The sequence below is a fragment of the Macaca mulatta genome, chromosome 7 (genome assembly GCF_049350105.2).
Source record: "Macaca mulatta isolate MMU2019108-1 chromosome 7, T2T-MMU8v2.0, whole genome shotgun sequence".
Taxonomy (NCBI): Eukaryota; Metazoa; Chordata; class Mammalia; order Primates; family Cercopithecidae; genus Macaca; species Macaca mulatta.
The window spans coordinates 51,626,064-51,684,069 of NC_133412.1; the positions used below are offsets into that span (position 1 = coordinate 51,626,064).

Consider the following 58,006-nt stretch of genomic DNA (forward strand, 5'->3'; position numbering starts at 1 on the left):
TGATGGTGGTGATGGTGATGGTGATGTCGGAGACGTCAGTGATGGTGGTGAAGCTAATTATATGGTGGTGTTGGTGGCAGAGGTGTGATGTCATTTATGATGGTGGAGGTGCTAGTGATGGTGACATCAGTGGCAGAGGTGATATAGAATCTGTCAGTGGTAATGATGCCATCACTGGTGGTGGTGACAATAGTGCTGACTTTCATTCTGCCAACAAAAACTGACTGTCTCTAATGGTATTCGTTAAGTAGCGCCAGAGGAAAAGATGTGAGATTCAAGGAAGGGACTGAAGGGGATTGCAGTGGGAAGGGCTCTGATATTGATGATGGCAGTGGTGATGAGGGCAATTATGGTGGAGACTAAAGCAGTGACTAATTCATTCTGAAAAAACTAGTGCCCAGCCCACTTCCAATGAGTAAGGCCTAGACATAATATCTTTAAATGACTCACCGTGGCCATGAGCATAGAGATAAAGAAAATGGAAGCAGCCAGGCCCTATCCAAGCTTTCCAAAACTTAGTCCTGAGCCAGATATGAAAGCTTGGATTGGATTGGCTGCATTCCTTCCATGCTCTCACTCTCACCTCTCTTTCTTTCACTCTTCTTCTAAGCCTCTTCCCTGGAGAATTCATTCATTTATTCCTTCTTCTCTGGCTACATTGAATGACCCCAAGGCCACTCTTTGTTCCTGAAGCTAGGATAATAGTTCTCTACCCACTAACAACTGCACAGACGCATCATGGATAAAACTCCAAGTTCTCCGGACCCCAGGGTCTGTGTTTCCCCCCTGAGAGAGGAAGAAAGAAGGTGGGCTTCTGCACCCACCCTCAGGCTTGCCAGTAGAACCCAGTCCTGGCCTGAAGCCACCAGACTTTTGGTCAGTGAGGAGGAAGAACAGAGCTACCAGGAAGGGCCTCCACTGCTCAGGACCCAACTCCAAAGGACAGTCAGTGGGCTGGAGCTTCAGGAGGTCACAAACAAGGTCACGTGACCCCTGCCCTCACAATTATACAGAAGCTGTACTAATTGGGTAATTAATATGTTCCACGCCTTGTGCTAAGCACTTACATGCTTTATCTAACAGAATCAGAATTCTGATTCTGATTTCACCCTCATGACTGAATTCAAATTCAGAAACAGGTGCAGTTATTGCCCTCTCATTACCAGCGAGGAACCTGAGGCACTGGGTTACACAGCTAGTGATTGGCAAAGTCAGGATCTGAATGCTAATGGGTGAACCCCAGGGCCCCACCATTATGCCGCGGCATTGGCTCTTGGGCAGCTTCCGTTTTCACCTCTTTCCCTGCCCACAGCCTCACTTGGCGTCTGCCATCCTCCCGCAGCCCACACTGAGTCTCCTGTCTGGTCCTCTGCAGAGCAGGCCCTCACCTCACAGGCCACCCCACCCTTGGCAACAGAAGCCCCACCGATGGGCCGAGATGGTCCAGGGCTGGATGACGGGGGTGATGTGTGCAGGAGGCTCTGCCCTACTTCCCTCATCCCTGTCCATGCTTTTGATGACCCCAGTAAGTGTGGGAGGGCCCAGACGCAGCCATGTTTACTGCATCTTGTTTTGAAACAAGGCTCTGAACCTTCCTTCTGCATTCCTTCTCCAGGATGGGGAGTGGGCTGGGGATCTGGGGTTGCAGGAAGGCAGTCTGCAGGGGTGAGTGTGGGGACCGAAGATGGGGCTGGCAGTTCCCACACAGAAGCAGCAGCAGCAGCAAAGCCTGGGCAGCTGGGGTGGGCCAAGTGTGTGAGGGGAGAGCCGCGCAGCTCTGGGAGACAGGGTGGAGGAAGACTGTGCAGAAGTAGCCTCTCTTTCCTATCCCTGCCCCTGCTGACCTTTCTCTGGACCAGTCCCCGGGGCAGAGACCCCTTGGATGGAACAAGACCAAGGTGGAGAGGAGGGAATTTCCAGTTGGTGCCAAGTGACATCAGCCACACTGCCCAAGAGGGAAAAGGACTTATTTCTGGGACCTCAAACAAAAGCACTAGCTCCAAACTGTCCTGCCAGACCCTGGGGCTCGCTGAGCTTGTAGTGCAGAAGAGATTTGCAACCAGAAATGAGGGAGGCTGGTGGCAAGCGTAGGGGGGCGGAGTCACAAGCAATAGCATTTAGTCTGGGTGCACATTAGAATCACCAAGGGAACTTTTTAAAAATAACGAATTCCCAGGGCCCACCAATTAAAACAGCATATCTGGGGGTGGGGCCAGGGCACTGGTCTTTTTCAAAAGCCTCCAGGTGGTTCTAAAGTGCGGTCAGGAATGAGAACACCTGAGTTCAGAACAGGAGCTTAATGAAGGGGGATTAGTGATCAGCTGGTTTGACCCCTTCCTTCCACTTAGAGGGAGTTCAAGGAAGTCCTCACAGTGAGTGATTATGGCCCAGAGAGGACAGGAGTGACTGTGCAGGGCACTGTCCAGGAGCAGAGCTTGTCTCCGCAGTCGACTCTCCTGTTACTCTCCTCCCTGGACCACACCAATGGCTGCCCTCTTTCCAGGAGCTCTCGAATAGACCTCCCTACACTCCCACCTTAGTGCCCTTCAGCTGACTGACTCTAGAATTAAGCATTCCAAGTTCTATTCTAAGCCAGCACATAAAAGAATTTATTTAGGGAGTTAATAAGAGCCACAGTCTCAAAGGTCTGACCCTTACCTGCAGTAATATGCAAATGGTACCCGAACACTGGTAGTGCAGCATTCAGAAGCTGGGAGCAAATAGGATGCAAATGTATGCAATCATTATGCAAACAAGGGCAGCCCAGATTAATGGCCTCAATCGTTCAACTAGACAGCAGCTGTCTCTTTAGGTATGGGCATGGCTGACATGGAGGACTGCGTTGTCTCCTGTCAATGACCCTAAGTGGGCTGCAGTGTGAATTGGTTAGTCCTTGTACTCTGAAATCGGGCTCCAGGTAATGGTTGTGTGACCCTGGACAATATACTTAACTTCTTTGAGCCTCTGTTTTCTCACCAAGAAATTAGAAATAACAATACATGCCTTACAGGTTGTAATATGGCTACGTCTATGATGCATTTAGCCCAGGAAACTTCAACTCAAAGAAATGGTAGCTGTTGGAAAGGCACAACAGGAGCCAGGCTCAGAATTATTTTGTGACCCAAGAAACTGTAGCCACAGGAGAGAGGACCTCTCCAGGATCTGTGGCTTCCCACAGCCATAAGGTGCAGCCTCCAAGACGAGCCACCTTCTCCTTCCTGTGGAGCTTGCACTTGCGTGTGGCAGCCTACAGAGGGCGCTCCTCCTCCTCCTCTACAAGCCCAGGACTCCATGGGGAGGCCCGGTTGCCCCAGGGACCAGGCACCCTGCCCAGGTTGCAAGAGTCCTGGGCAATCCCTGTACTCTGGGGCAGAGGTGTTACCGAGAGGGAGGAAGCCTAGCTGGCTGGCCCAGAGCTGCTTTGGGACTGAAAGGGGGTCAGGGAGGACTCTGTTGTTGTTTATGGCTCTCAGAGGCCCTATGCCTTCTACTCTGGCTGCAGATTTGCTGGGGAAGGAGCTTGGGACCAGGGTAGCCTCGGGTCCCCCCGGAAGCATTTCCCGGCAGCCCTAGGACCCCGTGAGCAGGTGCAGTGGGACCCACGCTCCGCCTCTACTCCTCCTTTCCTGGCTGGGAATCCCGCCTGCCCCCTCAACACACACACACATTCTCAGTGTGGTTCCATATGATTTACTGTGAGTGGTCATCATCGTCCTAATGGCCCGCATCATGGCCTAAGGACAGCAGAGACCTCACATGAGTCATCTTCCCAAATGGTAATGAGGGCAGTCTGGAGAGGATCTGTCCTTCAGCCTCCTCCCTGGGCTCTCGGTCTCCATCCCCTCACCATGCACAGGCTTACCCAGGGAGCTGCTGCTTCACCAGCGGGGGCCTGCTGTGCCTCTCCAGGTCCGTGTGGCACAGGGTGCAGCTGTGCAAGCCATGCCCTCTGGCCACAGGGCAGGACATTAGGCCAGCACTCATCCCCCGCCAGGGTCAGGGTTGTGTGGGGCTGGAATCAGAGGCCTCCTCCATTTTCTCAACCTGATTCATAAACATGACCTGTTTCACTGTGAAAAACCATCCATGGACCTCTGCTGTGGTTTTCTACTCCCAAGACCAGCAGTGTTCAAGGGAAACAGAATGTGAGTGAACCACAATTATTTTAAAATTTTAATAGCCACAATAAAAAAAAAGTGAAAAAAAATGTGTTTAGCCAAATATATTCATAATATATTGTTTCAATATGGGCCAGGCACGATGGCTCATGTCTCTAATCCCAGCACTTTGGGAGGCTGAGGCAGATGAATCACTTGAGGTCAGGGGTTCAAGACCAGCCTGGCCAACATGGTGAAACCCTGTCTGTACTAGAAATACAAAAATTAGCCGGGCGTGGTGGCGCATGCTTGTAATTCCAGCCAGTCGGGAGGCTGAGGCAGGAGAATCGCTTGAACCCAGGAGGTGGAGGTTGCAGTGAGCCAAGATCGCACCACTACCCTCCAGCCTGGGTGACAGGAGATGACAGGGAGCCCAGGAGGAATCAGGGGAGAGAAGAGAAGAGAAGGGGCCATGGAGAAGGCTCACCCACTTCCCAGGAGGTTCTCAAGGGCTGGGCTCTTGAGAGAGAGGAACAGCCATCGCCCTTGGAGAGGGGTGTGTGTATGAACACTAAATGCCAAGCCTGGACAGAATGGAGCCATGGAAGTCTCTGAGACAGGGAAGGAATTTCAGTGAGATCAGGATTTGAGGCACATTAGTCTGGGGGCTATACAGAAAGGGCTAGGAAGGGAAAGATGAATGGGGAAGTAAATGGGGTAATTAAAAACATAGGCAGGAACGCAGAGCACTTGGACCTTCTGTGGTTGGCCCCAGGGAGCTCAGCTTGGGATGCGGGCCTGTGTGCCAGAAGTCTGCACAGGGAACTGGGCCAAGGGCTTTGAGGTGGGCAGCGAGCCCTGGGGCCCCGCCTCCTCTGCCTGTCTCCGGGAGAACCTGGACAGCTCCTACAGAGAGATTTGCAGAATCAGTGGCTTCTGGGGATGTGACTGTGAGTTGGGTGTGGGTTTGCTTCTCCCTCCTGTACATCCATCACCACCCATTCTCTGCCCTGAATGCCAGGGTCTGAGGGCTGAGCTGCCAGCTCTGGGCTCCTGCAAAGCCAACATATAATTCCGGGCCACTGAGAACCCAGGCAAAGCTTTTGTGAGAATTAAACAAGACAGGCCCCTCTGAGCAGACACAGCCTCTTGGCAGATGGTGTCTTTGTGCTAAGCAAAAAGTGCCCCGCGCGGGCTGGGTTTCAGTCCCCACCACACCCTTGGCTGAGGTCCGGCACATGAACCATGTAACCATGCACGACAGTCCTGCATAATTCCCAGTGCTGGGGGAAATGGTATGAAAGGGGTGAGTCATACTTGAAAACCACAAGGCACCAGAGAAGAGACCTTCAAATGAGACCCCCTACCTGTCCTGCTTTCTCCTTCTCCCCTGGACCAGGGGCCCAGAGCTACTGGGGGACTGGGCGAGGGGAGGTACGGCAAGAGCAAACTCGATGAGTCCAGGGAGTCATAGCAGCAGAGTCTCGGGCCCAGGCACAAAGCCTGCATACATCTCCTCTCTCCTGGAGTCAAGTGAGAACAGCCCTAGGAGAGAGGCAGGACAGAGACTAGAGTCTTGTTTTTTTTTAAAAACAAAACAAAACAACAACAACAACAAACAAACAAACAAAACTGAGGCCAAAAGAAGTTCAGTGGTCTATTCAAGATGACCCAGCTAATAAGTAAGGGTGGACAATGAGAGGCAAAGTCACAGGGCAGTGAAGAGGCATCAGGTGGCCTAGGGAGAGTCCTGGCTCTGACTCTGAACATTCATTGAAGTTCTTCAAGTATCAGTCTGCTCACCTGTAAAACGGGGCTCATAGCTACGGTTATTCCTAGGATTAAAGACAGCAGTGTATGTAAAGCACTTAATGACAGTTATAGAAACTGGGACTCAAACCCCAATTTCCTGCCCAGGGAGAGATGTGGATGCATTGCAGAATTCCTCAATAGATGACGAAGTCCGGGATATTAGAAAGTTGTCAAAGTACCAGGCCCATAGAGCAAAGGAAGAAGATTCAGAGAGATGCACCTTCCACAGCTCTGGGGGATGCATAGCTTGTCCCCGGGGCCTGCTTCAGGACCAAGGTGAGAGTGGCCGAGGGCTCAAAGTAGGGTCCCTCTCCATGAACTGCTCTTGGTCAAAAGGAGCTGCCCTGTTTAAGGCCACATCCCCTGCACAGGGAAGCCCCATCCAATGACTGTGTGAGTCCCCGGGCCAGGCTTTCCTGCCTCAATCTCGGTAACTCTGCAGGCTGCCACGCCCTGGAGCTGCCCAAGGAATCACCTGCAACTGCCCACCTCTGCTTTTCTCTCCCCACAGGTGAGGGGCATGCCCCCAAGAGCACTCCTCATGCAAATTCCCGTGTGTACATCTTCATCACAGAGTCTGCTTCCTGGGTGTATTGTTTCTGTGGCTGCTGTAACAAATTACCACAAACTTGGTGGCTTAACACAATGCACATTCATTCTCTTATGGTTTTGTAGGCCGGGAGTCTGAAATCAGTTTCACTGGGCTTGAGTCATGGTGTCATCAGGGCTGGTTCCTTCTGGAGACTCTAGGGGAGGATCTGTTTCCTCGCCTTTTCTAGCCTCTGGGTGCTGCCTGCATTCCTGGGCTAGTGGCTGCTTTCTCATGTTACTCCAACCTTGCTTCCATTGTCACATCTCCTACATCCTCCTCTGACCTTTCCTCCCTCTTATAAGAGGAAGGCCCACCCAAATAATCCAGGATAATCTTCCCATCTCAAGATCCCTTTTTTTGTTTGTTTGTTTTGAGATGGGTCTCACTCTGTCACCCAGTCTGGAGTGTAGAGGCACCATCATGGCTTACTGCAGCCTTGACCTCCCAAGCTTAAGCAATTCTCCCAACTCAGCCTCCTGAGTAGCTGGGACCACAGGCGCACACCACCTCACCCAGCTAATTGTTTTTATTTTTTATTTTTTGTAGAGATGGGCCTCACTTTGTTTCCCAGTCTGGTCTCGAACTCCTGGCTTCATGCAGTCCTCCTGCCTTGGCCTCCCAAAGTTCTGGAAATTACAGACATGAGCCACCACACCTGGCCAAGATCCCTAACTTCATTACATCTGCAAAGTCCCTTTTGCCATTCACAAGTTCTGGAAATTAGGATGTGGATATTTTGGGGGACTATTATTTAGCGTACCACACCAAAGAACCTAACCAAAGAAAGCAGCTGCCTGCTGCCGTGGCCCTCCTCATCACCTACCAAGCATCCTCTTGTTGACACCTCCCCAGCAAGGGCAGTCTGACTCCATCACAGGATGGTAGGAGGGGTCTGGCTATGGAAGGCCTGTCTCTGGAGTCAGTGAGCCCCATCGTCCTGAGGGTGTGTGATACCCAGCTATCAGGAAAGCTTAAGCAAGCTGGAAGCCTTTGAAATCCAGAAATACCCGTCCCCTCTTTTCTCCGCCTCTCAGCCTATGTCACATTTCAAGACTTTGCTGCTACAAGAAGCCTTCCCCAGAGCAGACAGAACAGCTGCCTCTTCTCTAGCCTCCACCATGCTCGATGGTGGCACCACTGGTGCCCACCCCACAGCCTACTGCATGCGTCTGTCTTTGCATGCCTACCTCTCCCCTCAACTATGCAGTAGGTCTTTCTCATTTTCCCACCCGCTCGATGATTAGCATGGCGTCTGCTCCCCTGGAGAGCAGAGACCTTGTCTGCTTCCAATCAGTCAAATAAATGCTTGCAGAACTGGGTCATGCTGAGCCAATCCACAATTTCCAAGGAGGAAGACAGAAGTGTGAGGTGTCAGCCGAATGTCCTGACTGCTCAGTCTGAATCAGTGCAGGCTGGGGTGGCCTGGGGAGGCCCCCCTCTACATTTCCATCAGTCTGGGTCTGGCAGCTGGTGAGATGACACGCTGCTGCTCCTGCAGGTCTGCCTGCTTGTCTCCCTGGCTCAGAGCAACTCCATAAGCAGACCCAAGCTTGCCGGTTCCCCAGCCCCAGCGACCGTGCAACAGTTTTCCCACTGTCCATACTTTTCAGAGTAGTCCATAGTCTCTGTGTGTCCTTCTCTCTCATTCTCCCTGTAACTCGCTCCCCTTTTTCCCATTGAAACTGCCCTCCCCAAAGTCACGACCACCTCTGTGCTGCCCAGTCCACAGGACACCACTCAGTCCTTACCGTAACAGGCTGCTGCTGCCTCCTGTCCTGGCACGAATGCCTCCGGCTTCTGCATCTCTTCATGAGGGAACTATCTGGCCCACATGGAATGCCAGGGGGATTCACACCCCAGGAGCAGCCCTTGAAGGAAGGGCAGGGAGCTGGTGGATACATACCCCAGATTCCCCACCCCTCGATGGGACAAGTATGAGACCTGTTCTGTACACTCAGAGAGTCCATAGGGGGCTGAACCTCCGTGTTCCACAGCAGTAGCTGCTGGGTAACTCACTCTTATCTACCTTTTTCTCTTCCCTGTCTCACTTCCCTACTCCCTCACATGCTGCCTGGGATCACCTTCCAAACAAACAACTTCACCCAAATCTTTGTCAAAAGGCCTGTTTAGTGGGGGCGGGGAACCAACCTAGGGCAACATAGTCAATCATATTACTCTCCTCAATGCTAATAAGAAAAGACCAGGCCCCTTCACTCAGTATTCAAGACCTCAGTGATCCTGTCCTCAGTCTGCCTCTTTGACACCATCTCTTACCTTTTCCAGCCTCAAATGTATACTCTGGGCTGGGCATGGTGGCTCTCGCCTGTAATCCCAGCACTTTGGGAGGCCGAGGGTCTTGAGGTGAGGAGTTTGAGACTGGCCTGGCCAACATGGTGAAACCTCTTCTCTACTAAAAATACAAAAAGTTAGCTGGGTGTGGTGGTATACGCCTGTAGTCCTAGCTACTCAGGAGGCTGAAGCAGGAGAATCACTTGAACCTGGGAGGCAGAGGTTGCAGTGAGCTGATATCGTACCACTGCATTCCAGCCTGGGCAACAGAGTGAGACTCCATCTCAAAAAAAAAAAAAAGTATACTCTGGCAACACAAAATTTCTCATCTGTTTTGTGTCTTAGCCCAGCATTTCATCTAGGAAGTCTTCCTTCCAAGTCTAGAGGTCAGTGGGCTTCCTGCCCCATCCTAAGGTGAGCACTTCTATGAGTCAGCCACAAGGAAGAACTAACCAGGCTGGAGTGGGCTGTTGGCCCAAAATTGAGCTCCATAAGGCTACAGTGGGCTGCTCTGTAGCCAGCCATGTGGGCACTCTCCCAGCCCCCACAGCCATTCAGGAAGCCCCTTCTTGCCTAGTGGTGTGCTGAAGTCAGCTTGCACTGGCTCAAAAGAATGAAACTTGTGTACCTCTTCCAGTTCTGCATTCAGTAGCATTATGTGGGTTGTCTGAAATCGGCCATGGCAAGAGTATTTACACCATGGAAATTGGCACATGCTACAAATCAGGAGTTTCATTTTCTTCAAAGAGTGACCATGGCCTCCCACCATGTGCCATAGTCCTGAGTATGTCTGTGGGTTCCTAGTACAAGTCCCAGTTCTGAACGTCCTTCAAGAGGCAGGGCAGAATCAGCTTGGGGGAAGGGGTGTTGATTGGCAGCATGGTGCCAAGACAGATGTGGAGCCAGGGGTTACAGTGCAGTTGGGTGAAGTGGAAACCGAAGGAGGGAGGAGAGGAGCGCATGGGACTTGGGGACAAGGGCCAGGGGTGTGTGTGTGTGTAGAAAAGAGAGAGACTCCAAGAGAAATGGAGAGAGACAGCAAGGAAGAGACATGGAGAGAAGAGACAGACATGAAGACACAGACAAAACAAACAACACAGAGGGAGGGAGGAAGACAGAGTGAGACAGCAAATAGAGACAGAGGCAGAAACAGAGAGCGAGAGACAGCTTGAGACTGGGAAGAAATGACAGAGTGGAGGAAGCCAAGGGCAGAAATAGAAGAATTCAGCGACAAAAACATAAACTGGAGAGTGACAAACAAAGAGTAGCAGCAGAGAGGGCCCAGGAGGGTGCAGCCCAGGCCTAGCTGGGGCCCATGGTGCATGGGGCAGCTTGTAAGAGAGGCTCAGGGCCCACTTAGGACAAGGCCTCCCTTGCCCCCTAGCCCCAGCTATCATGTGAATACCTCCTTAGCTGTCCATCAACTACTTGAAGATGTGAATGTTTGATTGCTTCTCCAATTTAGGCATTAAATCCCTCAGTAATTCAATAGTGCATTGTCCAGTTACCCACATGACACACAACTTTAAATTAGGAAAAAATATTTAGACAATTCAGTTGCTAAGTGATCTGATTGTTTCTGAAAGAAATTCCCTCATAACGCTCCCTTGAGTTATTCTCCCTTCTTAAATCAACCTGAGAAAGGGAGGTGCACACTCAGCAGCCTGTTTCATGGCTCTACCTGGCTGAATTCAGCACAACCTTTAGATTAGAGTCCCCGGATTTAGGCCCTTTACCTTGTCCAGTGGTGTGCTAAAGTCAGCTTGCTGGATAAAAAAATGCAATTTTCACACCTTTTCTTAATTCTGCATTCAGTGACATCATGTTGATAGCTTGAAAATGGCTGTGGTGGGAGTATTTACACCATGGAAATTGGCAACTGCTACAACCCAGGGCATTTTTTTTCTTTAAAGAGCCACCACTGGCTTTATTCACCTCCCATACTCCCACCTATCTGTGGCCCCCAAGTGTTATAAAACCCTGAGCAGATTTGTGGGTTTACAGTATTTGCTCCAGGGCCCAGCTGGGAGCCTCCCTAAAGGGGCAGAACAGAATCAGTTGGCTTGGAGGTTTGGGAGAGTCAACTGAGCAGCATAGGACCAAGCTGGGGATACCAGGGACCTTCCCTGGCCTTTGTCCCAGGGATCACTGTGCCTCCCCATCAAGACAGCACAGTCCGGAATGAGGAGCGCCTGCCTGAACATTGGGAGAACTCAGGTATCACTCAGTGTTGGTCAAGGAAACCCAGGCTCAGCAAGGGACTGGCTCCTGGTCACCAGCAGGGTGGGTGGGATGGGCATGTCTGCTGGGCTTTGGTTTCATGTCCTGTTTTTCTAAGCTCCTCACACTCAGAGTCCCAGAAAGTTTGTTGTTGTGCACTTCTAAATAGAGAAAAATTTTGTCTCTATAAATTTATACTCTCCACTGCCTTCTCAGGAAGCTGAGTCCTGGTCACTGGTGGCCCTTTGTGCTGCCATCCTGAGGAGCTGGGTAGACAAATTAGGGACAGGAGGGGCTAGGGAAGTGGGAGACTTATGTGGGAGGAGGTTGGGGAGAGGCTGGAGAGAACTCTGGAAGCCTCTATGGAAGAAGGATTTCATGTGTCTCCTTGGGGTATGAGACCATCTTCTGAATCTTCCCACCTAAATTGTCAGTAAACTCAACCTTGCTCCCTGATGTCTTTGAGTGAGTGGAATCTGGAGGGGAGAGCGTGGCGGCAGGTTGGAAAGAAGGATGAGGGACCAGCCCCACTGGTTACATGTGGAGAGGACAAGGTATGTGGAGGAGGAAGGCAGGCTTGGCAGAACTCAGACATCTGTGGGAGGAGGAGGCAGGTTCTTGCCTCTCTCTTCCTCTGGGAAGCAGCTTGTCTGGGAAATCCAAGCACAAGTCCATCCAGAGCAAGTTCCTTGATTTTCCCTTTTGAGGAAGAAAAGGGCTATCCTGACCCAGGAGGAAGAGAAAACTGAGGTCAAGTCAATCAAAGGGACAAAGCTAACCCCTATGCCATCAAGGATGTATGTGCCATGCTGAGTACTATTCTTTGGATCTGAGCTGTGCTGAGTGTTGGTTTACAGAGCTCCAGAACCCCCAAGTGTAGAACGACTCATTCACTGATGTCATGTGTGTAGAGAAGAGACCCGCAAGCCTGGAAGATTCTCCTCTGCAGGCTCTTGTTCTCTGTCCCACCAGCCTAGTAATATGGGCAGGTCTTAACTTCATGAAGAGGCCCCACCAATCACAATTCCATGCAAAGCTTGCTGCAGAGACTGAACTCTGAGGGCAAGGACCCCAGGCCAGACAGCAGACAACTGGGCATCTCTCTTTCTCTCTCTTTTCCTCCTCTTCCTCCTCCTCCTGCTCCTCCTCCTCCTCTTTCTTTCCTCCAGTCTGAGCCCTCACTCCCCACCAGCTAACTAGCCCAGAGCAAGCAGCTAAATATAGTTCCTTATTCTTTGACTCGTAGAAATCAGCCACAAACTGTCTGTCAACATGAATTTCTCAGCTCAGTCGTTCTAGCCATGAGCAGCTGCTGCTCCTGATACTTCACCGGGCTGCTCTCAAGTTCATGTTTGGTGGGGTCTGCATGGGAGGAAAACACAAATTCGAGAGGGCAGCTTTAGAAAGTGTGAAGCGGGCAGAGACTTTGAAATTGGAGACAGGAACCAAATCTTAGCTTGACCACTTCCTAGCTGTGTGATCCTCTGCTGGCTCAGTTGTTGAGCTCTTACTTAGATTCTGTGAGATACTCTAAGATCTTTCCGGTAAATCCTCATTTTGGTTCAGGCTAATGTGAGTTGGGCTTCTATCACTTGCAAGCTGAAGAATAAGAACTTGCTTCTCAACCCCTTGGGTCCTCTGCTGATGGCCTCTTCCATCCATCCTCACTCACACGTTCCATTCCCACATTTTTGCAATCTCTTACCCCTAAAATGTTCCAAAGCTGTTTTCTTTCTCTTTTACTTTTAAGAAAGATTTTTTTCAAGTGTAACACACTTATTGTATAGTCTCAATTTGTTGGGGTATAGACGTGAAATTGTTTTCTAACTTCCCTGAGCCTCACTGTCTTCATCTGTACAATGGGACTACTATTGCCTGGCTCACAGGACTGCTAGTGCAGTCAACCAGGGAACCTAGATGGAAAGCTTCTAGCCCAGGCCCGGCACGGTGTGGACTCCTCTCCCTGTGTGGAAAGTTATTCTTTACCTATCACACAGTAGAACAGAGACTAGAATTATAATGCCTGCCCCCAGGAAGTGGCTTTATTGAGATGTACAAAATATTCTACACGAATTTTTATTTCATCCTCACATTTATTGAGATGAACAAAATCAGTGTTGTAGATCGTTATAGACACAGTATCTGTCCCTGTGCCCTGACCCTGACTGTGGGACTGTCAAATATGCTTCCTAGGGAAACCAGACACAACAGACACCCCCCCTACACACACACACACACGAACACATGAAGCCAAGCACATTCAGAGACAATTTGATGACTGTAATACACACACATGCACACACACGAGGGCATGTGCACATTTGTGAGTGCACTGCAGGGCCATGGCTGGATGAAGCATGGGAAATGGGGGAATCCACAGGCGCACGTAGCCCCACTGTCTTGGCTCCCAGCGCTCTCCTTCTGGGCCAGGCCTGGGCCATGGGTGTGTTGAGAGGCTTTGGCGCCCTCTGCTGACTGTGGTCCTGCCTGCAGCCCTCTCCAACCTAGCCAGACCCGGTGCAGCAGGCCCAGGGAAGCCAGGAGTCTAGGAAGGGGGAAAACCAGAAGGGAAGAGAGTGAAAGGGGGTAAAGAATGAGGGAGAAGAGAACCAGGGCCTATACTGTCCCCAAAGCCACCAGGATGGAGGACCCAGCTATGCAGCCACTCACTGACCACAGCAGCTGCTTACACACAGGAGCATCACCTCCCGGGTGCTCATGATGACTCTCTAGAGACCCTGTAGTGGCACAGCTGGTGGTGTGAAGGGCACAGGCTCCAGAAAGTTCCTCAGGCTCTGGCTGTGATGCCTTGTAACTCCACGTGGCAGAACGTCCACCAGACCAGTGAACTTTTCCACCTCCTCTGGGAATGCCCAGGCCCAGAACTTCAATCCTGGAGGCTAGGGAGCTTGATGATGGAAAACATGGACTTGGGAACCAGATTGACCTAGGTAGAATGCCTGCACTGCCCCTTACTAGCTGTGTGACCTCGGGCTCCTAATCTCTCCATGTCTCTGCATCCTCGTCTGCAAAGTGAGGGGAGTAAGACAGCTACGGTCAGGATGAAATAAAAATCCATGTAGAGGCCAGGCGCAGTGGCTCACACCTGTAATCCCAGCACTTTGGGAGGCCAAGGCAGGCAGATCACTTGAGATCAGGAGTTCGAGACCAGCCTGGCCAACATGGTAAAACCCCATCTCTACTAAAAATACAAAACTTAGCTGGGCATAGTGGCACACGCCTGTAATCCCCAGCTACTCCAGAGGCTGAGGCAGCAGAATTGCTTGAACCCAGGAGGTGGAGGTTGTAGTGAGCCAAGATCATACCACTGCACTCCAGCGTGGGCAACAGAGCGAGACTCCGTCTCAAAAAAAAAAAAAAAAAAAAAAAAATCCATGTAGAGTGCAGCCCAGGACCTGACACAAAGTGCATACTAAATGCTAGCTACTAGCATTACTGTTGTCGTGTTGTTGCCCTTCCCACGGGCTTCACGAGAGATGAAGGACATAGTTTCATCAGGGCCTCTACAGCTGACATGACTCCTGGGAAGTGGAGGGAAGGTGGGATCATCAGAATCTCATGTTTGCATAAGGCCATGATGTCAGGCTGTTAGACTCCTGTTGGGAACACCTGTCCCAATTGTCTGACCTTTCTTCTAGGGTGGCACAGCCTTGTTCCTCTGCAGGACTCACCGCTCATCTCCCTACATGAGGCTGTTCACCTAGGCCGAGCTGACTGTCCAGGGCTGTGTGCCTGGCCTGAGCTCAGCCAGGGAGGCCCCTCTTCTGGTGTTTTCAGACTTAGGGATGCGGAGACTCACTTCTTTCTCATGACATAACCTCCAAGTTACAACACTCAGAAACTGTCAGTGGTCGTATTTTCTGTCTTAGACAAAACCAGTCTTCTGGGGAAAGAACGAATGAGGCTGACCTGCAGCAAGAAGCAAAAACAAGAACCTGGTGGGGCTGCCGTGGCTTGCAGATCCCTGGTCCCAGATGTCTCTAAGGCCCACCCACATCCCTGCCCCTCTGCTGGCTCAATTACTGAGCTGTTTCTTAGATTCTGTGAGATGCTCCAAGATCCTCCAACAAATCCTCATTTTTGCTCAGGCTAACTGTGAGTTGGGCTTCTGTCACTTGCAAGCCAGAGAACAAGGACTAGCTTCTCAACCCCCTGGGTCCTCTGCTGAAAGTCTCTTCCATCTGTCCTCACTACTCACATGTTCTCATCCCACAGTTTTGCAATCCTCTACTCCTAAAAAGTTCCAAAGCTGTTTTCTTTCTCATTTACTTTTAAGGACTTTTTTCAAGTGTAGCACATTTATTGTAGGGCCTCAATTTCCTAGGATGTAGACGGGAAATTGTTAATAATCTCTCCCGCAACACACACACAGAGTCAACTGTGCTCTTTGAAATCCTTTTCCTGCTGGGTGGTAGGGATCTTAATGACATCGTGGCTGCATCCCACAACTCCGCTGTCACTTTCATCTACTAGAACTGTCTCATTTCAGTAACCAAGACTTGTTCCTGTTTGTCTCTCCTGCCATTCCCACTTCTGCCCAGAAAAGAGCGGTGATTGTCCCTCCCACCCCAACAAGGCCACAATGGAGGGGAGCATCCCGCTCCTGATCAACCTCCCTATCACTTTTCTAGTCTCTTAGTGACAGGGGGCCCAGAAAAGGGACTTGGAAGCAATTCTCACATGTCCTCTCCTGGGTGGATTGTCACTGCTTCTCTGGCTACTCCACTGCCTCCTCTCTGCCCTGGTGACTGTCTTGTGGACAGCCTGTGCATTCTCTCAAGCCCTAGAGAGATGCCCTCATGGGTGAGACACCAGCTTGTCCACTTGAGCCCAGCCACCTCACACAGCTCTTTCTCTCCACCCTGCCCTCTGTCTCATATTGCCCTCTTCCCCAACTCAGGCAGCTCAGAGGTATACAAGGGGGTTCACAGACTAAGGAGATGCCTCCCTGGGGGATGCTATGCTTGTCTCTCAAGAAATTATCTTACGTTATCAGGGAGGAAAGGCACCCCACCCTACCCCTCATCTCCCGTGAAGAGGGGAGCAAGCAGCCTCTATCACAGACACTGCCCTCCCCACACGGCAACCACCGACGGTTCCATCCCCTGCTCTTCCAGTCGCTGTGGGAGGTGGTGGTGGTTGATGAGAGAAGAGCCATCAGCCCTGCGGGAGGGAGATGGTACTGGCTGCTGACCACCCACTGACAACTCTCTGAATGCAGAAGGCAGGGTCCCCGGTGCCTTTTGTACTCAGCTTTGGGTGTTAGCTGCAATTCCAGAACAGGAGGAAGAGTCCCACACAATATCCTGTTATGCTGGTGCAGAACTCTCCTCCCTCCCAGATCCCAGCTGAATTGATCAAAAGACTAGGAAAGAAGAGAACGCCTGTTGGCCTGGACTGAAAGCCAGAGAAGGTACATTCTCGTGCCAGGAAAGCTGGGGATTGCTGTAAAATGTGCAAGAGACAGATTAAAAGAAGACCCCAAGGGCTGATTCACAACTCTAATTTTTGAGAAAGCAAAACTATACCATGAGAAGTAGATGAGGTCCTGGCAGAAAGTACTGACCCTCAATTAGGGCAGATGGTGGGACACGGGCTTGCAGGGCATCTTTGGAAAGCCCTTTCCATACTACCAACTGCCTTGGGAAGGAGCTGACTGGGCGGTGGGCTGGGGTGGGGTATGTGGTTGCCATGTCAAGTAGATAACTGAGCTGGGTGGGATGGGAGGAGTTCCTCCCTCAATCAATTTCTCTCTAATACCATGTTCCTCCTTCCCTGTTAGAGTGGGCAGAAGTCTTATCATAGCTATGTTGAATACCTACAGGAACAGCCTGGAAACCCTGGACACCGGGCAAATAGAGCTGGTCCTTGGTGCAGAGGAGGCAAGGTTCCCTGCTGGGCCTGGCCCCGGCCAACCTCCACACATTCGTCCCAGCTAGATCTCTGAGCTGGTAATGCCCTTGGAAGCTCTACCTGGAGTGGGGAAAGAATGGGACACTTGCACGCAAACACTCACACAAAGCTGCAGCCAGCTCGACTACTGGCTGGTGCCTCTGGTGATGAGTGAGTGGGGAGGCATGTCATAGACGGTTTGTGTTCATAGCCAACTGGTGATGTGAAATTGCATTAACCATTCCTAAAATATGACAGGACAATTGGAGCAACATCCAGGCGAAGGGTGACCTAAAGAGAATCCATTTCCTTCTCCTCGTTTGGGGGAAAATAACAAGATTTTATCAAACACTCATTTTTAGCTCAGTGTGGTGGTGCCTGCCTATAATTCCAGCTGCTTGGGAGGCTGAGGCCAGAGGATCACTTGGGGTCAAGAGTCCGAGGCCAGCCCAGGCAATGTAGTGGGACCCAGTCTCTAAATAAATAAATTTAAAAAAAATAAAATGTAGAAAAGTTTAAAACACTCATCTTTAAAGTAGGAGTACAGAGAAAAGCAAACACACACCCCCACACATAAACCCACATGCGCACACATATACTTGGAAATACACAGAGCCTTTGAAAAGACTCTGCATGAGGCAAGGAAGAGAATGTAGCCCTAAAAGGGCAGAGAAAAGTAATTCCTTTGAAAAGATTTATCACATAAACATAAATAACTTGCAGACCACATCTGCTCTGTACTCAATTCATTTAATTAAAGTGTGCACTCTAAGAAATGAGAGTTGAAAAATAAGATGGAAAGAATGAAATGAGAAGGCTGCTGGCTGAGAGGCAGGTGGAAATCAAAAACAAACCAGAGGAGAGAAAGAAAGACTGCAAAGAAACTAAAAATGCAGCAGAATTTTAATTTCCATCAAGATGGTAAAGAACAGAATTGGAACTACAGAAAATGGAATCTGTAAATATGAAGGACAGATAGAAGTTCTCTGAGACTGCAGAGGAAAAGCCCAACAGGATAAAAAAACAAAGGGAGAACATGATAGGTATCCGGGCTTACAGAAGACACTAAACAAATGAAATAAAAGCAAGAATTACAGGAGAAAGATGTTCCTGAGCTGATGAGAAGCCTGAGCTTATACATTTAAAAGGTTCCTCCTTAAGTCAAATTAATAAAAAGAAATGAACACTTAGAAATGCCATGTAGAATTTCTGAATTGCAAGAGTAAGGAAAGAATTCTGTCAGCACCCATGCAGACAGAAATATGGAGAAATATCTCCAACATTTATTGTTGTTGTTGTTGTTGTTGTTGTTGCTGAGACAGGGTCTCACTTTGTTGCCCAGGCTGGAGTACAGTGGTGTGATCACAGCTCACTGCAGCCTCAACCTCCTGGGCTCAAGTGATCCTCCTGCCTCAGCCTCCCAAGTAGCTTGGGACTACAGTCATGTATCACTATGCCCAGGTAATTTTTTTGATTTTTGTAGATATGGGGGGTCTCACTATGTTGCTGAGGCTGGTCTTGAACTCCTGGGCTCAAGTGATCCTCACACCTTGGTCTCCCAAAGTACTGGGGTTACAGGTGTGAGCCACGACACCCAGCCCAGCATTTCTTAAAGTGTATAATTGGAAGAGAGAGTCCATGGAATTTTGTTAACTATTTATACTGGGGAAAAAAGTTTCTGTCATAAAATAAGCTTGGGAAATGCTGAATTAAACAAAACAAGATAAAACCCTATGCTGAGGCTTTCTCAGGGCTTTTAATGTGTTCATGCATGTTGTTAAACTGGCAATATTAGCAAGCACAGTTTTCCAAACTTATAATGACTATGAAATCCTTTGCCATAGACTATGTGGTAAGACTGGTGTTCAATAGAACACACTTTGGGAACCACTCTTCTATAGTATTTTGAGAGAACAGTTGTGACCTTACATTTTAACAATTTGCCTGGTGCATTCATGCATGAGGACAACAGAAAAAGACTTTCCTACATGCCAGAACTTAGGACACATGCCATGTATGGCTCTACTTTTCACGGGGAAAAAAGTACTCAGAGACGCACTCTTTCCAAGCCAGCAAGAGTCAAAATAAGTAAAATAATAGTAAGTGAAAAAGCAAGTCCTGGGCTGCAATTCTCAACCCTGGCCCAAATAAACTCTCTAAATTAAAAAAAAGAAAAGAAAAGAAAAAAATCCAGCCTGGGCAACATGGCAAAATCCCATCTCTACAAAAAATAAAAAATAAAACATTAGCCAGGCATGGTGGCACGAGCCTGTAGACCCAGCTACTCAGGAGGTGGGCAGATAGATTGAGCAGGAGAGGTCAAGGCTGCAGTGAGTTGTGATTGCATCACTGCACTCCAGCCTGGGCAACAGAGTAAGACCCTGTCTCTAAACAAAAACAAAAACAAAAACAAAAACAAAAAAAATCAACACAGAGAAATTGTATAAAAGCCCTGGAAGTGAATATTAAAAACATGTTAAACACATGGTTATGCACGTATCAGTCAGGAGACAGAAATCACACCAGAGCGACTTCCTTCCCTGCCCAGCCCTGAGCCCCACAAACTGCATTCATCACCCAGGCTCCCTTGTCCTCCAGCTCCTTGCTGACTCTGACAATGGAGGGTATGGGCAGGAGTGTGGAAGGCAGGAGGTAAGAAGAGCTGGTGTATCTCATCTGTGCCCTGCCTCTTTTGTGCCCTCTCTCTGGCAAGGCCTTTGTTCCTCCACAAGCTCAGCTCTTGCCTGCACCTCTTTTCCAAGGTTCCAGCTCTCCCTGGGGTCCAGTTACACTGGTTCCTCCCATTGTCCCTGAAGCCCTAAGGACAGTAACACTCACCATGTCTAGTCTAGTCTCTGGGTACCTCACCTTATCCACATTTCCTTTTTTGTTTTTTGAGACAGAGTCTCACTCTGTCACCCAGGCTAGAGTGCAGTGGCACAATCTTGGTTCACTGCAACCTCTGCCTCTTGGATTCAAGTGATTTTCCTGCCTCAGCCTCCCGAGTAGCTGGGACTACAGGCATGAGCCACCATGCCTGGTTAATTTTTTTATTTTTAGAGAGACAGGGTTTTGCCATGTTGGCCAGGATGATCTCGAACTCCTGACCTCAAGTTTTCCACCCACCTCGGCCTCCCAAAGTGCTGGGGATTACAGGCATGAGCCACTGCACCCAGTCCCCTTATCCACATTTCTATAAGAAGTCCCTTCATTAAAGTCTTGTTAGTTAAACCATCTTGGGTGAGTGTTTCTTGCCAGGACCTTAACTCAAACCTCCTCGATTATTTTTGTAAAGCCAGAATAACCCTGATACTAAAACTTGACAAGTGGCACAAAGTGAGACAGAATGAATGAGTCATACACCAGCCTCATTTACACAAATGTAGAGTCCTAATGAAAATTTAATCAGATAAGTCCAATGTATGTCAACAATGTATTAAAAGAATATGGCATGAGCAAACATTCCTGGAATGCATGGATAATTCTACATTAGAATGGTAGTGAACTGATTTACCACGGCAATAGGTCAAAGGAGAAAAAGATCATTTTACATACTGAATAGATGTTTGGTAAATTGGGACATCCATTCCTGATTTTCTTTTTAAAAGCTCAGGTAAACGGGAAATCAAAGTATACTTATCTCACATGATAAAAAATAATAAATCTCAAACCAACAGCCAAAATCAAAAGCGTAAAATACAAGTAGCATTCCACCAAATCTGAGAACAAGACAAACAGTTCTAGTATCTTGTTATTTAACGTTATTCTAAAGATCCTAGCTAACGCAATTATATAGAAAATAAAGAGAGGGAAACAAATTATAATTATTTGCAAATATGATTGTCTTCCCATAAAAAACTAAGAAAATACAAAATTACCAAAATAGAAGAATTTAGTAAAGTGGCTAGTTATAAAATAACTTTTTCTTTTCTTTTCTTTTTTCAAGACAAGGTCTTGATCTGTCACCCAGGCTGGAGTGCAATGGGGGTGATCTTGGTTCACTGCAATCTCTGCCTCCTGGGCTCAAGTGATCCTTCCACCTCAGGCTCCCAAGTAGCTGGGACTACAGGTGCTCACGGCACCATGCCCAGTTAATTTTTGCATTTTTAGTAGAGACAGGGTTTTGCCATGTTGCCCAGGCTGTTCTTGAACTCCTGAGCTCAGGTGATCCACCCACCTCGGCCTTCCAAAGTGCTGGGATTACAGGTGTGAGCCACTGCATCCAGCCTAAAATAAATTTTCGTTTCCTAATAAACTGTTAGAAAACATGATGCAAAAAACAGGGGCTATATTAGCTATCTCTGCTATGTAACAAATTACCCCCAAACTGAGTGGCTTAAAACAACATTTATTATCTCAAGTTTCTGTGGGTCAGGAATCCAGGTGTGGTTTAGCTAAGTCCTCTGGCTCAAAGTCTACAAGAGTAGAATTAAGGGGTCAGCCAGGGCTCTGGTGTCATCTGAAGGCTCAATTGGGGAAGGATTTGCTTCTAAGTTACCTCACATGGCTACTGGCAGCATGTGGTTCCTCACCAGTTGTTGGGCTGTGGGCCTCAGCTCCTGGCTCACTGTTGGCCAGCCACCAGCCTTGGTTCTCTGCCACTCGGGTTTCCCATAAGGTGGCTCATAACACAGCAGCTGGTTTCATGAGCACAGGCAAGCAAGAGGGTTAGAGAGACAAAATTACAGCAAAACAGAAATTAGCCTCTTATAAGCTAATCTCAGAAGTAACAACCCATCATTTTTTGCCATATTCTATTTATGAGAAGCAAGTCACTAGATCCAGCCCACACACAAAGGAAAGGGATTCTACAAGGGGGTGAATACCAGAAGGTAAGGATCATTGGGAGCCATTACAGAAGCTGCCTGCCACAGATGTCATTGCTTTATTTTACGAAAATAAGCACCAAACACACTACATTCACCTATAAAATAAAGCTTCCTAAAGACGTATAGTAAAAAAGACCTTAATAATAGAAAGATATGCCACATTCCCGGACAGAAACACTTAATGGTGCAAAGAAGTTGATTATCAGTAAATTAATCTAAAAAACTAATCCGGCCGGGTGCGGTGGCTCACGCCTGTAATCCCTGCACTTTGGGAGGCCGAGGCGGGTGGATCACGAGGTCAGGAGATCGAGACCATCCTGACTAACATGGTGAAACCCCGTCTCTACTAAAATACAAAAAATTAGCCGGGCGCGGTGGCAGGTGCCTGTAGTCCCAGCTACTCGGGAGGCTGAGGCAGGAGAATGGCACGAACCCGGGAGGCGGAGCTTGCAGTGAGCCGAGATTGCGCCACTGCACTCCAGCCTGGGTGACAGAGTGAAGACTCCGCCTCAAAAAAATAAAAATAAAAAAAATAAAAAAATAAAAACTAATCCAATTGCAATGTCCAGTGGGATTTTTCTTTGCTGGTTTATCTTGGCAGAAAAAAAAAAAAGTTTAGAATTTATCTCAAAGAATATATGAATGACTGCAAAGAACACCTCAAAAGAAAAAAAATGGGCCGGGTGCGGTGACTCATGCCTGTAATCCCAGCACTTTGGGAGGCAGAGGCAGGTGAATCACTTGAGGCCAGGAGTTCAAGACCAGCCTGGCCAACATGGTGAAACCCTGTCTCTACTAAAAATACAAGAATTAGCCGGGTGTGGTGGCACACATCTACACTCTCAGCTGCTCAGGAGGTTGAGGTGGGAGAATCACTTGAACCAGGGAGGTGGAAGTTGCAGTGAGCCGAGATAGTGCTACTATACTCCAGCCTGAGTGAGAGAGTGAGACCCTGTCTCAAAAAAAATAATAATTAAAATAATAAAATAAAACAATGGGACTTGTATTCTCAGTCACTAACCCTTATTAAAAAGTTACAATCATTAAAATAGGGCAACAAATACCAATGTAAGAATGATGTGATAGGCCAACGGAACAGAATGGTAAACCCAGTCAAACACACAAAAATATTTAGTGTATGATAAAATGGCCTTTCAGATCATTGGAAAATGATTAATTTGTTTATAATTCATTTGGCGACAGTTGGTTAATTTGCTTTAAAGTTATGTTCTTACCTCTCACCACACATGAAGGTAAAATAGAGTTTAATATAAAAAAGTGAAATGAAATCATAAAATCACAGAAGCACATTTAATTGAAAATGTATATGTTCCTGGTGAAGGCAGTAGTTATGCAACAATAAAGTCCAAGACAATAAAGAAAAGATTAATAATCTGACAGCTTAAAAATGAAGCATCAAGAAAGTATTTTAAAAATTGATGGAAATGATAAATTAATTGCATAATATGTGACAAAGAGCGATATATGAAAAGGTGCTAAATACACATCTTATAAACCAATACTAAAAAGATGAACATTACAATAGAAAATAGTCAAAGAATATGAACAGAAAATTTATCATTCATTCACTCAACAAATATTTATCGAGCACCTCTTCTGTGCCGGACAAGTTTACACATGGGACATAGCAGTGAACAAGACAAAGGTCTCTGCCCCAAGGAGCTTACATTCTACTGGAGAGAGACAAACAATAAACAAGTAAATTATGAAGTATTTTAGACAGTGGTATAAGTACTATTGGTTAGAAAAAAAAAAAAAAAAAGAAGAGTTAAGTAAGGCGATCAGGAGTGAGACATGGGGAGCTCAGGGGCTGGGGAGGTCTCATTAGGAAGGAGACATTTGAGCAAAGCTTTGAACAGATTCAGGGAGTTGACCACACAGAGCAGGGGAAATTGCCATGGTGCGGTGGAGGGGCAGAAGGCCAAGGTGGCTGGAACAGAAAGAGCAAGGGACCAAGTGGCGAGGATCCTAGAGACCTTGAACAGGACTTTGGCTTTTAACCTGAGAACCATTGCAGAGCTTTAAGCAGAAGAGTGAAATGTCTCAAAAGGATCATTCTGGCTACCGTCTTGAGAGCAGACTTTGGGGTACAAAAGTAGGAGCAAATAGACCATTTAGGAGGTCAGCAAACATAAGGCAACATGTTCACTCTCACAGGTAACCAAAAAAAAAATGCAACTAAAAAAATGTATTCGCCTGTTTTTAACCTATCCAATTTTTAATGTTCTTTTAGAAAACGGTACCCAGTATGAGTAAGGGTGAGGGCACTTCAGGCAGGTAAATGGGAACCACCTTTCTGGATCTGGCTGGGTATTCTGTGCTAAAGCCTAAAAAACACTCAAACCCTTTCACCAGAAATGCAACTTCTAATAAATTAATCTAAAGGTCTAATAATTACTGATACTTAGTGAGTGCTTGTACGCACCAGGTTCTGAACTAAACACACTCCACATTAGCTCATTTAAATTCTTACCATTATTCCCATCTTACAGAAAGAAAAAAGGCATGGAGAGTCACACGTTCACAAATGAGGGCTAGAACCAAACCCAGGCACTGTGACCTGCTACACAGCAGAGGCAGATATGAAGATTTCTTCAAGGGTGCTTATTACAGCATCATTTATAATAGCAAATAAAGTACCCAAAAAAATCAACAAAGGAGGTGATTCATTCAGTTATGATTTGTCCACATAAGTGAGTCATTAAAAATCTGGTTAAAGAAAACTCATTTCCCATCCTGCCAGGTGCTGATACAGGCAGAACTTTCTGGAGCTTCTCCTTGGAAGCTGCCAGTTGCTGTGATGTCCTATTTCTTGATCCAGGTGGTAATGCAGAGGTGTGCTCACATTGGGATCATTCATCAAGTGGTACACTTCGGATTTGTGAACTTTTCTGTGTGTGAGCAGAGATCGCGCCACTTCACTCCAGCCTGGGCGACACAGCAAGACTCCATCTCAAAAAAAAAAAAAAGTTATTTTTAAAAATTTAAGTTGCCAGGTGTTTCTCCCTACGGGGACACCATAAGGCTGTGGAGCAGGCTTCTTGGGTCAGGGATGAGGCCATAGTTACGTAGACTCAAGGCTGGTAGCCACGGCTTGCTCCATGTGGAATTGGCTCTCAAGATTCTGTGGTCTGAGAAAGCCTGGTCCTTCCCATACTGCAGGAAGGAAATGCTATGCAGGAAGTGGCTGGCCTTCCGGCAGATAGAAATGAAGGTCCTCCCCCACCTCACACCCCACCTTCCCATTCCAACCGGTGGGTTGACATTTCCACCTCCAAGTGAAACTGGCAATCTGACTGCAGGTCCAGGATACAGGTCCAGTCCTGAGGGAGACAAGGTCCTAACAGGGGAGGGGATCACCACTCCAGAACAGAGGGGGTATCTTGGTGAGTGGGGGACACAAGTCTTGACCTCCTCTTCATCTAGGCAGGCAGGAGCTCCTGTGATCAATATGAACATTGAAACAGCAGTTACCTTGACACAAGGAAATGTTCATCAACTGCTATCACACAAACAAAGCAGCTTGTAAAATGACATAGACACTATGATGTAATTGTTTTTTTAAATGAATGGGCGGGGGGGGGGTGTGGAGCCTAGAACAATGGTTTTTCTCTAGGTTACAGAATGAATTACTTTTTCTCTTTTACTCTGTATTCTAAATTTCCTATAATTGACCTATTTCTTTTGTAATCTGAGATTTAAAATTATATTACAAAAAACCTTAAGGGAGAGATTGCTGGTATCTCTTCTTTCATCACCCTGTGGCCCTTTCCTTTCCAGCGCCCAGTTGGGCAAAACTAGTCTCCACTGGCCCCAAGAGCCTGCTCCTTCTGTTACAGGAAAGGGGTCCCGATCCAGGCCCCAAGAGAGGCTTCTTAGATCTCACACAAGAAAGAATATGGGGCAAGTCCACAGAGTAAAGTGAAAGCAAGTTTATTAAGAAAGTGAAGGAGTAAATGAATGGCTACTCCATAAGCAGAACAGCCCCGATGACTGCTGATTATCAGTCATCTATGATTATCTTTTGATCATATATTAAAGAAGGGGTAGATTATTCATGAGTTTTCTGGGCAAGAGGTAGGGAGTTCCCAGAACTGACAATTTCCCTGTTCCCCTTCCTTTTAGCTCGCACAGGGTAACTTCCGGATGTTGCCATGGCATTTGTAAACTGTCATGCACTGGTGGGAGTGTCTTTTCACATGCTAATGTGTTATAATTAGCGTACAATGGGGAGTGCGGTCAACCAGAGGTCATGATCACCACCATCTTGGTTTGGGCTGTTTTTGGGGTTTTGTTTTGTTCTTTTTGAGACAGAGTTTCGCTCTTGTTGCCCAGGCTGAAATGCAGTGATGCCATCTTGGCTCACTGCAACCTCCGCCTCCCAGGTTCAAGTGATTCTCCTGCCTCAGCCTCCCAAATAGCTGGGATTACAGGTGCACACCACCACGCCTGGCTAATTTTTTGTATTTTTAGTAGAGACAGGGTTTCACCATGGCCAGGCTGGTCTTGAACTCCTGACCTCAGGTGATCTGCCCGTCTCGACCTCCCAGAGTGCTGGGATTACAGGTGTGAGCCACCATGCCCAGCCAGCTGGCTTTTTAAAAATTTTAATTGCATTCTGTTTTATCAGTGGAGTCCCTGTGACCTGTATCTTGGGACCTCCTGTTTTATCCTGTGACTACCAAGGCCTAGCCTCCTGAGAATGCAGCCCAGCAAGTCTCAGCCTCATTTTACCCAGTCCCCCATTCAAGATGGAGTCCCTTTGGTTGGAATGCCTCTGTCACTTCCATCACCCACCTCCACTCTCAACCTACACCACCTCCCCTTCTCCAGGTCCACTACCAACCCCCACCAGGGGGAAATGAGTAAACTGCATGAGCTCTGAGAAAGCAGAAAAAAAGCCACCTCATGAAGGTGAGTCAAGGACTGAGTCACTGACAGAGATGGATAGGTAAATGGGCGGACAGACAGACAGACATGGAGACTGAAATAGAAATGCCTCCCAAAGGCCACAGAGAGCCAGCGCCATGTCTTCACCTCTACCCAGGACTATCACTTATGACACCCCCACCAGCCTGGGCACCCACAGGAGACTTGGCAGGTCTGGCTGCTCTCTGTGACAACTGTAGTCAGCACAGGGGCTGGTATTCCACAGATACCCAGGGAACATGCTGAGTGAGTGAGTGAGTGAGTGAGTGGATGAATGAAGGAATCGTTCATTGGGAGAAGCATCAGCAGATAGAGATGATGGGAGGGAGTGTGTAAGAGAGTTGAGGAGGAACAGAAACAGATGGAGACAGATGGAGGCTGCAAGTCACACAGTTGGCCACAGACATAAAATGAACGAGTAAGATGGAGGGAGGTTACTGCAGAAAATTTAAAAGCGATAGAAAGCCGGTCATGGTGGTGTGCACCTGTAGTCCCAGAGGCTAAGACAGGAGGATGGCTCGAGCCCAGGAGTTCCAGGTTGCTGTGAATCCACTACACCCCAGCCTGGGGAACATAGCAAGACTATGCTTTTTTAAAAAAACAAAAACAAACAAACAAAGAAAAAGCTAGAGAAACCCAGAGAGATCCCAGTGAAAGTTAAATATACAGACAAAAAGAAAAGGAGGGAGAGAGAGCACACAAGCCCTCCCTTAACCTTGTCAGGACGTTAGTAGTCAGAACCAGTGGTTCCTGCCTTAGTTTCCCTCCTAGATTTGCAGGCCTCTGCTGGGTTGTGTCCCCAGGGCCTGGCGCCCTGCTTGGTTTTGCCAGTTCTCTCCCTTGGGCAGGGGACAGTTGCCCTCTTCCCCCCAGGGCATGCCAGCTCAGGGCCCTCCCACCAAGAAGGCCCAGACAACTATGCAGGCAGGTCCCTGGGAGAAGATCCCTCTCCCCAGCTGGTCCTCATTCCTGCAATAACAATCGGCCCCTGCCTCTACTGGCTCTGGGCTCAGGGCCCCCAGGTTGGGTAGGGGTTGGGGCTGGAGGTGGAGGTAGACAGGAATGTTACCGTTCTGCAGGCCACACAGAGCCTGCTTGCCCCAGACTCTGAGGAGGGGTGAAAGTCAGAGAGGGGAGAAGCTCTAAGGGGCTGAGGGGGCTTCCCGCCTCCACAGAACCCAACCTGAATGCCCAGAGTACTGTATCAGCTTGGTTATTTCCCAATCCCCTGGGAGCCGTGGGGGAGGGGGCTCAGAGAGCTGGGAGGAAAAAGGACTGGGAACTAGCCAAAGCCACAGAATTCCCCTGGGTCCTAGAGAAGGGTGGGTTCCTTCCACCCCCAACCCCATTAGTCCCTCGAAAAGGCTCTGACCTCACCTCCCCCACTTCCGGAGTGGAGTTCCAGCCCTGAAGAAACACTTCCAAACCCATGGCTCTGGCCCCCTCCTCAGGCCCCTTCCTCAGCTGCCTCGGCCCTGGGGACTGGGTCCCCCGCCCCACCGTTGCACCAGATGTGGCTGCGGGGGAGGGGTAGACACGGGGCCCAGCTGGCAGTGGTCACTTGGTGGTCCTCTCCCTGCAGAGTCAGCGCTTTCTGTGCCAGCTCGCCCAGCCTCCTCACTCAGCACTTCCTCCAGCCCACTTTCCAGAGGCAGCAGCTGCCTGGGTTGGGTCTTGGATTCCCAGTGCTGCCCAACACCCATCTACAGTGCAGCCTGGAAGATGGAGGGCTTGGGTGCTCCGGGGCCTGCCCTCATGGCTTCCGCACTACCACAGAAAATTCCGACCCTCAATGGGCCTCCTAGTACTTTCCTCTGCAAAGCAAGTGAGGAATCCCACAGCTCCTGACCCCTCTCTGCTCCCTAGACCTGCTGCTGGTCAGGCCTGCTGCTTCCTGGCTCCCCCATGGACTTTCCAGAACCCGGCCTTCCATGACAGGGTCACAGGACCCTGGCTGCTCCGTGGGAGCCCCAGCAACACAGAGCTGAGCATGCGGTAGGGGCTTAATAAAGTTGTGCCCGATCAACAGGCTCTTTCATCCTTCTATCACCACCCCTCTGAGGGTCCCTTGACACTGGTTCCTAGTGCCAAGAACTGGCAACAAGCCTCAAGCACATGCCTGGGTCTTAAAAATGTGGGTGTGAATCCCAGCCTGTAGGGACAGGCAGAGAGCTGCCCTTCCCCCCAGACAGCTCTGGCTCAGCTCAGCCTTTAAGTCCACGCCCTCATTTGACCCCAGCTCTGCACCCTCCATAGCCTGCCCAGGTCTCTTTTAGGACCCCACCCTGAAGGTTTCAACCTAAGGATGCCAGGACACCTCCAGCCACCGAGGCAAGGCCTTGCTCAGCATGAGGAGAGGTGAAGGTAGGCAGGCTCCCCTGGGCTCACAGAGCTGCTGGGCCTGTCAGCCACTGCAGGAGACCTAAACCCAAGCAGAATGAGGTCAGAGGGAGGGAGTAGAGAGGAAGGGAGAGGACAGCTCTGGTGGAGGGGCCACCTCTGGCCCCCCTGCACAAGGTTCACCCTGGGCAAGGAAAGATGCTGAAGACAGATAAAAACAGGAAAGACAGAGGAAGTGGGAATGGGGGTCAACCCCAAGAGATACACCCCTCCCTTCTCTCACAAGTCAAGAGGAAAGAAAGAAAATAGTGGCCACATGTCTGGCTCTGTGCTGGGAACTTTTCAAAATCCTCTCATTCCATCCTCCCAAATATGCCACAAGAAAGGTATGATTACCCCCAGGTCACAGACGGGACTCTGAAGCTCTGAGAGCTTAAAAACCTTCCCTGGGGAGTGGCTGGGCCAGGCCAGGTCCCCCGCTCAAGTCATGGTGTGGATCCTGGGTCTCCATCTCAGCAGGGATGGCTGGCAGGAGCGCTGTCCTGGCCAGGGAAGTCTGTGCAGAGGCCCAAGCTATGTTCAGAGCAGAGTTTATTCAAATAGAGCCTAACAGGAAACTTGGCTCCTCTGACTCACTCTGATTCGACCTTATTAAGAAAAAAGAGAGAGGAGCAGGAGCCAGCATCGGGTAAGGTTTCACGCCAAGAGCTGGCTCCGAGGCCCGCTGAGTGGAATGGCCTGTGCCCTGATCCCCCCACACCCAAAGCCTTGAGGCAGTCCCTACTCTGCTGTCTGAATCAAGGCGAGGGGTTCTGCCTTCATTTTAGGGCAACTGAGTTCCCTTCCTCACAGTCATCCTCTATCCTCCCTCCACTCCTCTTCCCTTCCCTCCCTGCCTAGGGGTACCCTGAGGCCTGTTTCCACTTCTCCCCCTCCTCTGCTGCCGCAGCTGCCCATCTGGCTGGCGGGAGGGCCCTACAGGACCCCAGGGATTCCAAGCAGCTGAGGCCAACACTGCAGGGGGCAAGCAGGAGGGAGGGAAGGCTTAACCCTCCAGGTCCCGGCCCTTAGTGAGTCCTGCCTCAGCATCTTGCTTGGTGTCAGTCACACCAATGGCTCTTTGGAGGAATCTTGTCTGGAGTCTGAGATGGAAACCCCACGCTAGGGAGCTGAGGTGTGAGCGTTGACAGGTTGCTGGCCAGGAGATATTGGAAGCCCCTGACCTCTGGGCTGAATTCCGGGCATTTAAAGGGTAGAGACATGCCAGAGTCCAAGCCTCAGTCCTGAAGAACAGTGCAATGGGTGAACAAATGCTGCCTGGCAAGGATGGGGTTGGGAGGTCTACAGTTCCCGAAGAATGTCCACTCTAGTTACCTCCTCCCTAGGTGGGCTCCAGGCATTTCCAAAATAAGAAGGAATATACAGGGACCAAATTAAGGGCAGGTCCTTCATACCTTGTTTATAAGCCCAAGAGGGCAATTTCTGCCCTTCGGTTCCCAGGAATACGGTTGGAGAAGGCAGCCCAGGGGAGGCCGGAAGAGCAGTATTTGGAGTGTGAAGTGTTCAAATTTCTGGGACCGCCTCCTATCCCTGCCATTCCCAGAAGGAACAGAGAATCACCCAAAGCACTCTCAGGAGTGGCCTAATCTTCCATTGGTGAGATGTGGCAGCTGGATCAGATAGAGTAAGGGACTGAGCCACACAGCAACAGGACCAGGCTAGTTCTCCGGAACCACCCTTCTGTTGTTTTATGATTACAGGCTTCTCTGTCTCACAGTGACCCCTGTCCCATATCAAAGACAGCCCCTGGTTTTGTTTTATCCATGTGTACACTCAAGTTATTCCCAGGCTATGCAGAGTCAAGAGATGCAGGACAGAAACCATACGTGATGTTTGGGAAGTTGCCCTCTCCGAGGATCTCACAAGTGCTATTCAGCCCAGGGATACACCCCACTCTTCAGACTGGGAAAGTAAGCCCCTGAGGTGTGCCACGAGGGAAAAGCAGCAGCTCCAGTGCCTCTCTACACAGGTCCAAGAGCTGCGGTGCACCTGAGGCCTGGAATTAGAGAGTGGTCCCTGTTCAGCATCTCCCCGAGGAGGCCCACAAACAAAGAGGGTGTGTGGTTTTGTTTTTTTTTTTTCTTATTGAGGGTGTGGGATAATGGCGGAAGGAACATACAAAGAGGGTGTCTCTTAATTAGCACTGGCTCTAGGGAACAAGGAAAAGGGAAAACTCGGGAGTACTGGGAGGAGGCTGGAGCAGACAGGAGTCAGAGGCCCATTCCAGCCCAAAGGAGAAGGCAGTGAGCAAGGTGGAGACCAGGGATGCTGTGTCCAAAGCAGAGAGGAATGGGCGGGGTGGTGCTGACACTCCAGCCCTGTTCTGCCTGCCAGAGCCCCACTTACCAGGCCCGAGTCCCCAGAGGTCCTCTCCTACTCCCTGCTCGATTCCCTTCCTCAGAGGCAGGTCTGTGGCTTGGCTGGGAACTCCAGGGACGGAGGGAGCACTGCAGCTGTAGGACCGGCACATAGCTAAAAGCCGGCGGGCCATAGGGCCCCGCGGAGGAGGCCCCAGCAGGCGGACCAAGAGGCCGAAGCCTTCCGACGCTCCCAGCCTGTTGCTTATTCATTCAGAGTGGGAAAGCGCCAGCCGAGCGGCCAGCCAGTGCGGGGCTGGCCATGTAAGGCCCACAGGCGGTCCTGCCCGCCCGGTGCCCTGCGGAGAGCCTCGTGCAGCCCTGGGCACCGCCCCTGCCCTGCCCTGACCCCTTGGCCTCGAAATGCTGTCATCGGAGGAGCCGTCCCGCTCGGGACAAGGCCAGCATGGACAAAGCTAGAGCTGGGGCAAGCAAGGAGCCTTCCTGTCCTCGAGGCCGTGGGAAGAGAAGCACGCCCAGGGGGCCACTCCTGAGAGCCTCTCTGTCCACCAGGCCTCTGCAGAGGGGTCACCATGGCTCTGGCCCGAGGCAGCCAGCAGCTGGGGGCCCTGGTGTGGGGCGCCTGCCTGTGCGTGATGGTGCACGGGCAGCAGGCGCAGCCCGGGCAGGGCTCGGACCCCGGGCGCTGGCGGCAGCTGATCCAGTGGGAGAACAACGGGCAGGTGTACAGCTTGCTCAACTCGGGTTCAGAGTACGTGCCGGCCGGGCCTCAGCGCTCCGAGAGTAGCTCCCGGGTGCTGCTGGCCGGCGCGCCCCAGGCCCAGCAGCGACGCAGCCACGGGAGCCCCCGGCGTCGGCAGGCGCCGTCCCTGCCCCTGCCGGGGCGCGTGGGCTCGGACACCGTGCGCGGCCAGGCGCGGCACCCATTTGGCTTCGGCCAGGTGCCCGACAACTGGCGCGAGGTGGCCGTCGGGGACAGCACGGGCATGGCCCGGGCCCGCACCTCCGTCTCCCAGCAACGGCACGGGGGCTCCGCCTCCTCGGTCTCGGCTTCGGCCTTCGCCAGCGCCTACCGCCAGCCGCCCTCCTATCCGCAGCAGTTCCCCTACCCGCAGGCGCCCTTCGTCAGCCAGTACGAGAACTACGACCCCGCGTCGCGGACCTACGACCAGGGTTTCGTGTACTACCGGCCCGCGGGCGGCGGCATGGGCGCGGGGGCGGCGGCCGTGGCCTCCGCGGGGGTCATCTACCCCTACCAGCCCCGGGCGCGCTACGAGGAGTACGGCGGCGGCGAGGAGCTGCCCGAGTACCCGCCGCAGGGCTTCTACCCAGCCCCCGAGAGGCCCTATGTGCCGCCGCCGCCGCCGCCACCGCCCCCCGACGGCCTGGACCGCCGCTACTCGCACAGCCTGTACAGCGAGGGCACCACCGGCTTCGAGCAGGCCTACCCCGACCCCGGCCCCGAGGCGCCGCAGGCCTACGGCGGAGACCCGCGCCTGGGCTGGTACCCGCCCTACGCCAACCCGCCGCCCGAGGCGTACGGGCCACCTCGCGCGCTGGAGCCGCCCTACCTGCCGGTGCGCAGCTCCGACGCGCCCCCGTTGGGTGGGGAGCGGAACGGCGCGCAGCAGGGCCGCCTCAGCGTGGGCAGCGTGTACCGGCCCAACCAGAACGGCCGCGGTGAGTACCGCCCCCGACGCCCCTCCGGCCGCGCGTGCCCCTGGCCGCGCGAAACTGCTCCGGGCGCCGGGCCCCTCAGAACTTCCCGGAGGCCTCCCCTGAGCTGCTAAGCACGGAGCAGCGCCCCCTGCCGACCTCCCCCGACCCAGCCAACAGCCCCCCTGGCACCTCACCTCCCAGCTTAACCCGAACCCAGGCATCATCAGTGCCAGGGTTTGGCCAGGCAGGTGTGGACTCTGATTCTGGCTTTGGTGGAGGGACTAGCCGAGCTTTGGGAGGAGGTGTGCCTTCTGCACCTGGCTTGGGTCATCTGAGGACAAAAGGAAGAAACCCCTCATCCAGCTTCTCCCTCATTTCAGTGAGGGCATCTCCTTCTCCCCTTAGAGATGTCCTATGCCAGCTTACAGGGTGAGGCAAGGAGCATCAGAAACCTGAGTCTTCAGGGCCAGAAAGGCCTTAAGGGATGCCCCTGGAGGTGTGGCAGGTTGCCCATCACTGGGCATGTGTGAGCTTGGCCTGAGTGCGCAGGAGGTTAGAGGGGAGCCTGTGCTCCAGGCGGCAGTCCAGACTTCCTCGGGGGAGTCTGCAAGGCTGGGGCAAGACAGACCACTCAGGCACTGGCCTGGATGCAGAATTTCAGAGGCTACCAAAAAACACAGTAGTTGAGATGAGTAATATTGAGATGTATTTTTTAAAGTCAAAATTAATGCAAAACAACAACAACAACAACAACAACCCTGTGATAAACGATATATCCAAATTTTAAATAGAGTCAGTAATAGTGGTATGCCAAGCCATATTGGAGCCTGAGGCAAACTGAAAAGTCAGCAACACGGATCTTGTCTTAATTTGAAATTTGGATATTTTGTTCATTACAGATCTTTTTGCATTAATTTTTATTTTAAAAACTATTGGGTTAAATATTACTTATCTCCATTACTGAGTTTTTTTGGCACCCCCTAAAATTTTGCACCCCAAGCAAAAAAAGAAAAAAAACAAAACACCTCGCTGGCCTCATTCCCCTCACCCTGGTCCTGGTCCTGGGGGAGAGCCCCAGCTGTGGACGGGCTCCCTCTGGCTTTTCAGCGGGTGAAGATACGTCCTCCTCTTGGGAAGGCCCAAGCCCTCTGCGCATGAGGACACACTGGAGAGGCAGCTTCCACCCATGCTGTTACCAGTCAGGGCTACTGTGACAAGGGCCGACGGGTGGGTCTGGCTAGTGCGGATGGCCATCATCCATTCTCTGCTGTCCTAGAATCCCCCGCCCTGCTACCCCCTCCATACAGACAGCCTTTGGGTCAAGGTTTTCTGGTCGGTGCCTGGTACTTATGCAGTCCCACCCTGCCTTGCCTCTTTCAAGCTGTCGTCAGTTCCCTCTACCCGTAATCCTCTGCTCCCCATTGAGGTTGCTGTGCCTGGCCCACCAAGTAAGGGCTGAGCCCTACAGTGCCCCAGAGCATAGGTGCTAGGACCCCAGCCTCCTCCTCAGCCTCTGTCAGCAGAGGGATGATGCCTTGTCTCCAGCCAAGCTGACCTCAGGAAGGGGCTGCTGCTCATGGGGTGCCTGTCTCCCTGGGTACTGCTGGAGGCCAAGACTAGGCGAGAGGAGTGTCTCCACTGGGAACACTCACTCCGTCACATCCAAGGGGACTCATTTGAGTTGTGTGCTGAATTCCACTTTAAGAACCTGCAGGAGCTCAGGAAAAATCAGATGGCAGGTCCTTCTGTGGTGTGATGCAGGATGCATCCACCTGCTCTGGTCCTTATCAGGTACTTGCAGCATCCCTGCAGAAGGGCACGTTATAGCCATGCATCAGCTGCTCTAGGGCCCCTTGGAAGACAGGATGTTTTACCTAGAGGTTGCTGAGCTTTTGCAGTGGCTTTTCTTAGAATGCAAGACCTCAGCATGAGGCTCAGCCTGATGGGCCCCACCTCTGGGCAGAGAAAACTGAGCCCTCAAATGCCACAATACTGGCAGAGGCAGGCCTGGGACTTGGCATCTGGGCACCAAGTCAGTGGGTTTTCTAGGGCCTCTCTTTGGGCTGTTAGTTCTTAAGGAAGCCAGTTGGTTGAGAGGGGAATGGGACAGGGCAAGGCCATGTCTGAAGTGGGGGTGCTTGGTGCTTAGCAGACCTCTGGCCACTACCCCTGAGCCCCACAGTTCATTTTGGGTCGGAAACATTTCTCCCCTGAAGGCAGCATCCTAGGTGCCAAGCTGAGTGTGCTCACATGCATCAAGTCCAGGCCCTTCCCTGGGGGAGTCTAGCAGGAGCGGCATCTCAGTGCTGTAATTAGGCAAGCATTGGTGGGGCCAGGGGCTTTGGGAGCCCAGAGGAGGGCCCTCCCAGTCAGGGGCTATGGCTCAGGGAGACTTCCAGAGGAGGCAGTGTCTAAGCATTGCTGCAAGGGATGGTCGTCAGCACCATCCAGGTGTCCCTTCCCCTAATCATTGAGGGTGTGGGATGGGAGTGTGTTTTTTGCTGGGGAGGGGGTTGCAGGCTAGTTTAGGGCTCACAAAGAGGCCAGAGAGGGAGCAGTAGTCTCTCCCATCATTGGTTCCTCCCTCCCCACCCTGCTAGGCCAGACCGTGGAAAATCCCAGCCCAAGGAAGGCCAAGCCTTGTACTTGAGATCAGACCCCCAGGCCTGGTGTGGGAGCCCAAGGCAGATTCTCCGAGACTGACTTCATTCCTCCTGGCCACACACCCAGGGGTCTGAGGCTGGGCGCTGGCAGCCTGAGCGTGTGTGTGGGCGTGGACGTGTCCTCACAACACCAAGCACATGTGAGCACCACCCACCTCCCTCCATGGGTGGGTGGTTTCCAAGCGCCTGTCCCAAGTCCAGTTTCTTCCTCAGGTACCTGTGCCCTCTTTCTTCCTGCCCTGGGCACTGGTACTGCTTCCTGCAGTACCATTCTCACCAATTCTGAAACACGAAACTGAAAAGAAACTAGGGGAAACAGAGGCCCGGAGGGGGTCACATACTTTGCCTGGCTCTCATAGCAAATCCTTGAAGAGAGGCCTGGAGGGTGGCCAGCCACTTCCCAGGCCCAGCTGGGTCCCCTGCACTGTGTCGGCTCCCTTGATGTGACCTCTCCCTCTACCACCAACCAGGCCCTCCTCTCCTGGGATCCTTGCCTCAGCTCCTGCCTCCCTGGAGTTTCAGCTTGTCTGAGCTGGGGGTCTTAGTGCCACATAAGAAGCCCTGCAGCCCCAGAAGACCAAAGCTCCCCTCCCAAGGCCTTACCCTCCCACCCCCCGCCTGACTCACCGGCTCTGGCAATCCTGTGAAAGGAACATGGAACAGGCTGCCCTGGGCATCCTCCCAGGGCATCTCGGATGGCTGTGCTAGCCTTGCCTGGCATGTGTCCTCTATCCCTGACCTCACATGGCCAATCAGAGGCCAGGAGGGAACTGCAGCTGCCTCCTCCCTGGTCCCTTGCTCCCAGTCTCTCTGTCTCCAGTCTATCCTACATGTGGGCAGATAAACCCCTGCAGTCTGACCAGGTTACTCCTCTGCTCAAGAAGATTCTGTAGCTCCTCAGGGCCTTTAGGACAAAATCTAGTGTCTCAGCCTAGCACTTCAGAGCTAGAGGCACCCCCTTCCTGTCCTTTCTTCCTCCTTTTCTCAAGCCTCCATAGCCCCCATCGGACCATGCTGCTCGTGGGCCTAGATGTTACACTTCCCTAGACACATGCAAGGGTGTTTCTAGGGTACCCCCTTCTCTGTCCAGCCTCCTGCACCCAGGAGGCCAGACCTGTCTGGACCCTCAGTCCCTGAGAGCAGCCCTGACTGCCTGCTACCACCCCTCCTGCCTGAGCCCCTAGCTCACCTGGGCCTGCTCCACCCCACCTCCACAGGTTGCCTGCCCTCTTCTGCCCTCCAGATCACTCACGTTCCCCTGCAGAGTTTGGAGTAGATGCAGGGAAGGACCAAAGCAGGCTTTACCCAACAAGCTTCTAGAGTTAGAGCCCAGAGGCAGGGATAATAGTGCCAACTTGGCCATTTGCGGAAGACCACTTCCTGGGGTTAGTGACTCCAATGTGCAGTTTCATTCATCCTCACAACCTCCTAATGAGGTGCAGGTTATGGTGCTCCTGGTGTAGATGAGAAAACTGAGGCCTAGGGAGGTGGCACAGAAGGGTACAGCCGAGCTTGAATTCAAACTGATGCATCACAGTGAGATGACCCAGGAGGATGCCATGTTCAGCCTGTGGGCGGGGCAGGGCGTGAGCATAGACCCTCTGCCAGCTTTGCCTCATGGTCCTCACCTCCCCCATCTGCATCCAGAGGAAGAATATGCTTGCATTTGCTGAGTGCATTACACATCATCTCCTTTAATTCCCAGGTCCTAGCCAGGTACTGTTTTTTGTCCCATCTTACAGATAAGGTGACAAGCTCACTTGCTGGCTTTTAGTAGTGGAACCAGTATTGGAGTCTGTGTGACTCCCTATCTTGAGTTCTTAACAACCATGCATTTTAAAAAAATTGTTGTGTATTACTGCTTATCTTGTACACCTCATTTGTTCACTCATTCATTTGGTCATTCATTCATTCAACAGATATTTGCCTGCTAGATTCTGGGCACTGGTTGTGACAGGGTGAGATGGGACAGTGAGTGTGAAAGACTTTGGAAGCAGAGTCTCTCCCCAGTGTGGTGTTAGGGTGTAGCCTGGTCATGGTCATTGCTGATTCCAGAATGTTTGTGTAACAAACACTCATATAGTGCATACTAAGTGCCGGACGCTGTTCTTGGAGCTTTGCAGTTAGAGTCACTTAAGCCTCGACCAGGCGCGGTGGCTCACGCCTGTAATCCCAGCACTTCAGGAGGCCGAGGTGGGCAGATCACGAGGTCAGGAGATCAAGACCATCCTGGCTAACACGGTGAAACCCCGTCTCTACTAAAAGTACAAAAATTAACTGGGCATGGTGGCGGGCACCTGTAGTCCCAGCTACTCGGGAGGCTAAGGCAGGACAATGGCGTGAACCCGGGAGGCGGAGCTTGCAGTGAGCTGAGATCGTGCCACTGCACTCCAGCCTGGGTGACAGAGTGAGATTCTCTCTCTTAAAAAAAAAAAAAAAAAGCATCACTTATTCTTGTAACAACCGTGGGATTGTTATCCCCATTTTGCAGATGAGCAAACTGAGGCCCTGAGAGGTTAAGCGACTTGCCCTGGAGGCAGAATCACAGATCAGCATCCCTCCTTCCTTCCCGGAAGTTGTCTCAGATTGTTCCTTCAGAAAGAAAAAGAGTCTTCAGGCTTAGAAAGCTGTGTTGGATCAGACAAGCTGTGGAAACGGAGGGTTCTGGGCCCTCCTCCTGCCTCCCTGTTTCTCCTTTGAGAGTCATCAGTGTCTGAACAAACAAGTAGAGTCCTAAGCAGCCTCATCCCAGGCAGACTTCCTGTCTCCTCTCTTATCAGCCACTTGCAAGACACCTTCTGTCTCCCCTGGTCTCAAACCGGACCATCCCTGCAAGAAGAGACAGCTCCTGTTTTCAATACTAAGAGTAAGAATATCTGATATTTATTGAACAGACACTATGCTAAGCATTTTATTTTTCTCATTTAATTCCCACAACAGCCTTGTGAGATTAATAGTACTATCATCTCCATTTTATAGATGAGGAAACTGAGGCTTGGAGAAATTAAATAACTTACCCAAGGTCTCAGGGTTAATGAGTGGTCAAGCTTAGACCTAGGCTGACTGTCCACTCCAGTGGGCCCGGCCTCTGTTCTGTCTCTTAGGGAAGGGTGTTTTATGTTCTGTGTCACCTGTCTCTGTGTTCACTGTTCCCCTGAGGTGTGAACACCTGAAAAAAACAAAATTTGGGTTTTTGCCTCAAGTTTGCAGGCCCCACAGAGTTGCTGTGGATGGTGGCAGAGCTGGGTTGGGAGCCATTAGTGCCTTTATGGGCCCCAGGCTACTGCTAGACTTGACCTGGGAGTTCTGGCTTTTTGTCCTCTCTCCTTCCTCCTAACCTCAGGGGCCCCACTGCAGCATCCTCTGGTCTCAGAAGGGGTACCCCTCTCCAGCAGCTCCTGAGTAGCTCCTGAGTCCATTCTACCTCCTTTCTAAGCTGGAAACACATGGAAGACTTCCCAGGACAGTGGCTGACATGGGCAGGAGAGGAAAGGGGCAGGGAGGGAGCTGGGGTCCACCCAGGTGGCCCACACCTGCTTCCAATTGCTGTGCCCTGCATTCCTACAGAAGAGCAGTCAGGGTTGCGACGCTGGAGAGAGAGGTTTGGACTTGCCCCCTCCCCTGGCCCTGACCTAGCCACCTCATTTCCACAGGCAGCTGGACCAAGGGCCTTCTTTTCGTCTGAACTCATGATCACAGGGCACGGGTTGGGTCTGGGTCCTTCTCCCTCTTGCTGATGAGCACCCAGAAACTGGGCATTGCAGTACCACCTGGAAATGGGGAGAGGGGTCTCAGAATGCCAAAGCAGGAAGAGACACAGGATGGGAAAGCGAGGCCCCAGAGGCCTTTGCCATCCAAACCTCAGGAGACAACCCAACCTTCCCCCTGCTTGTGGGCCAGTTGGAACCACAGGTTTTCCAAACCCGAAGCAAATCCTTTTGCAAAAGAAAGGACTTTGGGAATCAATTCCAGACTCCGCTTGACAATGAAGTCTGTGCTCACACAGGCAATGCCACCAGACCCTTTATGGAGTGTGGGCATTGGCTCACGCACTTGCCAAGGGCATACAGGTGCTAGGCCCTGAGCTGGGCATGGAGAATTTCAGGGGGCACCTCAGACCCCTCCCTAGCCTCACTGACGTCTCAGCCTGGCAGTAAGAAAACAGACACCTGGGGTGCAGAGTGGCCCAAGCCCACGTCTGTCTTTGCCAGCTCCCAGCATCTGCTGTGCACCTGGGAGACGTGCACCAGAAGCTGAGTACAGGCAAAAGACAATACCACTCACCCCTGCCCTCATGGGCTCTTGCCTGGCTGCGGAAGGCAGATATCATCTCGTGAGGAAATAGTCATGTAACAAATATTTATTAGGCAACTTACTGTATGCTGGGCACTGTTCTAGAGCTGGGTATTTGTGAAAAGAAAGGGACAAAATTCTTGCCCTTGTGGATCTTCTATTTTCATGTATAAACATAATGAATACGTAAAAAAAAGTAGAAGGTAATAAGTGCTGTGGAAAAATAGAGATAAGAAAGATCGGGAGTATAGGAGAGGGGCAGGTTGCAAAGGTGGTCGGGCCTCATGAAGGTGACATTTGAGCAAAGACTTGAGGCATATGAGTGAACCATGCAGCTGTCTGCAGGAAGAGCATTCCAGATAGGAAGACAGTCAGTGCAAGGCCCTGAGGCAGGAGTTCTCTGGGCTTTTCAGGTATGCTCCAGTGTGGTTAGAACAGAGTGGAGTGGAAATGGAGGTATAACGGGGGACAGGTCAGAGAGGTAATGGGGTCCAGGCCATGGGGAGCTTGTCGGCCATTGTGACGGGTTTGCCTTTTGTTTTCTGTGCATCCTCTTCCTCAGAGTTTGAGCTGAGCAGAAACATGGGTTTCTGCTAAACAGGGCCCCTGACTGCTGCGCCAGGAGTGGACAGTGGGGAGTCAGCCGGGGAAACTGAGAGGCGGCTGTTCCAGAGACCAGGAAGAGTGGTGGCAATGGAGGAAGCCAGCTTTAGGGTTTGTTCTTGAGATAGAGCTGAGGGCATTTCCTGCTGGGTTGGATATGGGCTATGAAAGGAAGAGAGGTGTCAGGGATCACACAGTGGTTTATGGCTGGTGTGGCTGGAAGGATGCAATTGCCTTGAGCTGAGATGGGAAGGCTATGGGCAGAGTAAGTTTTGTAAGAAATATAAAAATTTCAAGTCACTCTGCAGGGCCTGAGAGGGCAGAGAGGGAACCCCTGGAGTAACCGAAGCATCAGGGGAAGCTCCTAGAGGTGGGATGGGGGCACCAGGCAGGGCTTGCAAGGGCGAGGAGGACTGCAAGGGCAGGGGTTGGGTTCACGCTGGGAAGAAATGTGCATTAGGTGTGCAGAGAGGCAGCAGAGGCTTGGCCTCTGGGCAGGGAGCTGACCTCTCCAGTGGGTAGTGTCGTCTGCCTCCCCCTTAGCCCAGCCTGCCTCCTGGGCAGCTGGTGCAATCAAGCACACACTTACAAATCCCTTCCGTGAGTCAGGCCCTTCTGCTGCTAGCTGTCTCTCCCCATCAGTGGGGTGGACAGACGAGTGCTGTAAAACGGTGCAGGGTGGTGGAGGGGAGGTCAGGTCTGACAAGGTGTGCTTTGGAGCTAAAGACTGTGTACCCCTGCATAGGTAGAGCTGGTGTGTGTGTGTGTCTGTGTCTGTGTGTGCGTGCACGCACACACATGCATAGCTGGGAATTCCAGGACAAGGGCACCATGGGATCAGGGGGTAGAAAGGTTGGGGTATGCTGCTAGAGACCTGCCTACTGATCCTGAGGGTTAAGAGTTCTGGAAGGCTAGGTAAGGCCAAACCACAGACTCCTGTGGTTTGCCACTCTAAGACTTCTGGGTTTGATTCTGTGGGCAATGGGGAGCCATTGAAGACTCTGGGCCTGGCTTGATGGCTGTCCTAGCTCTCAGGCTTGAGCTGGGATTACACCTTCATTATGGGGCAAAGTGGAATCTGCAACCACCTTGCCTGCCTGCTCACCAAGTAGGTGTGGCACCACCAGGCCGGTGCTGACAAGTTAATTTCCTGATTATGAGATAATCATTTCCTAGGGAATCGGGCAGCCAGCTCCCGCCCTGGAGGCCTCTCTGGCTCATCTTTATTCAAGGCGCTGCTCTGCAGAGCTTTCTGCTTCTCCCCCACCTAGGGGCTCCTCTGGAGTCTGGCCGTGCTAGCCAAAACATCCCTCTCAGCACATATTTCACAAGCAACTGACCAGTTCCTGCTGGACTTTGTTTATCCTCCAGCCCTGGGCTCAACAGATTAGGGCTCTTTTGCGTTCCACTTTCCATCATCTGCCCCTCATGAGCAGGAGGCTTGGAGAGGAAAGATTTCAGAAACAAGGTTTACTGAACCACAAAAAAGAGGAAGCCAAGAGGGAAACAGGTGAGGTGTGGACGAGCAATGGGAAGGCAGCCACAGGGCCCTCAGCGCTGGGCAGCCTCCAGGAACCGTTGGGCAGGAGGGAACAGATTTCTAATGAAGCAGGAAGGATTTAGGTCAGACGGTGGGAGAATTTCCTGACTGCTAAAGTATCGTCTGTAGGGGTTGTGAGAGGTCTCGGGCTCTTGCCCAAGGCTGGGGAATGAACTGAAGAGCTCCTAAAAAGTATTTTAATCTCCAAGTGTTTATCGATCCATCCAACCTGTGTTCAAGGGCCAGCTAGTTCAGTCTCCCTCATCGTCCAGATGGAGAAAGTGAGCCTCAGAAAGGTGGCTGGGGAGACCGGACAAGACAGTGAACTCGCCCCTGGAGCCTCACCCCTGAGAAGGCCCCAGCTGCATCCCACCAGGGAAGGGGCAGATGGTCTTTGTCCCCGGTTCCCGAGGGCTGGCACAGGAGACATCAGCAGCTCCAGACCCAGCGTTGAGCAGGAGGACAGGGTGGGCTTGTCCCAAGCACACGGGCCCCAAGAGTCAGTATGACAGGTTCCTCCTACTGTGCCCCTGCACACTCCCACGGAGGAAGCTCCAGGGGCGGAGCCAGGACATGTCTTCACTGCCCTGGAGGGTTGAAGGGGCTGCTATAGCTAAAAGGCTTACCCCACACCAGTGGCTGGCTGTCTCCCTGTGAAATGAATGGCCCTGGGACCCTATTTCCTTGCACCCAGCTCCTCCCCAGCCAAGCAGCCTGGCTTTGGCCATCTCAAGGGTCTTCGCCACCCTGTGACTCAGCATCCCTGCCATCCTGGCCCAGGCTCTGTGCAGCCTGCATCCGAGGAAGAACGCCCACAGAGGCCAGCACAGGGCCTCAGGCCCCGAGTCAGGTGGAGGACAATTAGAAGTGGAAGAATGGAGACAATGAATTCTGAAGTGGGGCTGGGTCAACCCAAGGCCACACAGGCCTATAACACAGTAGGGTAAGACCCCAGGCTCCTGTCTCCCTCCTGGGAGGAAGAAATGGATGGCGGCCAGGGTTTCCTTGGGCAGTCTGAGCAAGCCCATCCACCCAGTCTTTGGATGGTGAGGCCCGCCCCAGCCTACCCCCGACCAGTGGTGCTGGGGGCTTGGGAGAAGACCGAGCAGGGCTGTAGGTGACCCAGGGAGCTGGATGTGTATCTTTAGGCCCAGGAGGGGAATGTACAGCCATTCACTGTAGCATGTTTGTGGAGCGAGTCAGAGGCAACCTGGGGGTCTAAAACAGGAGGCTGGCCGGGCACGGTCACTCACACCTGTAATCCCAGCACTTTGGGAGGCCGAGGCCGGTGGAACACTTGAGATCAGGAGTTCGAGACCAGCCTGTCCAACATGGGGAAACCTCATCTCTACTAAAAATACAAAATTTAGCCAGGCGTGGTGGCACACACCTGTAATGCCAGCTACTCGGGAGGCTGAGGCAGGAGAATTGCTTGAAAATACAAAAATTAGCCAGGCATGGTGGCATGCGCATGGTCCTAGCTACTTGGGAAGCTGAGATGGAAGGATCGCTTGAACCCAGGAAGCGGATGTTGCAGTGAGCCGAGATCGTGCCACTGCACTCCAGCCTGGGCTGATGGTTTCCCCTGTATTTGGAGTAAGCAAAAAGACCTCATTTGGCTGGGTGCAGTGGTTCACGCCTGCAATCCCAGGACTTTGGGAGGCTGAGGCAGGAGGATCACTTGAGTCCAGAAGATCGAGGCTGCAGTTAGCCAAGTTCATGCCACTGCATTCCAGCCTGGACAACAGAGCAAGACCCTGTCTCAAAGAAAAAAGAAAAGGTGGAGGTGGCATGGGGAGCTGGATGTGTACCTTCACCAAGTCCAGGATCTTCCTTTAAAATGCATACTTTTTGAGGTGAGGGCTGATCACACAGTCTGAGAGTAACTGGACTTCACCCAACATTGGCCACTCTGCTTGGAGGGCCTATTGTACCTTACAAGCCAGAAATTGCAGACCAGCCTCCCTACTCCTACACTGAGCGTGTCCACCAGCCCCCAACTCAATCAACCCCTCCTTATCCCCTTCCAACCTCACATAAGCCCCCAGCCCCAAGCCCTGCAGAGGGGCCAAGAGCCCAAGCCTACAGGCCTGACTGCTGACGAAATGTCCCCTGGGAGAGCTGTCCAGAGAAGGAGGCATTGTTCCTTCCTGGAAAAACATACCAGCCGTGGGAGGGGGTCTGCTGTTCTCTGGGACCTCGGCAAGGATCCTGAGGGTGAGGCGGGGGGGCCTGGCCTGAACTCCTGAGGCTACTCCTTTCCAGCAGCTTCCCCAAGCTGCTGCCTCTTGTGTCACCCCCACGGCCATGAGGGTGTGACAGAGTAGAGCACAGAGAGGAGGCCACTGGGGGAGTACAGGAGGCCCCGGTGATGGTTAGAGATGTAGAACAAAGAAAATTACAAAATAATGGTGAGAGTGATTCCATTTAAGTTCTAGAAAAGGCATAACTAATCTACAGTGATTAGAAGCAGTGCAGTGGCTGCCTGGGGTGGTGGAGGCGGGGCGGGGACTTACAGGGAAGGTACCAGAGGGTAATGGAAACAATCCACAGCTTGATTGTGGTGGAAGCTACACGGCTTTCTACATTTGTTAGAACTTATCAAACTGTACACCTAAAATCTGTGCATTTCACTGTGTATAAATTATAGCTCAAAAAAGTTTATTTTTATAAAGAGTGACAGGAGGAGTCCTGGGAGGGCAAGGAGACCTAGGATCCCCTCCTGGGGTACCCTGGCTCCCTGTGTGACCCTGCGCAGATTTATGGGCCTGAGCCTCAGTTTCCTCCAGTGCTTCCAAAGACATTGTGTGCCTTGGTGTCTTGGGGGCAGGACATGGAACACACTTCGGATTGCCTGGAACAGTCATTAAAGAGGCTCTCCTGACAGAGCCTGAGGGGCTTTGGGCCAGTCAGTCACCCCTAAAACAAAAGTTGCTCCACTGAGGGCAAGTAGGACTCAGGCCCTGCCCATAGAACCCCGTCTGGAAGGGAGGAGACACACACAGGTTAGTATGGTGAAATCTAAGTGTAGATCAATACAAATGGGGTAGTGAGAGAGGAGAAGTGTGTGCAGCCTGAGATATCATTACAATCAGGGGAGACTTCCCACAGGAAGAGGCCCTTGCCTGAGCATGAGATTCCTCAACAATAAGAGGAAGAAGATGATAATCTGTGGGAGGGTCAAGGCTCAGATTGTGACCAGCAGCCCCAAGCTGTTTGTCCTCAGCCTCTCTTCCAAATCTCCACATGCAGTACTCTACAAATGCCCCTTCTCCATACCTCTGACACTTATAACCCTACCCCACTCAGTTTTAATCAAAAGGCTTGATGATATCACAGCAATTCCTTTTTTAAGGTTTTTTTTTTTTTTTTTTTTCTTTAGCTGAAGAGCTTTCGCCCATCATCAGGGGACAAACAGAAATGAGCCTGAGATTCAGAATTGCTGATAGGCATCAGACCTTGGTCTGTGACCAGGATCAGGGCCCAGTCTGTGACCAGGATCAGGGTTCAGTGTGTGACCAGCATCGGGGCTCAGACTGTGATCAGGAACAGGGCTTGGTGTGTGATCAAGGCTCAGGGTGTGCCCAGGGCCAGGGTTCAGTGTGTGACCAAGGTCAGGGCTTAATGTGACCAGGATCAGAGGTCAGTCTGTGACCAAGGTCAGGGCGCAGACTGTGATCAGGCACAGGGCTCAGTGTGTGTACATAGTCAGGGCTGGGAGAGGCCAGGAACAGCACTGGCCCTCACTGGCCCCACCTGGCCTCTTCCTCCCCACTCCTCCAACTTCCCGGGGTTGCGTAGCCAGCTCATGAAATAGCCTAGAGAGGAAGGGTCAGGCCAGAAAAGCTTTGTGGAGCCATCTGTGCAGTATTTCTTGAAACTGGGCCTGGGGTGGGGGCAGCAAGCTGTCTGATGTCAAATGCTGGGTCTCCTGAGTCTTAAAGGCCCAGCTACCCCACCCTATACACAGCTGAGGGAAAGGCACTGGCTGATGGGGACGGGGCCCATCCCCAGTCCTCACCCCTCCCCCAGAGGCTTCCAGGGTCCAGAGAGTGAGAACCAGCTCCCAGCTGGCTTGAGGGCCTATGGGTCCCTTGGGAAATGACTGCAAACATTCCTAGGGGCTCAAGTAACAGGGCCTAGGCTGGCCAAGAAGTCCCCCACCAGCCAGGAGCCACCTCATCCTCACCCACCCTTGCACTCCAAGCTTCCTCTTCATTCCAAGTAGGTGAGATCACCCTGGCTGCCTGGACCAGGCTCCCCCATGAGGCCCAGGTCCCAGGGAGAGCAACGCTAGGGTCTGGGAACTCAGGGTGGTGTGGGGAGGGGAACATGCAGGCAGACACTTCTGCCAATGGCTTAGAAGCCAGCCTTCCCCTCCTTGGCCTTATCTTCCAGACCTAAAAGCTGATGAGAGGGTCTTGGCAGCAGGAAAGGGGTGGGAAACCCCTCCATGGGACTTAAGTCCTCCCACCTTGCCTGCTGTCACCCTTCCCGAATCCCTCAAGAGCAGAGTACTTCAAAGAAACTAAGAGGAGCTTATAGCCTCATCTTATCACTTTCCTGACAAAATCCCTGAGGCCAGAGAGGACAGGGAATTAGAGGCCCCAGGACCACTCCCCTTTAAGTCAGTGGCTGGGCTGGGATAGAGCCCAGGGCCCTGGAGTCCCCCCTGCCCACACCCACCCCTGCCCGCACCCACCCCAGCCCACATCCCGTCACTCCAACATTAAGGTATTCCTTCTTCATTCCAATGCGGGATGGAGTCTGGACACCTAAGTGTGGTTTCTGCTTATTCCTAGTAACTCCTGCTCAGACTAATGCATGCCCAGGGAGGAAGGTGGAGGGGCAGGAACAGGATGGACAGGCCCCAGGCTCTGGCACATCCTGGGGAACAAGGGACCACAAGGACGGGGGCAGCCTCCAGACTTCCCCTGGGTGCTTGACCCCAGGCCTTGCAGGGTAGGGAGCCAGGGTCTCCCTCAGATTGGTGGCCAGAGGTTGCAGACAGAGGAGAGTGTGGTCAGGTCTAGGGGGCTGATGGCAGGAAGTGGTGGCAGGTGATTGGGGGCGGGGGTACGGGGAGGAGTGGCTGTGCCAGGCAGAAAGGAATTCTGAGAAGGTCGGGCTGGGTGCCCAGGCTGCGAATCCTGCCCTGTCAGCAGCCTGCTCTGGGGAAATGTTTTCCTTCTAGCCCATCCCTTCCTGCCCACCCCGACTCCTGCCAGCCTGCATCCACCTGGCTCTGCCCATGAACCTTCAGGGACACACTCCAGGCCAGAAGCCCAGGACTCTCTTGGTGGTTCACAAAGAATGCTGACTGCAGGGATGAGAGGAACGGAGGGTGTCTGGGGGCTGCTGTCCAGAGGCCTGGGGAGTAAGGACTCGAGGGAGGGCCTCTGTCAGGAAGTTACATGGTTCACTCATTCCTGCCTCCAGGTCTTCGTTCATGCTGTTCCCCCTGCCGAGGACACCCTTTCCTGCTCTCTGGTTCTCTAAATCCTGCCCCATCTCCCAGATCTTGTTCATGTCCAAGCTTTTCCAGGAAGTCTTAGCAGCTCCCACACCACAGAGCTCGAGATGCAAGCTCTTGCTGCCTGACTTCCCTGACCCCACACGTGAGCCCAGGACCCAATGCCCAAGGAGAATGGCAAAGGGTTTTGGGGTATGAGAGGATGTTTGGGGTATGAGGAGGTGTCTGGGCATTAACAGTGGCCAACCTGATGCTCTCAATGTCATGCTCTTCCTCCCTCCCCCCTCTCTCCCACTGCCCACTCCAGGTCTCCCTGACTTGGTCCCAGACCCCAACTATGTGCAAGCATCCACTTATGTGCAGAGAGCCCACCTGTACTCCCTGCGCTGTGCTGCGGAGGAGAAGTGTCTGGCCAGGTAAGCAGCTGAGGCAGAAGTGTAGAGTGTTGGGATAGTCCCTGGGAGTCACCCAGAGCCCAGCCTAGCTGCGGCTGCCAGCTAGGCTGTCTGCAAGCTGATGACCCTGGCCAAATGCCCCGGCCTCCCAGGACCCTGACCTTTTCATCAGTGAGCCTTGCCTGCCCTGAGGGAGTCAGGAGGGGAGGGGAGCAAGCGGGGACCCAGCATTTCTGTATACTGTACCTTACTATACAAGGAACTTCACTTTCACTGTGGCACTTCATCTTCACACGAGCCCTGAAGGCATGGGTTGCCCCCTCAGGAAACTGAGGAGCAATGAAAGGAACTCAAACCTTTTGGATCTGAGCTGCTTAATGAGAAGGTTCCTCTTGGGAACCCAGGCTTCCAGTGCTCATAGAGGGACCTATGGAAGTCCTACTGGGTGGATGTACCCGCAGCATAGAGCCCAGGACTATGGAGCCATGTCCACAGAGGACAGTTGTGGCTTTGGCTGGCCCAGGCTGCCTCTGCCTGGTCACAGCAGGGGCAGTGAGCCCCGGAGACAAAGAAGCTTCAGTTATATGTTGCACTGGAAAGAGGGGAAGGAGACCAGTTTCCATGAACCCAGAAGGTGAGCACAGCTGGCTCGCCATTGTTCATGGGTGATCCTGCCTCTCACAGTGTTTGCTTCTAATTTATTAGCAGTTCATATTCTGCTGGAATATAGGTTCTTTGGGGATACCTCCCTGGGCTAAAATAATTAGTTAAGATTATGTTATCTGCTTCTTTTGTTAATATCCCTCTATGTTGAAAGCACCTATTTTTCTTAATTACCTGCTTTTTGGACATTTGAACTCTGTGTTTAGTTTGACTTTCTACCATCTAGGAAACCCTTCAGAATCTCAACATTTTCTCATTTCTAGAACTTCTAGTTCACTGCCACTATAAGTAGCTGATCATAAACCCTTATCTATCTGTAACAAGATAAAAGAGCTTGCACCAGAATGTAACTCAACTCACTCCTTCATTGAGAAAGTCTTGTTTAAAAAAAGAAAAAGTGTCCGCTGAACTAAGCACAGTGATTAGGAATGTTGTCGATGTACATTCTGGTGCAAGTTCCCGATCCCATCCCAGACGGGCATCCGTGTGGAAACTGCCCCTGGTCCAGGGACCACAGGCTGAGTACCACTCAGCCAGCCTGTCTGGGCAGTTCTTGTCTTGTTTCAGTTGTCCTGGGGAAGAGAGCATAATGGTCCTGCTGGAATTCCTCCAGCAATTAGGAACTTACAGCCTCTATGACAGCCCTTCCAGTCTTAAGAGAATTAGTCAAAGCCAAACTGTTAATATCACGCCTCTTCATGAAGGATCCTGAGTGCCCGGACCTGCGTCCCAGCTGGGGAGAGGAGGCAGCCTGTTCTCTGTCCTGGAGGGTCTCCTGGTACAGCTGGAGAGAACAGCCCTCACCTGTACCCCAGTGACAGAACCAAGACACGAGTGGGACAAGAGCCAGAAGGATTGGTTCACAGGCCAGGGCTGCTGGAGGTCAGAGGAGGGAGGGGTCAGCAAGGGCTGAGGCCTCAGAGGAGGTGGGCACAAGAGTTCAGACCTGGAGAACCCTGCAGAACTACAGCCCTAGGGCAGGAGGGCCTCTGAGATCATTTGAAGTATGGGCCACAGGCTGGTGCCAGTTCACACGCTGCAGGCAGAACCCAGAGAAAGAAAAGGACCGGTTCCAAGTCTCACCGCCAATTTGTGGCCAAGCTGGGCCTAGAACCTAGACCCTTATGGTTTCCCACGGTGTGCTGAGCCGAACAGAAGGGCAGGATTTAACTGAACAGAGGGAAGGAGGATGTTTTGTTTCAACCCAGACACAGACAGATTCCAAGCCTCCCCCAGACAAGGCTGAGGGCCTTTCATCCTGGCAGACAGTCTGAGCCGCCTGTTGTCCAGACATTCTCTCAAAGAGAGCGCTAATCCCTACGACTGGCCACCACTCCCCTCTGGCCTTAGGACTGGACTTTAATGAGTGCCAGGGAAGAGCCCCTGAGGCCAACAGGGTTAGCTGTCAGCCATCAGCTGAAGAGGGGAGGGGCCTTCAGCCCCCCTTCCTGTTCCTACCACACACGTGTGTGCGCGTGTGTGTATGTGTGCATATGTGTGTGTCTCGCCTCACTGCAGCCTCTCGTTCCTCTTTCCACCTTTTTCCTTTTGTCACAAGGCCTGCCTCAGTTGGAAATCTGGAGTCAGCAGGTGAATTGTGAGCAGGCAATTCATACCAGACCCACGATCCCTGAATAGAAAAGGACAGGTTGCCAGCCTGAAAACATGCAATCAGGGAGAGGTGGCCTGGTCATACCCAACCCAGTGCAAGATGTAGGTGGTATTGGGCTGTGCCGCAGTCAGTGCTGTTAGAGCTCACAGGCAATCGGATCCTCTAAGTAGAGCAATCCAGGCAGACTTCCTGGAGGAGGGGACTTTTGAGTTGACCCTAGGAGGCTGGGTGAGTTTTGGAATTCTGAGTCAAGCAAATAGCATGGGGAAAAAAGTATGGGTCAGGGAAAAAGTTCAGCCTGTTTGGAAAATAGGCTTTGAAGCAGGAACCCAGCGTGTGTAGGGGAGTGGAAGGGCAGATGGGACTAGAAAAGTGAAGAGGCTTTGACCAGAGGACCTCAAGTCTGTTTTTCAGGCCCACACCCAAGACATGGCATACTTTTGTCAACAATTAGGGCTCTGTCTGGAGGAAAGAAGACTTATCAGAATCTCCTGGAGAAGACTTTTTTTTTCTTTCTTTTTTTTTTAGAAAGGGGGTCTCACTCTGTTGCCCAGACTAGAGTGCAGCAGCGCAATTATAGCTCATTACAGCCTCAAACTCCTGGGCTCAAGGTATCAGTCTCCAAGTAGCTGGGGCTACAGGCATAAGCCACCTTATCCGGCTAATTTTTTAATTTTTAAAAAATTTATTTAATTAAATTAATTTTTTAAATTTTCTCACTGTGTTGCCCAGGCTGGTCTCAAACTATTGGCCTCAAGTGATCCTCCTGCCTCAACCTCCCAAAGCTCTGTAATTACAGGCATGAGCCAAAGTGCCTGGCTCCCGCAACAGGGCTGTTTTTCAAAGGCCCTTCAGAGATTTCTTATGTGCTCCTGCACCCAGGGGCTGACCCCAGCTGAGTCACCTGCAGGTATCAGGGACACTGCCGTGCCTGGTACCGCTTTAGAAAGATGCTGTTGGCAGCTGCCGGCCACATGGTGGAGGCCAGAAAGGAGGGGACAGCCAGGATTTCACGGGGTCAGAAGACAGAGGAAGAGGCCTGAGCCTCTGCCACAGTTCGGGGAGTCAGAGGAGAAGATCTTCAGGGACAAGTGGTGGGGCTGCAGAACCAGTGGCCAAGGGCTGGGGGTGGGACTGAGGGGGCCCATGCTGGGTTCTGATGTCACTATGCCCCAACCCCCCCCTTACCTCCCCTGTCGTCCCTGCAGCACAGCCTATGCCCCTGAGGCCACCGACTACGATGTGCGGGTGCTGCTGCGCTTCCCCCAGCGTGTGAAGAACCAGGGCACAGCAGACTTCCTCCCCAACCGGCCACGGCACACCTGGGAGTGGCACAGCTGCCACCAGTGAGTGGGGAGGGGCTGGGCCCATCCTCTTCCACTTCTCCTCTGGACCAGGGACCTTGGTGCCTGAGCTCCCCTCCTGCCACGAGCACTCTGAGAGACACAGATACTGGATTAGAGGGCCCAGGGAGGTGTTATCTGCCAACTCTTGCCACTGGGGCAAGTGTTTCTCAGAGAAGTCTTAGCCAAAGGTAGGCTGGAAAATGGAAGGATTGGTCTCAATAAGGGATGGAAATGTCTAGAATACAGGGCATTGCCCAGTGAGGCCATTACAGGTGGGAGCCCAAAAAGGAAGTGAGGGGTCCAGAGCATGTGCTGTCCTGGAGTGACCCACCTAGGTGGGGCGCACAGAGGGGCCACCCCGCAGGACTCAGGGGACAGGAGAGCCTAGATTGGCCAGGAGGCTGTGCCACAGCGGGGTCACCTGAGCCCATCTCAGGATGAGGACAGGATGAGAGGCCCAGGGAACACTAGGCCCTCTTCTCTCTCTTTCTCTCTCCTCTCCTCTGCCTCTAGACATTACCACAGCATGGATGAGTTCAGCCACTACGACCTACTGGATGCAGCCACAGGCAAGAAGGTGGCTGAGGGCCACAAGGCCAGTTTCTGCCTGGAGGACAGCACCTGTGACTTCGGCAACCTCAAGCGCTATGCATGCACCTCTCATACCCAGGTTGGGCTGGAGAGATGGGGTTCAGGGCACAGGCGGATGAGGAGTGGGGAGACAGAGCAAGGCCTGCTGAGGCCGGCTGAGGCCTGGCTAGTACCAAGGCTTCTGGCCACTCAGCTCTGCTCACAGTGAAGGTCTTCTCGTCTTCTCACCAGTCCTCAGGCTGCCACAGTGCCCTGCAGGGACTGTTCTCTCCCTGCCCAAGCCCCTTCCCATGTTATTCCCAGGCAATCTGCTCATGGAGAGAAGGAAACATTGCAACAGTCTGGAGAGCAACATGTCCCATTAGCCTGTTCACCCACCCATATCCCTCTTTGCATCAGCCAACCTAAACATCCACAAACTGTCTGTCTGTCCCGTCTCTCTTTATCCATTCTGCCATCCATCTTGCCCACGCATACCGGCACATCCATCTCATCCCTCCCACCTGGCTATTAGAGATCTCTGTCTTTCCTCTGGTCCGTCTAGCCAGTGACTTTAGGAAGGGGTGGACCCACCCTGAGCAGTTGCCCTGGGCCAGGGTCAGGGGAGAAACCCAGGGGAAGATGGGCCTGAAACTCCTGAAAGTGGGCATGGGGTGGCTCTGGGGAACCAGCAGCATCAGCCGCTCCTCTTGTCCCTTTCCCAGGGCCTGAGCCCAGGCTGCTATGACACCTACAACGCAGATATCGACTGCCAGTGGATTGACATAACCGATGTGCAGCCTGGGAACTACATCCTCAAGGTGGGCCTCTGAGTCTGGGGCTTTCTCTCCAACCGGATGTTCATCATTCCTGAAAGAAGCTTCAGCCTCTGGGCCTCTTCCCTTCTCCCCAGCTGCTGAGCAGAGGCAGCATCCGAGGCATCCCTCAAGGTTCAGGCTTCCCAGCCGAAGATTTAGGTCTCAGGCCGGCATAGCCTCTCTCTCCATAAAGAACCCAAGGAACCTTTGCCCCAGCTGTGGTAATGCTAGAGGCAGTGGTGATATTGTCTCCCTAAGTGACAAAGGACCAGAGAGAGCAAGGAAGACTTGGAGAACCATGTGGTCTCTCTTCTTGTCTTCGGACAGGGCAGACTTTGCATCATTTGGGAGACAGATGAGAGGCCGTTGGCTCCTTACAGGGACCCCTGCAAAGCCAAGGGCTCCTGTGACCAAGACCCTTTTAGCCTGAACCTCTCCTGCTCTAATGGACACTCACCCCATCGCCTCTTCCCTTGGTTGGGAGAAAAGTAGAAAAGCATATTAACAACACACAGCCAGACTTGGTACATACGTGTAGGCCAGGTTGTCATGGGCCCACCTGGGGAAGCCATGTCTCAGCCTCCTCCACACAGGTATAAAATGAGTAGGGATCATTCCACCAGTTCATCTGGACCCACTCAGAAGCAGAAAAGCAGCTCAGTAAGGGAAGAGCAGTGAAGCCAGGTTTGCAGGCGGAGGCCTTCCCTGCAGAAAGTCAGCTGGTGGAGAGATGCGTCCAGCAGTGGTTCTCTGCGGTTCCCTCCTGAGTGCCCCTCAGCAGGCTCCAAGCTTGCTCCTCCAGGGCCTGGGGTTGTCCAGTATATTTTTTCTTTTCCTCATTCAGCCACTCAGTCAAACACATAGGAAGTCCCCTCTGAGTTCTAGGCACTGGACACACAAACCACATAAGCAATACAGTTCACAGTCCCTGCGCTTTGGGAGCATACCAGGATTTGAAAGTCACATCCCTGCATCTGTTCTTAGATGTTCTGTGAATAAAGCTGGCCCTTCCCCAGTTAATCCAACATTTAAAAGTGTTGTATCCCAACAGCTCCTTTTCAGACAAAAAGCATAGACAGGAATGCATAGGGAACAACTTTGAGCCTTGGCGTTGGGGAGGCCAGGTGTCGAGTCCCTGCTCAGCTCCTCATTACTGCATTCCCAGGGGCAGGATCCAACTTCTCCAACCCCAAATGCCCCATGCAGGGCCCACCTGGCACAGTCTCTCGCTCTAGGGAAACATCCAATCTTCTGATAAGGGGGATCAGATGATGTTTGCTTGGGTTACCAGCTGCCTCTTCTTTCCCCTCTGTGTCTCTCTAGCAGTGTGTCTCTGTCTCCATGTCTCTTGGCCTCACATGGTCTTTCTCTGTCTCCTGTCTATGTCCCCTCTCTGTCTGTCTGTCTGCCTCCTTACCACCTTCTCTGGTGAGCGGTTGAGGTGCAGCCCCCCGACTAGACTCCCTTTCTCCCTGTTTCTCTTCTTCCTCAGGTGCACGTGAACCCAAAGTATATTGTTTTAGAGTCTGACTTCACCAACAACGTGGTGAGATGCAACATTCACTACACAGGTCGCTACGTTTCTACAACAAACTGCAAAATTGTCCAGTAAGTGCTTGCCCCCCATCCTTCCTAGCCCTGTCCCTTTCCTGCCTGGGGAGCAGGCAAGGCCACCTGAAATATCTAAGATACCTGCACTTTAGGTCACCTTGATGGCCGAATGCAGCTGCAGCAGGGCCCAGCAAAAAGAGCCTTGTCCGTGCCAACCCCAAGCTGAGTGTTTACGGTGGGGCTCAGGCTGTAGGGTGTTGATCTGGGGCTGTATCCTGTGGCTCCCTGAGATGTCCCAAGTGAAAACCAGCAGAAGGCAGAGTCATTTGGTGCAAGGCCACGAGCTCTGCAGTCCCAGTTCCACAGCTTCCTCGCTCTGTGACATTGGGTAACTACTGCACTTCCCTGAGCTACTTTCCTCAACTATAAAATAGGTATTTCCACATAGGCTGGGGCTGAGGATCTATAGGCCTGATGTCCGCATGTTCAACAGCCCAGCACACAGTGGCACACAGTGAACAGCAGCTGTGATCATTAGTGTCCTTATCAAGTGGACTGGATTAAACAGTCACAGATTAGAAGTGATTCTGGTTAAAAGGAGCCATCTTCAGTCCCTAGGCCCCTGTTGTAGAGGAAGTCCCTAAAACCTGGGCCTGGGATTTTAGCACATGGCTGCTGGGTAGGGTCCTCAGTCTTTCTCCTGATCCCCACGTGAAGTACTTTGCAGAGGGACCCCCTTCCTTACAAGCTCACAAGGAAACCCTACCACACTCCAGATCAAAGGAATCCTTTTCCATTAAAAAAAAAAAAAAAAAAAAAGTCCTAGAGCTTTCGGCTTTACTTCATCAACTGGGAGAAAGGTAGTAGAGATCTCAAGGCCCAGAGAGGTATCTTTCCCTAAAAGTGTATGCTTATTAATGGATGGCAGGTATGAGAGATTAAGCCTATGACTGTGGTCAGGGTGTGGTGTATGGCCAGGTCAGGGCTCAGTCTGTGACAAGGGTTAGGGCTCAGTGTGTGACCAGGATCAGGGCTCAGTGTGTGACCAGGGTCAGGGCTCAGTGTGTGGCCAGAGTCAGGGCCCAGTGTGTAGCCAGACTCAGGGCTCAATCTGTGACCAGGGCCAGGGCTCAGTGTGTAACCAGGATTAGGGCTCAGTGTGTGACCAGGATCAGGGCTCAGTGTGTGGCCAGAGTCAGGGCCCAGTGTGTAGCCAGACTCAGGGCTCAATCTGTGACCAGGGCCAGGGCTCAGTGTGTGACCAGGATCAGGGCTCAGTGTGTGGCCAGGGCCAGGGCTCAGTCTGTGACCAGGGCCAGGCTCATTTAGAGACAGCCCTCTCACATTTGGCTGCTACCACCAACCTAACTGTTCACAGCATGCTGCCACCACATCATGAATATTAAAAATGGGAACAGCAGCCTCTAGTTCAGTGCAGAGATTAGGTTCCTCAGGAGTAGAATGAGATCAGAATTCCCCAGGGCACACAGCGTGTTTGAAAGGACGAACTCCTATCCCATCACTGGCAGTTTGGCTCTTTAGTAGGCCTGGGTTCCTAGCACATTCTTGCTCCTCAGGGCCTGTCTTAGCTATTCAAGACCCAGGGGTCACCTAAGTGGTAGAAGCCATTCTAGGGAAGGAGGAGGAAGGAAGAATGGGGTATCCAGGAAACAAAGGAGGCTGCTGGGGGCTCAGGGAGGCAGGGAGTCCCACCTGCTGCTGGGAAAGGGGGATGGGAACAGAAACAGCGTCCCATGTCCCAGGCCCCTGGAGCAGCCAGCGGGGCTCTCGGCAAGGCAGATGGAGAAGCAGCCTGCGCTGCCCTCCCAGCTCCCGGGGGCCTGTGGGCAGCAGGGGGTGCCAAATCCCTTCCTTCCAAGAGCTCTTTACATAAGTGCTTGGAAAGGCTGGGTCTTATTAGAGTGTCTCAGTCTCTGTGACCCTGACCACAGGCAGGCGGCTGGGCCAGCGTGCACAGGAAGCTGGACAGAGCGTTCCCAGAAAGGCCACGGGACTGACGCCTGTGGGTTTCCATCGTACTTCTGGAGGAAAAAGGAGGCTTTAAAAAAAGGTTCTGAGTTAGAAAAAACAAGAAAGTATTTCCAGACAGTAGCAGCTCTGCTAATGGCCTAGAAAACAATCTGGGACTAGGGCATGGGGAGGGGAATGTGCTGAGACTGTGCCCTGGGTGGGTGGGAGTCCATCGAACCCCTCCTTCTGGAGCTGGGCTGAGGGGGTCGGCACTTTCTCTTGAGGGAAATGGAGGCCCATGCCTGCCCTGCCACAAGGGATCTGGGCTGCGGGAGGGAAGCCCTGGCTGAGGGGACCACGGGGGCCCCACTTTGCAGCCCCTCATTGACCCACTGTCTTTCCTTCCTCAGATCCTGATCTCTGGGAGGGACAGATGGCCAATCTCTCCCCTTCTAAAGCAGGCCCTGCTCCCCTGGCAGCCTCCCGCCGAGGGGCCCAGTCCCCCAACCCACCGGCAGGGGCATCCCTCCCTGCCGGCCTCAGGGAGCGAACGTGGATGGAAACCACAGGGATTCCGGACGCCAGACCCCATTTTATACTTCACTTTTCTCTACAGCGTTGTTTTGTTGTTGTTGGTTTTTATTTTTTATACTTTGGCCATACCACAGAGCTAGATTGCCCAGGTCTGGGCTGAATAAAACAAGGTTTTTCTATTCTGCGGCTCTGCGTGCGGCCTGCTGGCTGGCCAGCCACGGCTAGTTTGGGCCTGGGGGATGTCCTTGGGCGTCATCCTTCCCCTCGCCAAATGTGGAAAGGGCAGCCACCACCCGGTCAGGACCACAGCGACCATGAGGGCGCTGAGCCCATCGTGGAAGCCTGTGGGGTTGAGCCCTTGGCCAAGCCTGTTGTATGGGAATGGGACCACATCCGACTAGGGGAGGGCCCTGCAGTGGGGTGGGCAGTGCCAGCCTGCTCTCCCTGCTTAGCCCCTGCTCCTATCTGGGCTCGTGTGCCCACTGCTGCCCCTTCTCAGCCTTCAGCCTCACACTCCCACCGTCCCCCACTCCCGGCCCTCTCACTCTCACACCATTCGCTCTCTACCAGTCATCCACTCCCTTACAATTGCAGGTTCCCGAATTCAGTCTCCTGAAGGCCAGGCACTGTGCTAGGGAACACGCAGGAGCATCGTAGCTCCTGCCCTCCGGGAGCGCACAACCACAGGGAACAGGGAGCACGCAGTGCCCAGTGAGGCAGAACCTAGGGGCACCAGGGAGCCTTCACATAGGAGAGGGCCTCCTTCCAGGCAGGGAGGGGAGAAGAGGATTCTTGGCAGAGAGACCGCCTTGAGCAGAGATCATAGGGTGGAGCTATAGGCTGATGGTGTGAGTGGGAGATGGAGGGAGGCCCCATGGCCCTGCAGCCCCCGTCC

The 58,006-nt window shown here is 52.0% G+C and overlaps 1 protein-coding gene and 1 long non-coding RNA gene across 3 annotated transcripts; one reads left to right on the plus strand and one right to left on the minus strand.

The window, feature by feature from the left end:
• Window positions 1–20,306: 20,306 nt before the first annotated feature.
• On the minus strand, window positions 20,307–33,209 carry LOC106999235 (uncharacterized). Its single transcript, XR_001445971.3, has 3 exons — window positions 32,992–33,209; window positions 22,261–24,725; window positions 20,307–20,894 (listed from the first exon to the last, which is right to left on the minus strand). It is a non-coding gene; the product is annotated as an uncharacterized LOC106999235 (long non-coding RNA).
• On the plus strand, window positions 31,016–57,290 carry LOXL1 (lysyl oxidase like 1). Of its 2 annotated transcripts, none has more exons than XM_015142675.3 (7): window positions 31,016–33,100; window positions 47,959–48,067; window positions 51,530–51,667; window positions 52,181–52,337; window positions 52,963–53,058; window positions 54,548–54,663; window positions 56,988–57,290. In XM_015142675.3, the coding sequence occupies exons 1-7, from the start codon at window positions 31,993–31,995 to the stop codon at window positions 56,992–56,994; spliced, it is 1,731 nt and encodes a 576-aa protein (XP_014998161.1). In that variant the 5' UTR covers window positions 31,016–31,992; the 3' UTR covers window positions 56,995–57,290. The 2 variants fall into 2 exon arrangements, with proteins under 2 accessions (XP_014998161.1, XP_077795956.1); XM_077939830.1 differs by having other exon boundaries at window positions 31,018–33,100; window positions 54,548–54,695; window positions 56,955–57,290.
• The last annotated feature ends 716 nt before the right edge of the window (window positions 57,291–58,006 follow it).

What these genes read in the sequence shown, in the direction of transcription:
- LOXL1 (XM_015142675.3), top strand. Translation starts at nt 31,993, where the DNA reads ATGGCTCTGGCCCGAGGCAGCCAGCAGCTGGGGGCCCTGGTGTGGGGC. An exon ending in GAGTGGCACAGCTGCCACCA is followed by an intron (nt 51,668 to 52,180) that starts GTGAGTGGGGAG and finishes CTCTGCCTCTAG; the next exon opens with ACATTACCACAGCATGGATG. An exon ending in CATGCACCTCTCATACCCAG is followed by an intron (nt 52,338 to 52,962) that starts GTTGGGCTGGAG and finishes TCCCTTTCCCAG; the next exon opens with GGCCTGAGCCCAGGCTGCTA.